Genomic DNA, 72,089 nt, shown 5'->3' on the forward strand with positions numbered 1-72,089 from the left:
GTGGAGACGATAACTCAATACGTATTACTTGATAACGATTGTTTACACTTGCACAAACCCCATCGTTACAAGTTTTTGGCACCGTTGCTGGGGATTGTCAACTATTGCCATAGTCATTTTTTTCGTGAAATTATTTATTTTCAATATGATTTATTTCTAACATTAATAACTTATTATTTTTAATTTTTTTGATTTTCTGTTCAGGTGTTTATGAGCATAGATCGAATTATCGATTTACTCCCTGTAGACCCTGAAATTGAGCAAACTTTTAGACAAAGAAAACATGAACGAATAGCTCAAAGACAAGTCAAGATGGACCTTGGAAATCAGAATCAAGACCAAGTTAATGAAGCTGATTATGTATGAAATCCCATCCTCATTGCCGATGATAGGGATCGATGCATCAGATAATATGGTGTGCCACATTTTAGTGAGTTAAATCCAAGAATTAGAAGGCCAGATATTGAGGCAACCCAGTTTGAATTGAAACCAGTGATGTTTCAAATGGTACAAACGGTAGGCCAATTTAGTGGTATGCCCACGGAAGATCCACATCTCCACCTTTGATTGTTTATGGAGGTGGGTGATTCATTCAAGATAGCCAGTGTGACTGAAGACGCACTGAGGTTGAAGTTGTTTCCGTACTCATTGCGAGATCGAGCACGAGCATGGCTCAATTCATTGCCACCAAGTTCCATATCTACATGGAAAAAATTAGCAGAGAGATTTTTGGTTAACTATTTCCCACCTAGCAAGCATGCTAAGTTGAGGAACGAGATCATAACTTTCCAGCAACTAGATGACAAGTCTTTGTGTGAGGCTTGGGAGCGATTCAAGGAGTTACTTTGTAAGTGTCCTCATCATGGGATTCCTCATTGTATCCAGTTGGAGACATTCTATAATGGTCTAAATGCACATAAAAGATTGACGGTAGATGCTTCTACGAATGGTGCAATTTTGTTTAAGTCTTATAATGAGGCTTATGAGATCATCGAGAGGATCGTAAGTAATAACTATCAATGGCCAACAAATCGAACAGCTTCAGGAAGACAAGTAGCCAGAGTTCATGAAGTTGACTCTCTCACTTCATTATCGGCTCAGGTATCATCTATTTCCTCTATGTTAAAACAGTTAACCGCTAATAGTACTAATAATTTTGCAGCTCAGCAACCAAGTCTGTTTGAAGTAGTTTCCTGTGTGTACTGTGGGGAAGGTTATTCTTTTGAGAATTGTCCATCAAATCCTGAGTCAGTGTATTATGTGGGGAACCAATATCAAAATAGGAGTGGACAAGGACCTAGTCCAACTTCTACAATCCTTCATGGCGTAATCATCCTAACTTTTCTTGGAGCAACCAAGGAAATGGATCGAACAACAACTTATTGTAGTAGAGACCCAACCAATCTCAAGGGTTTAACCAGCAAGCTCCAAAACCACCTCAACCTAAGGCATCAAACAGTTTGGAGAACTTGTTGAAAGCGTACATGGCAAAGAATGACGCTTTGATCTAGAGCCAAGCAACAACACTGAAAAATTTGGAAAACTAAATGGGTTAGTTAGCTATGAAGCTTTGTAATAAACCGCAAGGAACCTTACCGAGCAATATTGAGAATCCAAGGAATTTGGGTAAAGAACATATCAAGGTAATGGAATTGCAAAGTGGTAAGACTTTGGAACCCTGATTGATTGATGTCGAAGATGAGCATATTGAAAAGGAAGAAAGTCAACCAGATGTTGAAGTTCCTACACCAAAAGAATCAAAATCTACAAAGTCTGACAAGGTAAACCCTGACCTAGTGAATTCAGATATTTTAACATCTTCTTTGGATGCAAATTTATCTACTCAAAAAAGTTGTTCGGTTCAACCGAAAGTTCCATCACCTCCATATCCGCAAAGATTGTAGCAACACAAACAAAAACATGAGGTGCAATTCAAGAAGTTTTTGGATGTTCTGAAGCAGTTACACATCAATATTCCGTGAGTGGAGGCTTTAGAACAAATGCCAAATTATGTGAAGTTTATGAAGGATATACTATCCAAGAAAAAATGATTGAGTATGAGACTGTTGCTTTTACAAAAGAGTGTAGTGCGTTCCTGTAGAACAAACTACCACTGAAATTGAAAAACCTAAGAAGTTTTACTATAACCTGTAACATTGGTGAATCTTACTATGGTAAAGCTTTGTGTGACTTAGGAGCGAGTATCAACTTAACGCCTAAGTCTAGTTTCAATATGTTAGTGATAGGTGAAGTAAGACCTACAACTGTGACGCTTCAGCTAGCGGATCGATCTTTAGCATATCCCGAAGGAAAGATTGAGGATGTTTTGGTAAGAGTTGATAAATTTATATTTCCTACTGATTTCATTATTTTAGATTTTGAAGCAGATAAAGAAGTACCAATTATCCTTGGGAGACCTTTCCTAGCCAGGGGAAGAACGTTAATTGATGTGGAGAAAGGTGAACTCACGATGCGAGTTCAAGACAATCAGGTAACCTTTAACATTCTTAAAGCAATGAAATTTCTTGATCTGGCAGTGGAGTGTTCAGTTATGAAAGAGATAGAAACCTTGGTTTCTTTGGAAAGCAATTTTGAAGAAGATCCATTGGAGAAAGCTTTAGATCTTGACCCTTTAGAGGATGACAATAATGCATTCAGACTAACATGTAGTTGATTGATGATAAAGAGTTGTCATTGATATGGAATGTCAAAATCGATGCATGAATATGTGTGTTAGAGAACAAAATATTGGACCGATCTGTTATGAGATGTTTATTGGATTATTATGTAATTGTCACAACATTAATCATAGTGATTAATATGTATATGATCCTCAAACTTGATATCATCATAATCCCAACATCGTGAGTTGTATATTTTGATACAGTCAAATGTACACCACAACTGGTTGTTCTATAAAGGCTGATGTTGGATATACCACGATCTATGTAGAGGGATATGGTTGATCGATATAAGATAAGTCCTTCCTACATAATGGGAGTAATATCATAGGCCACTTGATTGAGTGAGACTAGAAATGCATGGACATGCTCGAATAAGCTGATATGAGATGTCATAGTTATTTGTATATCATAGTCTACTTAAGATATCAATGAACATGGAATAGACTATGCAAGTGTGACTATTCCATGACTTGTGTCCAATCCAGAGATAAATGACTTAAGGATTATTGCATGAAAAGTTAATCACAAAAAGGTTATGTTGAATCATGATTTCTTGTGACTTAGGTAGCAATGATGCATTGCTAGGTGCCACTCATTATTTGTAACATTGGAATCGTTCTAGTATTACTGTTAACGTTACAAGAACCTACAGGGTCACACCCTATGGTTGAAATGAACGAAATAAAACATAGTTGGTATTATGTTTGGTTGTCGCTTGAATTAAATTAATTATAGAATTAATTTAATTAGGTAATCAAATATCGAACACATTATGTACAAGGTTGTTGTACAACGATAATGCATTAAGACTAACATGTGGTTGATTGATGATAAAGAGTTGTCATTGATATGGAGTGTCAGAATCGATGCATGAATATGTGTGTTAGAGAACAACATATTTGACTGACCCGTTATGAGTATGTTTCTTGGATTATTATGTAATTGTCACGACATTACTCATAGTTATTAATATGTATATGATCCTCAAACTTGAGATCATCAGAATCCCAACATCGTGAGTTGTATATTTTGATACAGTCAAACGTACACCGTAACTGGTTGTTCTATAAAGGCTGATGTTGGATATACCACGATCTATGTAGAGGGATATGGTTGATCGATATAGGATAAGTCCCTCCTACATAATGGGAGTAATATCATAGGCCACTTGATTGAGTGAGACTAGAAATGCATGGACATGCTCGAATAAGCTGATATGAGATGTCATACTTATTTGTATATCATAGTCTACTTAAGATATCAAGGAACATGGAATGGACTATACAAGTGTGACTATTCCATGACTTGTGTTCAATCTAGAGATAAAGGACTTAAGGATTAGTGCATGAAAAGATTAATCATAAAAAGGTTATGTCCAATCATGATTTCTTTTGACTTAGGTAGCAATGATGCATTGCTAGGTGCCACTCATTGTTTGTAACATTGAAATCATTCTAACATTACTGCTAACGTTACAAGAACCTATAGGGTCATACCCTATAGTTGAAATGAACGGAATAAAACATAATTGGTATTGTGTTTGGTTATCGTATGAATTAAATTAATTATAGAATTAATTTAATTGGGTAATGAAATATCAAACACATTATATGTACAAGGTTGTTGTACACATAATGAGAATATGATTTTGGTTCGTATATAAATAAATATAGTTTACCGAAATCTTTATTATAATCAATGTAATTATAATTTTTGATTTTTTAAACATTATTATATTTATTTAATTTTGAGAAACCCTAAAAAAATAATAATATGTAAAATCTCATTTCTCTTTGCTTGGTGAGTCTAGCAGCCGTCAAAGCAAAATCTTCTCCAAAACTATTTGGGGATTCCTTCCATTCATAGTCAACTGGGTGGATTACGTAGAGGTTGGAGTCATCAAAGATTGCGGCTTGGTTCGATGGTAGATCATATTACTCATTGCCGAGGTGTCGTTGTCTACTCAAAATCACCATTCCATAATTTCGAAACCCTTTTTCACCCTGATTCGTTCCTTACACATGGATCCATGGTTAGGATTGCCGGGTGTTTTATTTTTCCATTGCACTATAGGGTACCGACGTTTGAGCAGTGGTATCAGAGCCACTTGTGTGATACGGACTCAGGTTTAAATACTTGGGTGATGCAATTGTATGAGATGCATGCTTTAATTTTATTAAGTTTCCGACTATTTAAATCTTTTAAGAGTAACCTGATAACCGTTCATTTTGACAATGCATTAAATGTTAATCATGGTGTTATGGCCTATTCGGTTTTATGTTATTACTGTTAAGTGTTAATAGATCTATAATGGTGCGATGGTGGTGTTGACAGTTTCCAGTAAGAGTTAACTGGTTAGTGGAACAAGGGTTGTTCCGGCATGAAACCTCAAGGATTAAAATCCCGAAAACACGATTTTGTTGATAAAAGTTATCAAATCCTGAGGTTTCATTTGAATGGGGTATGCAGTTCGTACCGCGGGGGCTCGGCCCGCTCCCTTTGCCACCTTAGCCCCCATCTTCTTAAAGTATGTTTTATAATAAATAAAACTTGGTGGGCCATAAATGTTGAAAGGATATGTTATAATTCACCTTAACAAAGTGTTTAATTATGTATGCTATTTTTGACATGCACAGTGTTTGAAATGCATAGTTATATCCCGATGGCCCATTTGATAAAAGGTTGTAATTTTATAAATACGGCGTGCATGTCGTGCCTTACTACTATTCTCTTGTATTTCTCTTCTCACCTTACTCCCTCGTATGTAAAATGAGTTTTTGCATATTGTAATTTACAAGAGTTGTTGTGGGCTAGTCGAGAAGGAAGATGGGCCAACCAGTGTGGACCGATAGCTTGAGAAACGTCTTACACCTTTAGGTTTCCTTTTGGTTCTCCCATTGGCTTGGGTTGCACCACCTTAGTTTATGGGCTATAACTATTGCATTTATTTATAGCTTTATTCATGTATGAGATGCTATGGATGTCTAAAGCATGCCAAATTTTAAATATGTTAAAATTTGATAATAATAAACCACATTAATTAATGAGATCAATTAAATGGCTAAATGGACTAAAATAAATCATAATTGGTGAGATGGAATGATCTTAATAAAATCCTTCTATTAAAATATTAAGTCAACATAGCCTTCTAATTTTTCCTTCGTTAAGGCCTCAATCAATACTGTGTAGGTTCTGCTAAAGTGAAGTACTAGTATTTATCTTGGTTAAATGCGAAGAATAAACAAGTGATATTTGCTAGTTAAAATTGGTTAATGACTTAACTAGGTTATTCTAATAGGATTAGAAACCTAGAGGCAAGTAATTTGGATAAATCATAAGATGATTACAACAACAGTTGTTCACCAAACTTTAGGAGTTACATATGATGTAATTAGCAAGTGTTGCTTACCTAGATAACCATAATCTTGAGAGTAAAGCCAAAGCTGACTTAAGAGGAGGTGAAATATGGATCCTTAACCCACTTGAAATACTTTTCGAGAAAGTCTTTTTGAAACTAATATATGAGGGTATTAATTTTGTAATAAAATAGTGGGAACATCATTTAATAAAGTCATTTTAATGATTGATATAAATTTGATAAAATTTCACACGTATGTTTTATTGTTGTAGATATATTATGGCTGCAAACACTAATACACTCTCATTGTGATCGGTCCTTGAGAAGGACAAATTGAATGGTTTAAATCTTCTTAACTGGTTCTGTAACTTGAGGATTGTCCTCAAACAAGAATGAAAATTATATGTCATTGAACAACTGGTTCCTAACAAACCACCCGCTAATGCCTCGAGGGTTGATAGAGATGCTTACAAGAAGCATCTCGATGACATGGTAAACGTTGGATGTCTTATCCTTTCCACTATGAATCTTGAGCTTTAGAAGCAACATGAGGACATGGTTGCTTATGAAATGATTGAGCACCTGAAAGAACTTTATCAGGGGCAAGCACGACAAGAGAGACTTGATATCTCTAAGGCCCTATTCCAATGGAAGCTGGCTGAAGGAAGCCTAGTAGGACCTCATGTCCTTAAGATGATTGGCTATACTGAAAGCCTATCTAAGCTTGGGTTTCCATTGAGCCAAGAGTTGGCCACTGATGTTATTCTGCAATCGTTCCCAGATAGTTACAGCCAGTTTGTCCTCAATTTCAATATGAATGAAACTGATAAGACTCTGGCACAGTTGCTCAGTATGTTACGAACTGTTGAAGGCAACTTGAAAAAGGTTGGATCCAATCCTATACTGATAGTTCGTAATAACAAGGGCAAGGGAAAGGCCAAAGTTCAGACAAAGCCGAAGGGCAAAAGTAGGCCCAAGCCTGGAAAAGTAAATGCTGTATTGAAACCTAAAGGTGGGGTGGCTAAGGAAAGAAACTGTTTTCATTGTGGTGTGACTGGACATTGGAAGCGGAACTGCCCTATCTATCTTGAGGAAGTCAAGAAGGCCAAAATAAGCGGAACGTCTGCTTCAGGTATTTATGTTATTGAGATTAATTTATCAACTACTACTTCGTGGGTATTAGATACTGGTTGTGGTTCTCACATTTGTACTTCTGTACAGGGACTACAAAGGAGTAGGACTTTGGCTAGAGGAGATGTGGACCTACGAGTTGGAAATGGAGCAAAAGTTGCTGCATTAGCTGTGGGAACATATAATTTATCTTTGCCTAGTGGACTTGGTTTATGTTTAGAGGATTGTTATTATGTGCCCAATCTAACTAAAAACATTATTTCAATTTCTTGTTTAGACAAAATTGGTTTCGAGATAATTATTAAGAATAATTTTTGTTTCTTTTATCTCAATAATGTTTTCTATGGTTCGGCACAATTGATTAATGGCCTCTATATTTTAGATCAAATGAATCCCATTTACAACATAAATACTAAAAGATCAAAAATAAATGACTCAAATCAAGCTTATCTATGGCATTGTCGTTTGGGCCACATAAGTGAGGAACGCATATTCAAGCTCCATAAAGATGGTTTCTTGGATTCATTTATTTTTGAACAATTTGAAGTATGTGAATCTTGCTTATTGGGAAAAATGACTAAATCTCCTTTTACTGGAAAAGTGAACGAGCTAGTGATTTATTGGGCCTAATACATTCTGATGTATGTGAGCCAATAAATACACAGGCTAGAGGAGGATTTCACTACTTCATTACTTTCACTGATGATTTCAGTAGATATGGGTATGTCTATCTCATGCGCTATAAGTCTGAATCCTTTGAAAAGTTCAAGAATTCAAAAAAGAAGTACAAAATCAACTAGGCAAAACTATCAAGACACTTCGATCTGATTGAGGTGGGGAGTATTGAAGCTTAGAGTTTGATGATCTTTTGAAGCAATGTGGGATTGTCTCACAACTTACTCCTCCTGGTACTCCTCAATGGAATGGAGCTTCTGAGAGAAGAAATCGAACTTTGTTAGACATGGTTCGATCCTTGATGAGTCATGTTGATCTCTGACTTTCGTTTGGGGACATGCACTTGAGGCCATTGCTTTCACACTAAATCGTGTTCCATCTAAATCGGTTCAAAAGACGTCATATGAGATGTGGACTGGGAAACGTCCTAGTATGTCTTTTATGAAAATTTGGGGTTACGAAGCTTATGTTAAACATTAGACGTCTACTAAGCTTGAACCCAAATCTGAAAAGTGTGTTTTTGTGGGGTATCCAAAAGAAACCAAATAATATTATTTCTTTAATCCCACTGAGAACAAAATACTTGTTGATCGGACTGGTGTCTTCATAGAGAGAGAATTTGTTTCTATAAAAGGACGTGGGAAAAAGATTGAACTTGAAGAAATTCAAGAATGACAAAATACCACTAAACCAGAGATAGAACAACAGCAAGTTCCACAAGGAATTAAAGAACAAGTAACTGCTGTAGAAACACAACCACCACGTAGATCTTTCAGAGAACACCAAGCACCTTAGAGATATGGATTTCTCATTACAACGCATGGTGATGTTCTACTTATAGATCAAGATGAGCCTAGGACTTATCAAGAAGCAGTGACGAGCCCAAACTCTAAGAAATGACTTGAGGCCATAAGATCTGAGATGGATTCCATGTATGAAAACCAAGTATGGACTTTGGTTGACCCACCCGAAGGGGTTAAACCCATAGGGTGCAAGTGGGTTTTCAAAAAGAAAACCGACATGGATGGTAATGTACAAACATACAAGGGGAAATTAGTCGCTAAAGGTTTTCACCAAGTTCATGGTGTTGACTATGATAAAACCTTTTCTCCTATAGCTATGTTTAAATCCATCAGGATCTTGCTCGCTATAGCTGCATTTCATGACTATGAAATCTAGCAGATGGACGTCAAAACAACTTTCCTTAATGGGAAACTAGAAGAGGATGTGTACATGACACAACCTAAAGGTTTTGTCAATCCAAACGATGCTAGAAAGGTATGTAAGCTACAAAGATCCATTTATGGATTAAAGCAAGCTTCTCGAAGTTGGAATCTTCGTTTTAACGATGCAATCAAAGAGTTTGGTTTTATCAAAAATGAAGATGAGCCATGTGTTTATAAGAAAGTTAGTGGGAGCACTATAACATTCTTGGTATTGTATGTGGATGACATACTTATCATAGGAAATGACATACCTACTTTGCAGTCTGTTACGACTCAACGAAGCCACTTCCATCTTAGGAGTAAAGATCTATAGAGATAAATCAAGACGACTACTAGGTCAAAGCCAAAGTACATAGATAAAGTACTGAAAAGCTTCAGTGTGGAAGAATCTAAGAGAGGATTCCAACCTATGAGACATGGTATTTCACTTTCGAAGGAAATGTGTCCTTCAACTCCACAAGAGAGAGAACGCATGAGTAAAATTCCATATGCTTCCGCTATTGGATCTATTATGTATGCCATGTTATGTACCCATCCAGATGTCTCATATGCCTTAAGTATGACGAGCAGATACCAAGTAGATCCCGGTGAAGGTCACTAGACCATAGTCAAGAATATCCTTAAGTACTTAAGAAGAACTAAGGATACGTTCCTAATATATGGAGGTGAGGAAGAGTTAAGTGTAAAAGGTTACACCGATGCCAACTTCCAAACCGATAAGGATGATTCTCGATCACAATCAGGTTTTGTGTTTTGCCTTAATGGTGGTGCTGTGACCTGGAAGAGTTCAACGCAAAGTACAGTAGCCGATCTACAACAGAGGCAGAGTATATTGCAGCCAGTGAGGAAACAAAAGAAGCGGTTTGGATTAAGAAGTTCATTACTGAACTAGGGGTTATACCTAGCATATCAGATGCTATAGAACTCCTATGTGATAACAATGGAGCCATTGCACAAGCTAAACAACTTAAATCTCACCAGCGATCGAAAAATATACTTAGGCACTACCATCTTATTCGAGAGATTATCGATCGAGGGGATGTAGAGATATGAAGAGTACCTTCAGATGATAACATTGTTTATCCCCTGACCAAGCCTCTGACACAGTAGAAGCATGATCGTCACACTAAGTCACTTGGTATTAGATATATAAGTGATTGGTCTTAGTGCTAGTGGGAGATTGTTAGCGTATGCCCAAAGTCATGAGATGGTTGTAATAACATACTTGATTTATCATGTTTATTCATATAAGACGTTACCATTATTATTTTAGTTTCTTTTCTGTGTGTATAAATAAACTGTTTTATAATAATGTCTTGAGAATAATATGATTATTCTTAAAAGGTCCTTAATCAAGTATTATTGTTGGATAGGAAAACGATAATGCATTAAGACTAACATTTAGTTGATTGATGATAAAGAGTTGTCATTGATATGGAGTGTCAGAATCAATGCATGAATATGTGTGTTAGAGAACAACATATTGGACTGACCCATTATGAGTATGTTTCTTGGATTATTATGTAATTGTCACTACATTACTCATAGTGATTAATATGTATATGATCCTAGACTTGAGATCATCATAATCCCAACATCGTGAGTTGTATATTTTGATACAACCAAACGTACACCGTAACTGGTGGTTCTATAAAGGCTGATGTTGGATATACAACAATCTATGTAGAGGGATATGGTTGATTAATATAGGATAAGTCCCTCCTACATAATGAGAGTAGTATCTTAGGCCACTTGATTGAGTGAGGCTAGAAATGCATGGTCGTGCTCAAATAAGCTGATATGAGATGTCATACTTATTTGTATATCATAGTCTACTTAAGATATCAAGCAACAAGGAATGGACTATACAAGTGTGACTATTCCATGACATGTGTTCAATCCAAAGATAAAAGACTTAAGGATTAGTGCATGAAAAGATTAATCATAAAAAGGTTATGTCGAATCATGATTTCTTTTGATTTAGGTAGCAATGATGCATTGCTAGGTGCCAGTCATTGTTTGTAACATTAGAATCGTTCTAAGATTACTCTAATGTTACAAGAACCTACAGGGTCACACCCTATAGTTAAAATGAACGGAATAAAACATAATTGGTATTTTGTTTGGTTGTCCCATGAATTAAATTAATTATAGAATTAATTTAATTGGGTAATCAAATATCGAACACATTATATGTACAAGGTTGTTGTACACATAATGAGAATATGATTTTGGTTCGTACATAAATAAATATAGTTTACCGAAATCTTTATTATAATTAATGTAATTATAATTTTTGATTTTTTAAATATTATTATATTTGGGGATTCCTTCCGTTCATAGTCAACTAGGTGGATTACGTAGAGGTCAGAGTCATCAAAGATTTCAGCTTGGTTCGATAGTAGATCAGATTACTCATTACCGAGGTGTCGTTGTCTACTCAGAATCACCATTCGATAATTTTGAAACCCTTTTTCACCCCAATTCGTTCCTCACACATGGAGGGTTAGGATTGCCGGGTGTTTTATTTTTTCTCTGCGCCGTAGGGTGCCGGCGTTCCAACACGAACAACATTCAAGACTCTGTTAGGAATAACTCCTTATCGGTTAGTCTTTGGAAAGACATGTCATTTTCCATTAGAATTGGAGAATAAATCTCATTGGGCTTTGAAGTAGTTAAATTTTGATCTTAAGCAAGCTGGTGAGAAAATGATGTTACAACTTGATGAATTGGAAGAGCTGAGGTTGTTTTCCTATGAGAATGCCAAAATTTGTAAAGAAAGATCAATGAGATGGCATGATAGTCATATACAAGCTCGCGAGTTTAAAGAAGGTCAGAAGGTGTTGTTGTTGAATTCAAGGCTGAAGTTATTTCCTGGGAAGCTGAAATCCTGATGGAAAGGACCTTATACCATCCACTGAGTTTATCCTTATGGAGCTATTGAATTGTACGACAATTACGAAGGTACGTTTAAAGTTAATGGTCAACGTCTCAAACACTACTGGGATGGTAAAGTTGAGAGAGTTGAATCTTCGTTCAAATTAACAGACCCTTGATTTTTCATAAACTCGTCGTGTTAATAAATAAATAATTAGAATTTATTTTCATAAATTAAGTACATTTAATTATTTCTGTCTAAGGAGATTGGAACTTAAGCGGGACCGCTGTGACCCCTCCAACCTTTCCTGGGAGTTAATTTAATGTAATTTGTTAAGAAGAAATCTTCTAATTAGGTTTTAAAATGTTTTTTTTTCTAGTTTAATTATTTTTTATAATTTTAAATTTTATTGTTAATAAAGGGGGTCAAGTTTGGCCAACGTACAAGTCAGCGATAAAGAGGGAAAAATTTAACCCTTGCCGTCACACCCATTACTTGACGCCCAAGTAACCTTAATTTAGCTAAATTTTTGCTACATGTTGCCCTAATTTTTCCCTATATAAGCCACTCTCCATTCTACTAAATTTTCATATCCCTCAAAGTAATTTGCTTACACCCTAAAATTCCTTAAAATCTCTCTTTTTGTGCCACTAGCCTTAAATCTTGAAAGGAATATCTAGCCCTTTTCTTTTCTTTGGCCGAAAATACCTAGTGTCGCTACAAGAGAATTCCTGAAGCATCAATGCCGTTGTCGCATGTAGCCGTTATCGCCGCCGCATACCACCATTGCTACCGCACGTTGCCACTACTGTCGTAACTCCTACGTTGTCGCAAGGTTTGCCGAAGCAAGATCCACCCTCTTTTGCCTCTACAAGAAGAAACTTTACCGAATTTTGGGAAAATACTATGTCTCACAAAAGAACTAGATCGTCAAAAACTACTCCGAAAAACTCAATTTTGATCGATGAAGAAGTGAACGAGCGATTTGATTCAATCAAGCATCAACCTATGATGCCAGAAAAAGGTTTTAACCTGAAAAGCAATGATGTGATGGTTGTCCCTATGCCGATTAGAAAGATAATCAACGCTCTAAAGTGGGAACGATTTTGTGATGCTCGTTCACTTCCCGATAATGAACTAGTTCGAGAATTCTATGCTAGTTTGACTACACAAGATGCTACTGAAGTCATCATTCGAAAGAAAAATGTATCTCTTACTTTTAAGTCCATCAATGATTTGTTTAACAAGTGCTTGAAGTTGTGACAAATTTGGGATCCCAATGGATTATAAGAAAGTATGGGAGCCATTCTTGTCCAAGAGAATATTTAAAACCAATAGTAAAGGTATGGTTTTATTTTTTTCGCTACAGTTTTATGCCTATCTCACATAGTTCCACCATCTCGATGAAACGAATGCTCTTGTTATATGCAATTTTGACAGAAAAGTCCATCAATGTTGGGAAAATTATCTTCAAGGAAATTCACGATTGTGCTAAAAAGAAGGCAGAAAGTGCTTATTTCCCATCATTAATCACTTCACTTTGCTTAAGGACCCATGTTAAAACACAAGCAAATCTGAAGGGGCAGTATGTCCAAGGGTGCATCACAAGTCATGATCTTGAAAAGTTAGTATCGAGAGTGCATGAGCTGAACCAAGGCGAGCAAGAGGAACCAACTAAGCCAGAAATCTAAGAGTCAACAAATAAAATTGAAACTAAAGTTGATTCAATTATAGACACTAAAGAAGAAGAATCTAATAAGCAACCAAATAGTCCTCAACTAGCTGAAGGAGCTGAAAACTCTGAACCAAGGGTTGAGCTAGAAGAAGAACAAATCAAGCTAAGTGTTGAACCAGAATTTAAGACTCCAATGTTGACTCTTGCAAGTACTTCAAAGAAATAGGAGTTGTCAATTTTGATGGATATGTGCAAGTTCATGCACAATCAACAACAAACTTACTGGAAATATTCAAAAATTAGGGATGATTCAATTCGAAATACTTTTAAGAATATCTCTAACACTTTTGTTCCTAATTTCCCAAATGCTATCTTTGAGACATGGACGAAAGATACTAACGATGCAAGCGAAGATGGAACTAAAGAAGATAAGTGGAATGAGTCAGAAAAATAAAAGGGGGATTCTTGTCTTGTTATTTATTTAATTTTTTAGGTCTTTAGGAATTTGTTTCTTTAGTAATTAGGATTTAATCTTTGTAAAATAAAACATAGCAAGCATGAATAAATACTTCTTTAGAAAGAAAAAGACTAAGTGATGTGGCAATGGGAATTAACATGTCTAGGATTGGGTTATTAGGAAAGACTTGGTATTGAAGCAGTCTTAATGACTCACCTCTCTTTCTTAACAACCTTACCTGGTGTTCAGTTTTCATTCATTACTTTGTTCTTGCAATCAGGACATTGCTTCTTTTTAAAGGGGGTAAGGCAAATAAATTGCTCAAATTTTAAAATTTTCAAGTATGTTTCAATCATTTCTTTCATAAGTATGTTTTAATCAATGAATGTTTAGAGAAATTCTTTTTAATAAGATAGCTTGTATGCAAGTATGAATGATGATTTTATCTGAGTGATTGTATGTTGTCATGAAGAATGGAATGTTTTTATGATCTTAGTCTTAGGTAATGTTTGCCATGAAAACTTAGTTTCTCTTGAGATCAGACATGCATGAAGGTTTATATCTTTAGAATTGACTTAGCAACTTTTTTAAGCTAAATCCTAGGGGAAATTAAAATCTAAAATGATATAAGAACCATTTTTCTCTGGACTGTTTAAGCCTTTTCAAGCCTACCTTATGCTATTAGACCCTTAAAACTACAATTTTGAGCTTTAAGGCCTGTTTTTGAAATGAACCTACATTATAAGCCGGTTACCATCTTTTTAAAATTATCCTAATTTTTTGCACCTATCTTAACTTAAGTGTCTTGGGAATCAACATTTGAGGAAATTTTCATAAAGATGTATGTGCTGATGTTATAAAAAAATCAGAAAGACAAAAAAAGAGCGATGAAAAGTTCACCTAGTATTCAAAAAGGAAAAATATATGAGCTTGAGTTCAAAATAAGTTTGGGGGTGTTCCAAAGGTTCACTTGAAGAAAAAGGTTGAATTTCGAGAAATCCAGGACAAGTTAAAGGTTAAGATTGTTGAAACCGAAATGTCCCATCTCTTAGAATCCCTACCTTTAAACCAAGCCCCATTACAACCTTATAAAAGACATATTGATTTGATGATTATGTCACCTACATTAGTGGAGAGGAAGTATTAAGTTCAACATATTAAGATCATAAATAAGCCTTATGATTGTTTGCTTGATTGATGAGAAATTGTGTTGAATGAAGAATATTATCTATGGCTGCGACATACATGCAAACTGTGATTCATGTTGGCATATCTTGAAACTTAGAATAAAATTTTCAAAATGTTTTTATATGAGTTACTTGTTAATAAAGAATATCTATGAGCATGAATTTGTTGATGCATGATTATGAGACGAATATTGATGTTACTTATAGTCTTAGCAAAATTTGCCTTAGCAAGACCTTGTGTTGTGCATGAACAATACTCAAGACGAGCAATGATTTAAGTTTGGGGGTGTGTAAACAGGAAAATATATAGGATTTTTCCTATATAATTCATCACCTTTTTACTTAAAATTATTGTTAAAACTAAGTAATTGTTTAATAAATTAATGAAATATGTGAAAATATGAAATTAGGACATAAAAATTATTAAAATGTGATTTTATGTTTTATTCTATAGTTTTCATACATAAAATGACTTATTTTATATTAATTTAAGCATATTATAATTTTAAGCTATGAAGTGGGTCATGCATGAGTAAATTAAATAATAAAATATAATGTTACATTTTAAATATTTCATTAATAAAATTGGGTTTTATTACTTAAGTAAATTGATTAATTAAAGTAGTTAAATTAATTCAATTGGTCCTCTAAACTATCTGCTATTTTTGACAGGTCTGAGAGTTTTCTTCTAATTGCAAAACCGTCCAAAGTGGGGACTAAGGCAACCTAATTTTCGGCTGCACATCGCTGATTGTAAACCAATTTTTGGTTTAATTACATAAGTGTTAGAGTATGCCCAAAGATCAATCATGAGATGGTTGTAATAACATACTTGATTTATTATATTTATGAATATAAGGCATTGCCATTATTACTTTAGTTTCTTTTTTATGTGTATAAATAAATCATTTTATAATAATGTCCTGAGAATAATATATTATTCTTAAAAGGTCCTTAGTCAAGTATTATTGTTGGATAGGAGAACAATAATGCATTCAGACTAACATGTAGTTGATTGACGATAAAGAGTTGTCATTGATATGGAATGTCAAAATCGATGCATGAATATGTGTGTTAGAGAACAAAATATTGGACCGACCTGTTATGAGATGTTTATTGGATTATTATGTAATTGTCACAACATTAATCATAGTGATTAATATGTATATGATCCTTAAACTTTATATCATCATAATCCCAACATCGTGAGTTGTATATTTTGATACAGTCAAATGTACACCATAACTGGTTGTTCTATAAAGGCTGATGTTGGATATACCACGATCTATGTAGAGGGATATGGTTGATCGATATAGGATAAGTCCCTCCTACATAATGGGAGTAATATCATAGGCCACTTGATTGAGTGAGAATAGAAATGCATGGACATGCTCGAATAAGCTGATATGAGATGTCATACTTATTTGTATATCATAGTCTACTTAAGATATCAATGAACATGGAATGGACTATGCAAGTGTGACTATTCCATGACTTGTGTCCGATCCAGAGATAAATGTCTTAAGGATTATTGTATGAAAAGTTAATCACAAAAAGGTTATGTTGAATCATGATTTCTTGTGACTTAGGTAGCAATGATGCATTGCTAGGTGCCACTCATTATTTGTAACATTGGAATCGTTCTAGTATTACTGTTAACGTTACAAGAACCTACAGGGTCACACCCTATGGTTGAAATGAATGAAATAAAACATAGTTGGTATTATGTTTGGTTGTCGCTTGAATTAAATTAATTATAGAATTAATTTAATTGGGTAATCAAATATCGAACACATTATGTACAAGGTTGTTGTACGCAAATAAGAACATGAATTTGGTTAGTATATAAATTCAAATAAATATATACTTTACCAAAATCATTATTATAATTAATGTAATTATAATTTTCGGTTTAAAACATTGTTATATTTATTTAATTTCTAGAAACCCTATAAATAGAGATAAAAATCTCATTTTTTCTTTGCTTGGGGTCTAGCAACCATCAAAGCAAAGTCTTTTCAAAACAATTTTGGGGATTCATTCCGTTCATTATCAACTTTGTGGATTATGTAGAGGTCAGAGTCACGACAGATTGGGCCGTGGTTCGATAGTAGATCAGATTACTCGTTGCTGAGGCGTTGCTGTCTACTCAAAATAGAGATTCGCTAATTTCGAAACCTTTATTTCACCCCGATTCGTTCCTCACACATGGATCAATGGTTAGGATCGCTGAGTGTTTCATTTTTCCGCTACGCCGTAGGGGTGCCGACAGTCCAACAATAAGGCCTTTGAGGAGTTAAAGAAATTAGATATTTACCTGAAGATTTGCTGGAGACAGAGTCTTAGTCCTGAGTTGTTGTGGCATTCAAATTGACAAAAATCAAGGAAAAATCAGCCACATTTCCTCAATTCATGACCGAGCACTCTTGAAGGAGGTTTCAAAGGATGGAAAGTCCTAATTTTAGCAAACTAGCTCCCTTGCCTCACCTATAAATTAGAGCTCATTTTTCACTTTTTCAATCATCAATCATCCCTCATCCCTCTCATTTCTCATCCTCTCTCTCAACTCTCTTAGCTCTCACACCTATCATCATCCTTGCGTAATGATTTTAGCAAATTAGCCTCTTAAAAAGCCCTTGGTCGGCCACCTTGGAGAACCATCAGCAAATGAGAAACGCAAAGAAGCGAAGGAGCCTCGTTAGTTAGAGTCTTGGGTGACAGGCACTCTGAATTGGGTTTAATCTTTCTTTTCTGTAATTTAATTTAAAGATGTTTGGTATGAGTTCTATGTTCTTGTTTACAACAATGATAGCTTAAATTTTATTTAAGCTAGGATGATTATTTTGATTAAATAATATTTATGTGATTCATGCTTATAATGTTTGTGCCTCAATCGATCATGTTTTCAATTAAAATCAAGTCTGTATTTCGTTCATACATGAATGAAATGCAACTGAATTAGCAAAGCGATCTTAACCAGACGACGACTAATGGATGCATAATTGAAGTGTGCATGCTCAATTTAGATCCTAACCCGATTAAATTGTAGGTTGCATAATAACCCTAACCAAGCTTTGCTATCTGCATAATTTTTAGATTTGTGTGATTAAATTGTTCCAAACCTAACATGTCCCTGTTACCTCACACGAATGCTAAGAACCCTTAGTAAATAAGGATCAGTAAAATGCATATTTACTAAGTAAAGGATTCCGAAAGGACCTAATTTGGTTTCCAAAACTCATGAAAGATCGAGTTACCATGGAATGTTTTTTCGAATATTATTAAGCATGATGATAATAAATTAAGTTTAATTAAAGTAATTGTCCTAGTTTATTTATGTTATAATTGTTGCAAATTCTGTTTAATTTTACTAAAATCTATTTCATTCATATAGTCTGCATATTAGGATAATTTACATTAGGGATCATTGCATCTAGTTTATACCACTTCTCAACTATATTTTGTTTTTATTTTTCAAATTGTTAATATGATTTTACAAATTAAGTGACTTAGCATAAATACAATCCCTGTGGAGATAATAACTCGATACTTACTTATTACTTGATAACGATTGTGTACACTTGTAGAAACCCCAACGTTACATTAATCCTAAATTGGTTGAAGCAATATTGGTACCAACGACACGTTGGATAGCCTTAATCATTTCTTTTACCAATGGCTCGACACTCTCATCCAGAACATTTTCTTTGTAAGGTTGCACAAGTGATGTCAAAGTCCTATCACCCTCTTGAGGGTCCACAGCTCCATTAAGATAGTTCGCATTTACTCTTCTGGAAGGCATTTTTCTAACTCTAGACGTACATGAGACACAATTTTATGCAAGAACAATAATGACGTGCAATTATGCAACCTAAGATTGTCAAATACAATTGCTAACATGGTTCGCCATAACTTATTTGCGAACACAGTTCTCCAAAACACATCTGCGAACATAGTTCACCAAGTCAGACCTGCAAACTTAGTTCACCAAAACACATCTGCAAACATAGCTCACCAAAAGTATCTGTCAGCACAACTACTAAGAAGGTAAGTAGTAGAGACTCATTCGAAGTATAATCTTGCAAAAGAAATAACTAAACCAATGCAATGTATTTTTCCCAACCCTACCCCAATAACAAAACAATCATACTTATTACTTCAAACGATTTAAAATCATGGTGAACCTAACAAAAAAACCAACAAACCTTGTAACACCCCAAAATTGGGCTTAGGAGTTTTAGGTATATTTTGAGGATTTTAGCTCTAGTGAGCTCGAGAATTACGTAAGCATGGTAATCAAAGATGTTTTCGTTTATGGTGTTTAGAAAATCCAATCTATTTTTGAAAATAATGTTCAAAAGGTTTTTAATTTTGAAATAAGGATTGATTTGTAAAAGGGTCTAAATTATGAGTTTTTAAAAGGTAATTAAACCAAATTTTAGTCTTCACCCTATTTTTCCCCTTCAACTTTATAAAACCTACGTTAGTCTCTTCTCTATATTTTTGTTTTGTCGTCCATTGCATTCCAAGCTCCTCTCATTAAATTTTGTTTCCCAAACTTAATTACTTATATTTCTATCATTCCCCAAGCCATAAATCTCCATAGTATTTCGAGAAAAACATCCACGAACACCATATATTTCTCTATTGTTAAATTTTATGATATTTTGGGTTTTCGATCAAACATTTAATTTTTCATCAACTAAGGTAACAATTCAATTCCTTATTAGTTTTTGATGTTATTTAATCCTTTAAATTGAGTTTTTAGCCATTAAATCACATGTTTTAAATAGAAGCAAAAAATTAGGTTGTTAATGGTGGATTTCAGAATTTTGGGTAAAAACATGGTTTCAAAGTGTTTTTCAATTAGTTTTGACATGATTAAAAGGTTCCTAAACTTAATTTAAAGTTTCCTTGAAGATTTCCATTGTTTTAATGAATTTTCATTAAAATTGCTATAAACATGTCAAAAATTTCGATACTATAAATTGGGTAGTTTTGAGTAGTTTAAAGGTTGAGAATCAGCCGTAGGTGAATAATGAGATGAACAGAATAAGTTTTAGGCAAAAATATTAAGTATAGATTGAAATAATTGAAATTTAAGTTTTCTATGTCGAAGGTTTCGATTACATGAGAATTTAACTTAGGCTTGTGTTTTGATTGTTTGAAGTGAGTTTTTGGCTGATTGTAGATTGTGTTGTTGTGTAATTTACCTTGCTAAAGCTTTGGAATCATTAAGACCTTCAACGAGCAAAGATAAAGGCAAGGAAAAGCTTTCTATTTAGTGGTCTTAACTTATTATGGATATACGTAACATGCATTACATGTAACAAATCTAGATTTATATTTTCTTACTCTTTCTCATGCACTTCCTTGTGCTAACCCCATATATAATATTTACCACTCATCACAGATGTCTTACCCCATGTTATTTCAAACATATGCATGTTTTCCTACAAGACGACGGCTCTTTTCCATAGTTAACAACTAACATGCCCTACCAATGGCATCACCCATAACGCCAGGCTGGTTAGCAACTAACATGCCTTACCAGAGACAGAGCAAATACACCAATCTGGTTAGCAACTAACATGCCCTACTAGTGGCACGTTGCCTCTGCTAACTTGGTTAGAAACTAGCATGCTATACCAGTGGCCCTTCATATCCAGATACCGAGTTTGCATGCCAATAAATTCATGTTTATTTCTTATCACTTAGATGAACATGCAGATGGTTACCTGTAACAACTTACCACGTTCATAGGAGACAATTATACCTGAATTCATAAACCTTAACTATTCCATCTCAAAAACTAATAGTATACATGGACTTAGAGTAGAATCATAGAAAACTCATACAATTTGGATTGTCATAGAAGATCTCAAAGTAGCTAGTTACACCCAAGTCTTTTGCTACACTCCACAACCTTTACTTGTTATTAAGACACTCTCTGGTTCTTCTCTAACAAGGTTTTTCCCACTTTTCTCGGGGTTTAAGAAATAAAAACAAGGTTGAAGAAAATAAAGAAAAGAACCTTTGCTTCAACAGCCATATTGTAATTTATAACCCATATAGCTTTCACAAGAACCCTATATATGGCTAACGATGCAAAACTAACTCGACAGCCTTTTGTGATTGACATAATAATTTCTAAACAAATCCTACCTTAAACATCATAGCACTCTAGTTAATTCCCAAGTAGATCTTAATAAGAAACCAACTAAAACTAAGTAACATACCCATGTGCTCATAAAAAAAACTATCAGGTCCATGACCTAATAATCTGCCACAAACGGATACTATCAAAAACATCCGCCAACTCAAGGCTTGCCAAGAGAATTAGTTGATTGGTGAGTTTTCCACAACGACCATGCCAAGACATATAGATCAACAACCTAAACCTATTCAAAAGATGAACCTTCAACAAAGTCTTTACAGAGTTACCTTCTTAGCCAAACAATTTGTCAATCATGGCACAACAACCAAGACTAACTTAACCTGGTGGATAGGGCATAAATCAAACTTCCTTGGCTTATACTTTAGCCAACAATCCAACTACACAAACCACCATTTACCACTACGTCAGGCTGGGTGTTATGACAACTCCATGATCGGAAACAAAAATTACGTTCTACTTTATCAGATATGGCATTATTTGATTAGGCTGACATGGTTTATCTCTATGTAAAATAGAGTCATTTTGGATCAAAAGGTACTACACTATCACAGGTTATGGTGGTATGTATTTCTAGACTCAAATTTGAGCTTAATTTAGCTTGAGAATTAACTAAATCTATAGCTCTAATACAGGATGTCACATTCATTGCCAGAGCCATTACAAACATTTGACATTCAATTTATAACTTAGTGCAAAGAAACATAACATTTTCAAACCATAAAAATGATATAAAACCTTTCTCTTGTATTATACGGTGTAATATCCCTAAATTGAGTCTAGTAGTTTTGGGTATATTTTTCAGGTTCCAAGTGTAAAACTAGGAATTTATAGGGTTTCTAGTAATTTTTAATTTAATTTAGGATGCTAATTTCACTAAAATCGATTAAAAATAACCCAAAAAATTTAAATAAATATTTAAAAAAAATTAATTTTAAAGATTTTAAATAATTATTAGTGAAAATAATCAATTTGAGTTGAAAAAGGATTTTAAAATAATTTTTATTGGGGGTAATTTGAGTAAAAATTAAATATTAATTAAATAGGATTCAATTGTAAAACAAGGGAAAATTTAGAGTATTTATATGGCAAATAAACCTTAAAATTCAAAATTTTGGAGGGAAATGATTAGATGGTAAAGTAAGGGAAATATGGGAGTGGCTATTAGGCAAATTTCCAAGTTTTTATATTTCTGGTGGGTGGTTTCAATTTTAAAACTAATGTATCTAGCCCACTTTTCACACATTTTACATCAGATTAGAAAGCTTTAAAATTCACTTTATTTGCATGAGTTTAAAGATCTATCATCATAGAATAGATCCAACCAAATTCCTTCTCAAAATACTCTATCAATTCACCAGAAATTATTCTCAAAAGTAGCCAAAAATATTCTGAAATTTCTCAAGTTTCTTGAACCAAGATTATCAATCAAAGAATTTAGAGTGAATCAAAGATAATCTTCAATTCTAAACTTGTTTTTATGATGATTAGAAACATTTTTACATGATTTGAGAGTCAATTAGAGGATTTTTATCAATATAATCTTTTTTAAAGAACACATGGTTGTTTAATGGTGGATCTTGAATTTTGAAAGGAAATTCACAAATGAATGGATGTTCCAACTCAAAATGGATCTACTAAAAGGTTTTTGATCTTATTTATCAAGATTAAACATGGTTTGTGAGGTAATTTAAAGAAATTTGAATTTCATCATCTTCATGAACCGATTTTTCGAAATTTTGTGAAATTGATTTAAAGATGAAAATAATGCTTATTTTTAATGTATTTGGTCTAGTATTGATGATTGAAAGTGTTTAGGAGGGCTGGAGAGATTGATTTTGTGAGGAATCGATTTTTCAACTTGATGTTACAAATCTGGTAAGGTATCTTTCTAAGAGGATTTCGATTAGTATAGTTAATTAAAATTCGTGTTTATTATATCTTTCTAGGAGGAATTTTATTAGTATAGTTAATTAAAATTCATGTTTATTATAACATTAGAAAGGTGATAATGTCTACTTTTATCTCTGTTGAAGCTTCGAATCTTGAAGAGCACCGAGCTAATCGAAATTGAAGCTTGGATTTGCTTGGTTGATCACTTGTTTGTGGTAGCATAAGTTATGTGCTAAGTGTTTTTAAGGGCAATTTGGTAAATTAACCCTCATTTTTGTTTAACTAGTAGCTTAATTAATGATTTCAATTGATTAATTATGGTGGAATGACTGATTTTTGCAAGATTTATATTATATGTACAAAAGTTGAAGTTTTATTGAATAATGGTAAGTAAGCATTTAGGTGATTTTGTGGAATTTAATTAGGATATTTATATTGATTATTAGTGTATGATTACTGGAGTTTTTTTATTATGATATATTGGTGTTACAATTGGCAATTGAACATTGGAAAACGGTAAATGAAATGCTTCATTTAATTGGATGTTAAATGGCTATGTTACATGTTACACATAAGCATTTTGTCACATTAAATTGAGAACAATAATGACTCATTTATATTCTATGTGTTACTAAATATATTGGCAACATGCATGGTGGATCCTTTGGATTATAGTTGGTATGCTACAGGATTTGTAAGTACTCACCTTTATCTGTGACATTGTGAGCATATGGCTGTAGGAGGATTGATTTGTTTGGAGTAGATAAGGGAGTGCTGAGCTTGAGTCTCCACTTATTGGGTAATTTGAGGCGCTATAAAGGAGCGTGTGCTTAGGCCCACTCAACTCGGTGGATTGTATTTGATATTTGTGGGAGTTCAGAGATCCGTTTATCCGAAGTATGATCACCCGATTAAGCCAATATATTTATGTGTGATTATTGTTATATCCTTTGATGTCCGTAAGCCATGAATGATTGGTTCTTGATATTGATAAAGCATATGGAAATTAAATTGACATGTTTCATTATTGTGGCTGATAATTGGTAATTGATTAGATGTGATTTAAGCATGGTTTCGATGTTAATTTACTAGTCATTTTTATTAACATTCACTGAGCTTTTTAAAGCTCACACCCTCACAATTTGTGCAGATAATCCTCGAGATTGAGGAGCAGAGGAGCCGAGTAAGAGTGTTCTAAGAGATTTAGACTTGGTAGAGACTTTATTAGATGTTTTAGAGACTGTAATTAGGCATTATAGAACTCCCAGGAATTAGTTTTATATTCATTGTAATTGGAATTTAGACATTTGGCATTTTATTTTGGATGGTTTTATAATAATTTGGAGGCATGTTTGAGTTTAATTATTGAATGATTTATGGTATATTGTTGCTTGATAACACGGTGTGTGAGGTATGAATTTTATACTAAAGATTGTTTAAATAAAGCTTCCATGTAGTGGTTTACTAGCGACTAAGGTATGTCACTTATTTGATTTATTCGGTATGTGTTATGCATGAAATTGATTGCCTAATTCTATATAATTAAGGCTTAATTGATGTCAATAAACTCAAGTGAAGGTGGATGTATATGTATGTTAGGGAAAATATTTTTCGGAATTGGTTTTCCCCATTTTCCAGTTTTTTGATTGGAGGAAAATATTTTCCTTTTGAAAAATCAATTCCGCAACATGGGTAAAATCATCTCATCTTTTCGAAAAATGTCTTACCCCTTAAAAATCAGTAAGACATTTTCCACAGCTCATCTATTCACCCTTGAAACCATTTCCACAGCTCCTCTCTTCACCCTATCGATTACAACATCATCATCTCTGCCTCATCTTCTCTACTAGTTCACCTCTTCTCTTTGCTTGCCTCGTTAGCGTACTGGTTCACCTCTGCTGATTTATCGAAGGTAAAACTGCAAGCTCTAGGTTAGGGGATCTGTTGATTTCTACAAGTTTTATTGCAAGTTTTTGTAGTAGATGTGTTTTCTGCAAATGGGTAGTCAAACATTTTATTCAATTATAGTCAAACTAGAAGTGTTCCATATTGTTTCAAATTGGTGTTCAAGACTTGTTCTGTTGTTCCTGTTTCTTGAAAAAGATTAGTGACAAATAGCTGAAGGAGTGTGGTTTTTAGACTTTAAAGGAGTGTGGTCTCTTAACGGATGCTTTAGCCATTTATAGGAAGCTATCTTTTGCTGAATGCTTAATTTTGGTGCTTTACTTCCTGGTAATGGTCTCATGATTCATGAATGCTTCAAGCTATTTTCATGGTTAATTTTGCACGAAACCCATCTTTTATCTTTGTAAATTGAACTACCAATGTTTGGTTACAATTTGAACATATATGCCCTGGCATGATACATCACATATTTCCAATATTTTAAATGGTTGCATCAACTGTTGCAGCTAATGTTCTTGCTGACACGGTTCTAATTTCTTTTTATGCTTGACCTCCAGCTATACAGTTCTTGCTGTCCTAGCCTCTACCTCAGCATTCTTACTCTTGTTAGTGGCCTTGGTTGATATTTTCATAAGAGGTGAGTGTTGAGCGTCTTTGGAAGTATGATTTGGTATAATATGCATTTGTGGTTGATATATGATTTGGTATATTAAATGTAAACAATGATCTTTCGTCAAATGGTTGATGTCTAGGAAACGAAACAAAAGATGAAGAAAAGTATTTGATGCTTAGGAATTTTGATTAATTGTGTGTGTGTGTGTTCTTTTATTTGTTTTATGAAGAGTTGTTTTCTTAAAACTACTACTACTAATAGTAATACAAATGAAAGTAGTAGTAGAAGCACTTAACTAAATGAAATTTGTTGTATTGTGATTGTGGATATTATTCATCAAAGTTGATAAAATTATTGTCATTTCATACTAAAAATCATATTCAGACTCTGTACAACTTTTCCTTATGATAAGAAAACAAAACTCATAAATGTTGCCTTTCATAGATTAAAATCTTCTAGTGCAGTGATAGATATTTTCTATATGACATTTCATTAATTATTTTTTTAATTCTTCTGGGGATTAGAAAGGCATATATATATTTAATACGGTTTTCAAATTACTCGTAAATTCATCAAACCTTAATTAATTTAATGAAAAGATACTATATTTTTAAAAAAAAATCAAATATATAAAAGTTTCAAATTATTATAACAAGTCAACAAAAATATTTTAAGATTTATTATAGGTTAAGTATTTGGGAGGTTTTCTATTATAGGAATCGAATCAAATTAATTTTTTTATTATGAAATGAATTAATTTAATCTCTATATTATTAGAAAGAAGTTAAATAAGTCCAATTTGTAATAAGCTTAACATTTATTGTATAAAAAGTGACTTAAAATTTATTTTTCCCGATTGCAATTCAATTTCAAACAAAAGATTTCTTTTACAGAACCATAAATCCTTTTTAAAAATATTAACTTTGTTAAATTAATGAATGATATTTTTTAAACAGTAAATATTAACTATATTACAATTTTACTTATTTGATTCTTCTTAATAATATATAAATAAAATTAATTTATTTAATAATAATTAATTAATTTAATCAAATCCTTATAATAGATACGCTTCCTTAATACATTCACCATTAATTATGTATATAAAATATTCAAGTATACCTAAATATTGACAACATATTATATAGTAATCATTGAACTACAATAATCATGGGGCGGCACTAATACTCCATGTTTATTCAACTCATTACCATCCACTATTGCAATTTCCCATTCAAATTCGTGATTAATTAATTAATTATACATGATATTGAAATCCTAATAATATAAAACAAAATCTTGTAGCAATTGCAATTTCCTACAAGAAAACTAATTTTTCATGCTTTCATTTTCATATGCTTATCAAATATATTGAAGTATTGTATTAATTATGGCAATTAGCTTGATATGTATGTATGCATAGTCATGGCAACTTTATGTGATCTTATGAAAATCTTGCATCTTTTTTGCAGTGATCATATATTTGTGTGGCATAATTTTGTGTAGATGGATCGTAATCAACATCAAATGGCAATTACTGGAGTCGTGGCTTCAGTTTTAGCTTTTGGGGCTCTTTGGATTAAAAAATTAGAAATTAGGAAGAAAATTGCTTCTCGCCCTCATGTGAATCGAGATTATGAAAGAGAAAATTATATTAATAGTATTTTATATAGTGGTGACCAGCATTGTATTGATGTGATAAGGATGAGACCGATCGCCATTTTTAATTTATGTGATATTCTTAGTAGGAATAATTTGTTAAAATCATCTAAATCTGTCAATATTAGTGAGCAAGTAGTTATATTTTTACATATAATTTGGTCATAATGTAAGGTTTCGAGTGATTGGATCTAGATATTATAGATCAACTCAAATAGTTCACTATTAGTTTAGGGTTGTATTGAGAGCTATTTTGAAATTGTATAGACTAGTTATTAGATTACCTGATGAGTCAACTCCTAGTGAAATTAGAAACAATCCAAGGTTTTATCCTTATTTTAAAGATTGTATTGGAGCATTAGATGGAACTCATATTCGTGCATCCGTTCCACCTAGCATGCAAGGAAGATTTCATAGCCGTAAAGGGGGGATGACACAAAATGTATTGGCTGCCATTACATTTGATTTGAAATTTTCCTATGTTCTAGCTGGTTGGGAAGGTAGTGCACATGATTCTTGTATTTTAAGTGATGCACTTTCACGCCCAACAGGATTAAGAATTCCGGAAGGTCATATTTATCACAAATAGTTCTAGTAAGCTCATAATTTATTAGTATTAATTATGTATTGTAAAATTGTAGGTAAATATTATCTTGCTGATGCTGGATATGGCATCCGAATTGGATGTATTACCCCATATCGCGGTGTCTGATATCATTTAAAAGAGTTTGGTGCTGAAGGGCCTGAAAATGCAAAAGAACTCTTTAATCTTTGCCATTCATCATCACGGATCACTGTTGAACGTGTTTTTGGGATTTTGAAGAAACGATTTTGTGTATTAGATGCTGAACCATTTTAGAATTTTCAAACTCAAGTAGATATTGTTTTGGCTTGTTGTATCATTCATAATCGTATAATGGGAGTTGGTCCTAGTGATTTACTTAATTAAGGATTATACGAGGCGTCTAAGTCTGATTTGATAATACAAACTTTCACAGAGCGAGAAGAAAGACAAGAAGCAAGAGAATGGTCTGTTAAGAGAGATGAAATTGCACAAACTATGTGGACTGATTATATGGCTAGAAATATTAGGTAGAGTTAGGGCTTAGGGTTATTTTTTCTATGTTATGTATGTTTTAGTATAAAAATAGTTTTTTTTTGTAAATGTTGGTTGGATAATGATATTGAAATTTTAGATTGTTGGATTTTGATATATGTCTTGAATTTGTTAGATATTGATTATGTTTTAATCTTGTTGGATATTGAATTTATTATTATGTTTTAAGCTTGTTGGATATTGAAATTATTGACAATGACAATTATTTAATGTAGAATGGGTAAGGGCAACAAAGAAGAGACCTCCAAGCAATTCAGGTGGACAAAACCGATGGAACATGTTTTCCTTGAAATTCTAGCAGATGAGGCTCAAAAAGGAAATAAGCCTTCTAATACTTTCAAAGCAATTTCTATTAATCGAGTTGTCGACGCCATATCTGAAAGATTCCAAGTCCAATGTGATGCGAAGCATGTGGAAAATCATTTGAGGACAATAAAAAACCAGTGGCAGATTATATGCAAAATTCGAGGTGAAAGTGGTTTTGTATGGGATGATAACATGAAAATGATCACATGTGATAGAGCGACATATGATGTAGCAGTGATGGTAATATATGTATATATATGTTAAGTATATTTCAATTGTTTTTTACTTGTTATTCTAATTGTGTCTAATATCCAACAGGCACACAAGAAGTATGAACCATTTTTGAATAAAAGCATTGTCATTATGATGAAATGGCTTTGGTTGTTGGCAAACATATGGCAATAGGGAGTTTTGCTAGAACATTTGCTGACATAGATTTGGATGATGGTAATGAAGATCTAATGCCTGTAGTCTGGGACAATGAAGAGAGTGAAGAGGTAAGAACAAATGTATCTTCATCTGGCACATCCAAACGTAAAAGAAAAAGTGTTCAAGAAAGTCTCGTTGATGAACAAATTAAATTTGTGGGTGAACAACTTGGCGAAATTGCTAATGCTTTGAAACAATTTACTACCGATAAGACATCACTGTTTTACGAACAAGTGATGTCGATGGAGGAAGAAGGATTTGATGATGACTTATTGTGTTCTGTGTTTGATTATCTAGTGAGTCATGAACCTGAGGCCAAAGCTTTTTTAGTTAAAAGTAAGAAGCATAAAAAAATTTGGCTTCAAAAATTTTCTCAAGGTTGAAGATATTGATACTTTTATGTGGTGTAATATTTTGCACTTGGACAATGTTGTTACTATGTGGTGTACTACTAATTATGTATTTGGATAATATTATAATTTCTAGTACTAATTGTGGTTTCGAAGCAATTTCTAATTATTCAATACTTGTTTTTTTAACACAATTACAAATAATTTATTTGATATTAGTTTTTTTCAATTTAGAACAATTAATATTGTAGCTTAATAATTGAGTATTATTATAAATAAATCATTGCAATATATGTAAAAACAATTTAAAATATAAAAATTTATTAATATATATTAATATATGTAAAAACAACTTTTCCGGAAAATATTTTTAGGAAATCTATCAAACAGCAGAAAACATTTTACACAGATTCAATCAAACACCAGAAAATATTTTCCAGTAAATCATTTTACAGAAAAGTAAAACATTTTCCAGAAATCATTTTCCGGAAAACATTTTACTGCCAATCAAACAGACCTTAAATTGGGTTTAATTGACCATTATAATATGCAAAATCAAGTTTTAAAATGAGTTTTTCACAAAAATAGGTTTAGTTGTTTTCACATGGGAGTGTGGAGACTGGAGCTATCACACATGGGTGTGTGCGATCGATCTAAACGTTTTTCATGCCATGAAGATGGTAGTTTAATGACACATGGTCTTGGGGACATAGCCGTGTGTGTCTTAGGGTTTAAATTTTTTCTCTTTAAATTAGTATTCTAATTTGTTTAAGTTATAATTTAGTCCCTAATAAGAAAACTTGAATTAGACATAGTAAATGAACTCAAATTAAGCTAAAATATTTAGGCTTGCATAATTTGACTAAAAGAAGCTCGGTAAAAACTTAGATCTAAAATCGGGTTAGTTTTACCATAGGTGGTAAAATGACAAAAATGCCATGAGGTTAAATTACCTAGGAAAATTTTAAAATTAGCTCTTAATTTGCTTCCACATTATTAAATAACTAATAATTAGATAATATTAAGGTGTTATAAGGTCTGATATGGTAGGAGCACTACAACGTACCGCTGGTGCCAACATTACTCTAGCTCGTTAGGGTTTACCACTAGAGTGTTTAAGACCTTTTGGTGGTAAGGAGTTTTGTGGTGTTAAGGGCGATGATTCGACACATGCAGAATTTTGGTTGGAGGGTGTCATTATATTCTCGGTCAGATGGGTTATTCTGACAAGGACAAGTTCGGTTGTCCCGTATCATTGTTGACGATCAAGGCTCACAGATGGTGGATGACTATTGAGATGGGTACTGTGCCAGATCGTCTAACTTGGGACTTCTTCTTAGCTTTGTTTCAAAGAAAGTTTACGGGTGAGTAGTATCTCAAGGCTAAGAGATGGGAGTTTATGGATCTTGTTCATGGTACTCTGTCAGTGGACGAGTACGAGGCTAGCTTTGTTCGGTTGAGCCAGTGTGCTCCCCAGTTGGTATCTTTTGAGGTGAACTATTGCAAGAGGTTCAGGTTGGGGCTAAATTGTGAGATTAAGCTCTATCTGGTTGCTCAGAATACCGAGGTCTTTGAGTGTTCAGGGGGATTATGATCTCAACTCTGCTAGTGTTCTGTTTTTTTGAGGTCGATTGTATGTTCCGGAAGACGAGGATCTGAGGCACTCGATTCTTACTGAGGTTTATAAAAGTCCTTTTGCTATGCATCTCGGTGGGAATAAGATGTATCAGGATCTTCAAGTTTTGTTTTGGTGGCCTGGGTTGAGGAAGGATGTTGCCAACTTTTTTGCAAGTTGTTTGGTTTGTCAAAGGGTGAAAGTCGGACATCAGTGTCAATCGGGTTTGCTTCAGCCTATTCAAAAGTTTGAGTAGAAATGGGAGCTTATTATGGTGGACTTCATTTCAGGTTTGCCTTTGACTCCGACATGTAAGGATTCAATCTGGGTGATTGTGGACAGATTTACGAAGTCTGCACATTTTTTGTCAGTTCGTATGACATTTAGTCTGCATCAGTTAGCTGAGCTCTACATTTGAGAGATTTTTCGTCTTCATGGAGTTCCTCTTTCGATCATATTAGACTGAGATCTACGGTTTACTTCAAGATTTTGGAAGGCGTTGCATGAGGCTTTAGGTTCGAGGCTTCATTTCAGTTCAACTTATCATCCACAGTTCGATGGTCAGCTAGAGAGGGTGATCCAGATTCTTTTGGACATGCTTCGTAGTTGTGTTATCGACTTCAGAAGTAATTGGGATCGTCACTTGCCATTAGTCGAGTTTTTTTATAATTATAGCTATTAGAAGAATATTTAGATGGGACCATTCGAGGCTTTGTATGGTCGGAGGTGCAGGACTTCTCTATGTTGGTCCGATATGGAGGAGAAGAGGAACTTGGGTCTGAAGGTGGTTCAGGAGGTTGAGGATAAGGCGAGACTTGTTTGCGAGTGGTTGAAAGCTGCTTCTAATTGATGGAAGTCGTACGATGACCTGAGATGTCGAGACATCGAGTATAAAATTGGTGATATGGTATTTCTAAAGGTTTCGTCGTGGAAGAAATTTCTGAGGTTTGGGCAAAAGGGTAAGCTTAGTCCGAGGTTCATTGGCCCATATGAGGTTGCCAAACGGATTGGACTGGTTGCTTATCGTTTGTTGTTGCCGCTTGAGTTAGAGCGTACTCATTACATCTTCCATGTCTCCATGTTATGCAAGTACATATATGATTCTTTTCATGTTGTTCCTGTTAAGGAGATCGAGGTTCGATCTAATCATTCATACGAGGAGGAACCGGTTGCGATCCTAGATTGAAAAGTCAATGTGTTATGCAATAAGACGGTTCTGTTCGTAACAGTTTTGTGCCGCAACCACAAGATTGAGGAAGCCACTTGGGAGTCGAAAGATGTGATGAAATGTTAGTATCCTTATCTATTTGATTCAGGTAAATTTCTAGGACAAAATTTCTTTTTAAAGGGGGAGAGTTGTAATATCCCTAACTGGGTCTAGTAGTTTCGGATATATTTTTCGGGTTTTGAGTGTGAAACTAGGGATTTATAGGGTTTCTAGTAATTTTTAATTTAATTTAAGAGGTTAATTTCATCTAAAATCGATTAAACAATAATACGAAAAATTAAAAAAGATTTTAAATAATTATTAGTGAAAATAATCAATTTGGGTTGAAAAAGAATTTTAAAATAATTTTATTGGGTGTAATTTGAGTAAAAATTAAATATTAATTAAATAGGATTTAATTGTAAAACAAGGGAAAATTTGGAGTATTTATATGGAAAATAAACCTTAAAAGTCAAAATTTTGGTGGAAAAGGATTAAATGGTAAAGTAATGGAAATATGGGAGTAGCCATTAGGCAAATTTCTCAATTTTTAAATTTCTTGTCGGTGGTTTCAATTTTAAAACTAATGTACCTAGCCCAATTTTCACACATTTTATATCAGATTAGAAACCTTTAAAATTCATTTTCTTTGCATGATTTTACAGATCTATCATCAGAGAATGTATCCAACCAAATTCCTTTTCAAAATACTCTTTCAATTCACCCAAAATTATTCTCAAACGTAGCCAAAAATATTTTGAAATTTCTAAAGTTTCATGAATCAAAGGTAATCTTCAATCCTAAACTTGTTTTCATGATGATTAGAAACATTTTTACATGATTTGAGAGTCAATTAAAGGATTTTTATTAATGTCATATTTTTCAAAGAACACATAGTTCTTTAATGGTGGATCTCAAATTTTGAGAGGAAATCCACAAATGAATTGATTTTCCAACTCGAAATGGATCTATTAAAAGGTTTCTGATCTTATTTATCAAAATTAAACATGATTTGTGAGGTAATTTAAAGAAATTTGAATTTCATCATCATCATGAACCGATTTTTCGAAATTTTGTGAAATTGATTTAAAAATGAAATTGTTGCTTAGTATAAGTGTATTTGGTCTAGTATTGATGATTGAAAGTTTTTAGGAGGGTTGAAGAGATTGATTTTGTAAGGAATCAAGTTTTTGACATAATGTTACAAATCCGGTAAGGTATCTTTGTGAGAGAATTTTGATTAGTATAGTTAATTGGAATTCATGTTTATTATAGCATTGGAAAGGTGGAAATGTCTACTTTATCTCTATTGAAGCTTCGAATCTTGAAGAGGACCAAGCTAACCGAAATTGAAGCTTGAATTTGCTTGGTTGATCACTTGTTTGTGGTAGAATAAACTGTGTGGTGAGTGTTTTTAAGGGTGATTTGGTAAATTTACCCTTGTTTATGTTTAATTAGTAGTTTAATTGATTATTTTTGTTGATTAATCATGGTGGAATGATTGATTTTTTTACATTGATATTATATGTATAAGAGTTGATTTTTTATTTAATAATGGTAAGTAAGCATTTAGGTGATTTTGTGCAATTTAATTAGGCTATTTATATTGATTATTAGTGTATGGTTAATGGAGTTTTTGATCATGATATATTGATGTTACAATTGGTAATTGAACGTTGGAAAATGGAAAATGAAATGCTTCATTTAATTGGATGTTAAATGGTTATGTTACATGTTACACATAAGCATTTTGTCACATTAAATTGAGCACAATAATGACTGATTTATATGCTATGTTTGACTGAATATATTGGCAACGTGCATGGTGGATCCATTTGATATAGCTGGCATGCCATAGGATTTGTGAGTACTTACCTTTATTTGTGACACTGTGAGCATATGACTCTAGGTGGACTGATTTGTTTGGAGTAGATGAGGGAGTGTTGAGCATGAGTCTCCACTCATTGGGTTATTTGAGGCGCTATAAAGGAGTGTGTGCTTTGGCCCGCTCAACTCGGTGGACTGTATTTAATATTTGTGGGAGTTCGGAGGTCCGTTTATCCGATGTATGAACCCGTTTAAGCCATAAGAAGTGTATGCCAACATATTTTTGTGTGATTATTGTTATATCCTTCGATGTTTGTAAGACATGAATAATTTATTCTTGATATTGATAAAGAATATGGAAATTAAAGTGACATGTTCCATTATTATGGCTTATAATTGGTCATTGATTGGATGTGATTTTAGCATGATTTGGATGTTGATTTACTAGTCATTTTTATTAACATTCACTAAGTTTTTTAAAGCTCACACCCTCACAATTTGTGCAGATAATCCTCAGGCTTGAAAAGCTGATGAGCCGTGCAAAAGAGTTCTAAGAGTTTTAGGCTTGGTAGAGACTTTATTACACGTTTTACGAGCTGTAATCAAGCATTGTGGAACTCCCAAGAATTAGTTGAATTTTGGTTGTAATTGGACTTTGGACATTGGACATTTTATTTTGGATGGTTTTATAATAATTTTAAGGCATATTTGATTTTAATTATTGAATGATTTACGATGTATTGTTGCTTGATAACACAGTGATTGATAACACGATGTGTGAGACATGAAATTTATACTAACAATTATTTAAATGAAGCTTCCATGTAGTGGTTTACTAGCGACTAAAGTACGCCACTTGTTGGATTTATTCGGTGTTTGTTATGCATGAAATTGATTACCTAATTCTATATAATTGAGGCTTAATTGATGTCAATAAAATCAATAGAAGGTGTATGTATATGTATGTTAATTAATCGTAGTAAAATTGGGTTTAATTGACCATTAATATATGCATAATTAGGTTTTAAAATGTGGTTTTAGCAAAAATAGGTGTAGTGGTTTCCAACGGGCGTGTGGCTGTCCACACGAGCATGTGAGGGGTTGCACACGGGTGTGTGGGTAAGTGACACGGGTGTGTAAATACTAGAGCTTTCACATACGGGTGCGTGGGATTTCCACACGGGTGTGTGTGATTGGTCGAAAAATTTTTCACGACACAAACACGATCGTTTAATGACACACAGACTAGGAGACATGGCCGTGTGGGTTTTGTGGTTTGAATTTTTCTCTCTTTAAATTGGTATTCTAATTTATTTAATTTAAAATTTACTCTCTAATAATAAAACTTGAATTAGGCATATTAAATGAACTCAAGTTAACCTGAAATTTTTAGGCTTGCAGAACTTGACTAAAAGAAGGTCGGTAAACGCTTAGATCTAAAATCAGGTTAGTTTTACTATAGGTGATAAAATGATGAAAATGACCTTTGATTAAATTACCTAGGAAAAGTTTAAAATTGGCTCATAATTTTCTTCCACATTAATAAGTAACCTATAATTAGATATAAACTTACATTTGATATAAACTTTCATCACATTTCTTGCAAAAAAAAAAAAACTGGTCCAAAAACATAGCAAAACATCATAATTAACCATTTTAAACCAATTAAACCAATTGTTGGAAAATATCCGATTTGAAAATGGTTTTCTTGCACATTAAAAAAATAAAAATTTTGAAAACCAACCCAGTTCTAAATATTTATAGAAATAAACCTTAGACTGAAATTGTACCTAAGTTTTAGGATAGATGGATCCTTGTTGTTTCCAACATTCATCCAAACAACCACCTTCGCTATTCTCATACTACGAAATGCCTCGTGTGTGGGCTCGACCAAGTTGAATCAAACACAGAAATTAGAATTAGTTTTCTTTTATTTAAGGGTGAAAACGAAAATTTTCTTCTCTAATAGAAACCGACAGAATCGTTATTCCGAAAAATATATTTAATTCTTAAAGAATAAAAGACTATCTATTCTCAGGAAGAATAACAATATTTGAATGTTGTGTGAATCGCCTTACTGGTGCCATCTATCTATAGGGAGAGAAGGTAGAACTTGTCGCGATTGAATATGTAATGTGAATGTGCAAGTATACACGTCGAATCAAGTAATAAAGTGATAAGTGAGATAGTCTCCATAGGGATCAGAATAGGTAAAAATATGATTGAGTTATTAATATAAACTATACTAATTAGGCTTATGGCAAAGTAAACTGTAACACCCAAAAATAGGGCGTAAGAGTTTTGGGGGTATTTTAGGAATTTTAGCTCTAGAATGCTCGAAATTTTGTAGCATGGTAAACTGGAATTACATCTGACTATGGCATTATAACTGTTAAATCAATTTTTGAAAAAGTGTTTTAGAAACCTTTAATTTTAGAAAGAGGACTCAAATGTAACAAAGTCAAAATAGTAGGCATTTATGTTACACTTTTACCAGTTTATAAAATTGAACCTATTTCTTCCTCATCAACATGTTTGATGTCATTTTTCCCCCCTCACTGTGCTAGCAGCCCCTTTGATTTCCCTGGCTCTCCCCACTAGGTTTTGATTACAAAACTATAAGCTTTTGATTTCTCTCAATACCCAAGCCTTAAACATCTATAGAATCTCTTCAAAACACTCAAAAACTCATTTGATTTCATAATCTTCTGCAAACGTGGGTTTTCTAGATTTGTGTCAAAACTCATCTAATCTTCCATCAAAGGTAATATTTCTAATTTTTATGAGTTTTTAATGAGATCTAGTTCTTAAATTTGAAGTATTAGTTATTAAATTGCCAGTTTTTAATAAAATAAAAAAATGGAGTCATTAATGGTGGATTGATAGAGGGTTGCACGCAGACCAAGATCGAGCTGCCAAGTCACGGAAAACTCCTATGAAAACGCTAGACTCTTGGATCAGAAACGAAACAGAAAATTAAACTTAGAATCAACATATTTGAAACGAAACACCCAAAACAATAAAGAATCAGCCAAGAATTGAAACACTTATTAATAGGGATTCTTGGAAGCCAAGAACACGAAATTGAACTTCAAGAAAAGTCTCCAATCAGCCGAATCTGACAAGTAAACACAAAACTGAAAAATTAGACTCAACAGATCACGAAACCCCAAATTGAAGTAGAACTAGGTTTTGTGCGGTATGAAAAAGAAGAATTATTAAATTTAACCATTGGAAAATTGTTTTAATGACTTGAACTATTAAATTTAACCGTTGGAAAATTGTTTATTGAAGTAATTGATGCATGATGCTTAGAAATTCTTTTGGAGTGAGTTAATTGCATATGTATGCTGCATTTTTTTGTCCAGGGGCAGAGGTATCAATATTCGAGATTTAAAATTGATACCTCTGTGTTTCGAAATATGTAGGAAGTCATCATATGGATTTTGTATCGATACCTGTGCTCTAGTATTGATACTCGGGGTCAAAGTATTGATATTTCATAACAGGCACCGATAGTTTTCGAGTTTTGGGTTTTTATCGAGAAACATAATGTAAATTTGGTATCATTTTTCCAAGTGGTATCGATACCGCTTAGAGAAAATATCGATATCCTAGTGTCAGTATCGATACCTACGAACATGTTTTGAAAATTTTGCTAAATGGACCCTAAGCATGTTTTAAATTGTTTATAAGACTAATTATCGTGAGATTTGCATGAAACAATGATAACTATCAAGTTGAGTGGTTTAAACCTTTCATGAATAATGGACCGATGGATGATTTGTTCTACTGAGCTTTTGCTTGATGTACATGAGATGGTGGTGTGACATCCCGTATTCGGGCTTGGTGACCAGGATGGGTATAAGGTGTTACATAAACAGAATAATGATTTGAGGTGAAGTATTAATGTATGAAATATAAAAATCAAATAAGGAATAAAATGCTGTGGCAAATCTACGAGACAAAGTTGAGCGGATTAATGTTGTTGAATGGGAAGGTTGGAATTACTTGGATTATAACTTAATAACATAATAATGTCATGGCAAAATCTTGACCAAATTATTGCTCAGAGTAAAACTACTACATTTTGCTTATTTCGAGAGCTAGAATTAAAGCTATCATTCTATGTTTTTGTATGTCTACAAGTCTTAAGAATAATACCTAACAATATTCTTCCTTACTCTATATAGATCACAACTCTATGTCTAGAGTGCTATGAGTATTTGCTTCGTATCCTTACTCTGTAACGATATACCATGCATTCATCTATGTCTAGAGTTTGCATGCATATCTTTAAAATAATCCAAACCGAATAAAACAATAGATCTACACAAAATATCACCATCAACATTAAATGTATCAAGATAAATCCAGTAATTCCAACCCAAATGAAATTACCTCATGGGTTGGGATTTAAAATCCAAAATCAGAATAACATTCAACATCATTATTAAAAATTTAGAAATCACATAAATTAATTAACAGAATGAAGGTAGGACTGTAGGAAGCTTCCGCCACTCCAGCTTTCACTTCGACATTGTTGGATCATGCAAGACCCAAGGCTGATTTCTCATCTCTTTCTTTGCGTCTCTACTCTCCTTTTAATTTGCTACCCATTCCATTTTCTCTAGAATTTTTCACAAGATTTTCTGGAGAGAAAACTGTTCTCCCAGTTCCCCTCCAAAATCCTCATGTAAAATTCCCGTGTGTAGAATTCTTTTCATTATTTTTTTCTTTCTTCTTTTATAGGGTAGGTCCCCTCTATCAGCACACACTTTTCTCACTCTTTTTTAGGTGGATTTATCTGGTACATATCCAACTGGTTGAGAGTGACGAGGACTGAGTGCTGCGTCAGCATTTTCATGTAATTGCCATGGAATTTGTGTTGGCAATCCATCCAACCTTTTTCCATGACAATATTTCACTTCGTTCATTTTCTTCCTCATTTTTCTCATTTTCTTCATCCTTTCTGCACCTCCTGCATACAACAACCAGTTTCCTTCTTCCCAACAGTGAAAGTAAAATGAAATGACATTTAAGGCACAATCCAAGTATTATTATGTAATGTTCTAAAAATAACCTAGAAATGCAAATATATCTACTTAAGTACAAGTATTTAATCAAGCTTAGAGGTTTAAAATACTCTTTTCAAGAGTTATCAGAACCCTTGTTGAATTAAAGAAATTTATTTCAAATAGAAAAACAAAATCCTAGTTCAACTAGGATGTAGGGGGCAGCAACCCTAGATAAATATACTAGGGTTTTTTTTGTCTTTTATTACATAAGGGGCTTTTGGGCCTCTTTTATATCGAGTCCAATTACAAGTACTTCCTAAACTTTTTGACCCAATACTTTGTAAACTGATCCAACTTGATTATATTTTTTTCTCACAATAAACTTCAATATTCATATTAAATAATTTTCTCATCCCAATTTTACCCTCGATAAAATTATTACAATTTTACCCCTGATAACTTTTTTGAAAAAATATATTTAATATTTCACCATTCTATTTGTTCACTATGATCGTATGGTTTATTTTCATTTCGAGTTTTAAAATAGCTCAAAAAACATAAACTCAATCTTCATGGTCAACGATCCATCTTTGGTAATTAATTTGCCCCAAGAAAATCCATTATTCAAAGAGTCATGAGAACTACAAGGAAATAATTGGGAAGAAGTCCCAATACCTCAGTGGATGTTGCATGAGTACGCCTTGAGCGGCCGCGATTAACATAATAATTTCAAGATAAAGATGGCCACCATCTAGATAATCCAAAATATATTGAAGTTCAAAGGGAACTTGGTTGAAGACCCGATGAAGCACCTAAAGCGGTTTCTTCAACTATGTGACACCTTCAAATACAACGTAGTATATGATAACGCTATACGCCTTTGGTTATTTCTATTTTCATTATGTGATAACGCAACCAATTGGTTGGACTCATTAGAACTAGGTTCCATTACCACATGGAACAATCTCGAGGAAAAAATTCTTCAAAAATTTTCCAATTAGTCAAACCATTCAACTTTGACGAGAAATCACAAATTTTAAACAATACAAGGTGATTCCTTATATGAGGCATGGAAACGTTTCAAGACAAAGCTAAGAAAGTGCCCACACCATGGGCTACAAGCATGGCTCCAAATACAAATATTTTATAATGGTGTCAATGGACACATTAGATCTAGCTTAGATAGAGCATCAGACGGATCTATCATGTTTCACACGTATGAACTAGCCTACAAAATTATAAAATACATGACTGTGAACTCGTACATGTGGCCTAACAAGAGATTCATGTACAAGTTCAAGCCTCCAACAATGAAGGTGGTAAATGAAGAGGACGATAATGCTCAGTTCCAATAAATACTAGAAAAGCTTTACCATATAGAGACACCCGTCAAGCCAACAAGAGCAGAACCATATTACAAATCCAACAGGAGGAGGCAAGTGATATGAGTGATAGGGGTCGAGATCCCTATCCAAACACCTATAATCCCAGTTGGCGGGATCATTCGAACCTGAAGTAGGGAGGCAACCAAAGAGGCGCGCATCAAGCTTAAACTCGATAGAAACCTTCTTACCAACCTCAATCAATGCAACAACGTACCGTGAGTAACAACCATACTGCTTGTTGCCAAAGATTCGATCGACTAGAGGGGGAGATTAAAACAACAAAGATGAACATTCAACAATTTCAAGCAACATGCGGATGACTCGAATCTCGAATGGACAACCTCTATGACCAAATGAGCCAACTAATGACAATGTTTCAAAACCAAAATGGTCAAAGACTCCCTAGTAATATGCAAAATAATCTTCAAAGAGATGAAAAGGATCATGTAAAAGCAATCATGATGCGATCGAATAAGGAATTGAAGCCCATAACTAGACCCATCCATGATGAGGAGGCAATTCTGAACAACAAATCCATAAAGGAAGAAGTAGTTGGATATGTGCCTAAAGCAGTAATCCCCAAAAAATTATGCCCAAAATTAAAAGATCTAGATAGCTTTCCAAGTTTAATAGAGATAGGTAATCAATATCATGGCAAAACCCTTTACAATTTAGGGGCCAATATAAAATTAATACCTCTATCGACTTATCAGAAACTCAAATTCGGGGAATTAAAAAATAGATTGATAAAACTATAATTAGCAAAAAAATATTTATTGAACCCAAAAGGTGTTCTTGAAGATACATTTGTCAAGTTACGGGGATTCATAATCTTGGGTTGTAAATTGTGAGGAAGATCGAGAAACCCTTATCCTATTGGGTAGGTCATTTCTGGCCACTTCCATATTGACGATTTATCTGGAACGAAACAAATTAATTATAAAGATCAATGATGAGGTAGAATTGTTCAAATGTGGCTACAATTCCCGAAGTGAAGGACTAGTTGTTAGAGTATGCACAAAGACCAATCATGAGATGATCATAATCACATTCTCGTTTTACCTTGTTTGATAGTATAAGACATTTCCAATGTTATTTCAGTTTCTTTTTCTATGTGTGTAAATAAACTTATTAATAATAAAGTCCTGAAAATTATATGATTATTCTTAAAAGGTCCTTAGTCAAGTATTATTGTGGGCTTGGACAATAATAATGAATTGAGACTAATGTGTAGTTGGTTAATGACAAAGTGTTGCCATTAACATAGGGATGTCGAAATTAATACATGAGTATGTGTTGGAAAACAACATACTCGACTGACCCACTTTGAATATGTTTCTTGGATTATTATGTAATAGTCACAACATTACTCATACTGATAACTAGGTATACGATTCTCTAAATTGAGATCATCATTGTCCTAACATCATGATTCATATATTTAGATATGGTCAAATGTCTACCGTAATAGGTTCTACTAGAAAGACTGATGTTGGATATGTCACAATCTATGTAGCGGGACATGATTGATCAAGAAAGGATTTGTCCCTCCTACATAATGGCAACAATATCTTAGGCCACTTGATGCAATGAGACTAGAAATGCATGGTCATGCTCAAATAAGATAATATGAGATATCGCACTTATTTGTTTATTGTACTTTACTTAGAATATCGGGAAATATGATATTGGACTATACAAGTGTGACTGTTCCATGACTTGTGTCCAATCTAGATATAAAGGATAAAAGGATATAATATATAAAAAATTATTACATAAAGGTTATGTCAGTTCATGACTTCTTGTAACTTGGGTAGAAATGATGCATTGCTAGATGTCACTCATTGCTTGTATCATTAGAAATGTTTAATATTACTACTAATGTTAAAAGAGCCTACAGGGTCATACCCTATGGTTGAAGAGAACATAATCCAAACATAATTGGTGTTATGTTTAGTTGTCACATGATTTAAATTAATTATTGAATTAATTTAATTTTGTAGTTAAATATTGAATGTATCATGTGTACCAACTTGTTGCACACAAACAAAGAACACAATTATGAATTTGATTCATATAAAGTTTAATATTAACTGAATATCATCTACCCAAATTATTAAAATAAATAATTCAGTTAAGTATTAAAACATGGAAGTTAATATCCTTTAGGAAATGATATAATGTTTTAATAAATTTCTATATGTTTCTTTAAAGGGATAATTCTATTTTTAATATGTGATATTAAATAAAAGGAAATATGATCGCCAATGGGTGTTAGGGGTTTTCTAGCAGAACTGAGTATAGGGTTTAGTAACCGTTTTTAATCTCTCTAAAAAATTTCAAAGAAAATTTCTTTTGTTTTTCGTTCTTTGACCGGGTTGACTATGTAAAGGTTGAGACACTTTTGTTACAGCTTGGACTGACACCGTTCAAAGGAATCAAAGCAATAGTGTTATTTGTTACTTTTGAATTTAAAAAAAGGTATATCTTCAACCCTATTTCAACCCGACTCATTCCTCGTACATGATCTATGGTTTATGATCGTCCGAATAAATTTTTTGTTGCGCCTTGGGGCTTACCGGAAATCTAACAGTGGTATCAAAGCCACTTGTATGATATGGATTCAAGATTAAATTGATTGGTTGATGCGATTGTTTGGTATACATGTTGCATAATTGATTTACTCAATCTGTTTTATGCATATATGATACATATGATCTGTTTAATAACCATGTATGATTAATCTGTTAAACCTGTGATTATATGTTCGTCCCAATCACGATTAAATGTTAATCATTTATTTTGATGTCTACTAGATTTTATATATTATTTCTTAAGTGTTAACAGATTTGTCTTTGGGCAATGGGGTTCTTGTTATTAGAAGTTAATAGTTAACTTGCTTATAACACTCAAAAATTAGGAACCAAAGTTGTTCTAGTAAGAAACTGCAATCAGATCTCTATGAGAAAAATGTTACGGTTTGACAATTTTTAATCGAAAATAGCCGCCCTCTGACCCCTCGCAAGGGGCTCTGCTCCTTGACCCCTTTACATAGACGAAATTAATTGTAGGGACAATTTAATAATTCACATTAACTATTAATTGAATAAATACATATCATATATGTTTGCTATGGTTGATATGCACGGTGTCTAAAATGCATGGTTATAGCCCGAAAGCCTATTTTATTTATAATTTACAAAGGTTGTAATTTTACAAATACAGCCTGTGTGTCGTGCATTTATATTTTTCTCTTATTTTTATCTTTTTATCCTACTCCCTCGTATGTAAAATGAGTTTCTATAATTGTAAATTGCATGAGCTACTAAGGACTACAGGAGATGAAGGTTGAGCTACTTAAAGTGAGAAAAAAGCTTGTGAAGCCACTTACATGCATAGGATTCCTTTCGGTTCTCCTAATGGCTTGGGAGGAACCATCTTAGTTTGATGGGCTATAACTACTACATTTATTTAATGCTTTATATTATTCATGTTTGTGATACAATGGATGATATTTTAACATGTATGCTATAATATATTGATACAATAAACTTTAATAAAAAAGATTAAAGGTGAACATTAACTGTGAGATGAATTTTATTTAAAACCCTTAATAAAATATTAAGTTAAGATTTCCTTCCAATATTTACCCTCGTTAAAGCCTCAATTGATACAACTTGGGTTCTACTAAAGCAAAGTAATTGTATCTATCTTGGTCAAACATGAAGAATAAGCAAGTGATATTCGTTGGTTATAATATTGGTTAATGACTTAACTAGGTTACTTTAATAGGATTAGAAACCTAGAGGCAAGAGATTTTGATGATCATGAGATGATTGGAACAATAGCTGTTTACTAAATAATAAGTTACATAGGATGTAACTGACAAGTGTTGCTTACCTAAATAATCATAATCTTTAGAGTAAACTAAAGCTGACTTAACAGGAGGTGAAATATGAACCTTTTTCCACTAGAAAAACTTTAAAGGATGGATTTTTCGAAAATGATTTCTGAGGGTTATTAATTTTGAATAAAATAGTGAGAGCATCATTTAATAAAGTCCTTCTAATTTTTATAATAAACTTGGTAAATTTATTCATAAGCATGTTTTATTATTTTAGATTTATGATGACAAACAACACAAACTCTTTATCATTGTAATTTTTCCTTGAGAAGGATAAGTTGAATGAATTGAACTTCCTTGATGGTTCTGTAACTTGGGGTTTATCCTCAAATAAGAACAAAAATTATATGTCATTGAAGAACTCATTCCTAATGAACCAATAACTAATGCCTCTAGAGCTTATAAGGATTCTTATAAGAAGCATCGTAATGACATGTTAGACATAGGATGTCTAATGCCTGCCATCATGACTCTTGTGCTTCAAAAGCAACATGAGGATATGGTTGCCTATGATATGATCTAGCAACTCAAAGAATTATATGAGGGGAAAGCACATCGAGAGAGGTATGAGACCTCTAAAGGTCTGTTTTGATGCAAAATAATGGAAGGAATACATGTGGGAACTCATATTCTCAAGAAGCCTTGAAAACCTTTGATTCCCTCTAGGTGTAGAATTTGCCACCGCTGTCATCCTGCAATCATTATCGAATAGTTTTATCCAATTTTTTCTTAATTTAAAAATGAATGAAAATAAGACTTTGCCAAATTTACTTAGCATGTTGCGAATTGTTGAAACTAACATGAAAAAGGTTGGACCTAAGCCCATTTTGATAGTTTTTAAGGAATAGGGCAAAGGAAATCTAAATGCTAAGGCAAAGCTTAAGGACAATGGTAAGGCTAAACCCAAAAAAGGAAAGTCTACGTTGAGACCTAAAGGAGGAATTGTTAAGAAAAGAAAATGTTTCCATAGCGATAAGACCGAACATTAGAAGAGGAACTGCCCTATCTATCTTGAAGTGGTCAATAAGGCAAAGGAAAGCGGAGCGTCCACTTCAGGTATTTATGTTATTGATAATAATTTATGAACATCTAGTTCTTGGGTATTATATACCGGTTGTGGTTATCATTTTTGTACCTCTATATAGGGACTACAAAGAAGTAGGAATCTAGATAAAGGAGATGTGGACCTAAAAGTTGGAAATGGAGCAAGAGTTGCTGCATTAGTTGTAACAACACATATTTTATCCTTGACTAGTGGACTTGATTTATGTTTGGAAGATTGTTATTTTGTGTCCAATTTGACTAGAAACATTATTTCAATTTATTATTTAGACAAAATTGGTTTTGAGATAATTATTAAGAATACTTGGTGTTCATTTTATCTTGATAATGTTTTCTATGGTTTGACACAATTAGTAAATGGTATCTACATTTTAGATCAAGATATACCTATTTATAACATAAATACTAAAATATCAAAAGTAAATGACTCTAATCAAACTTATCTTTGGCATTGTTGATTGGGCCATACAAGTGAGAAGAGCATATCAAAGCTCTAGAAAGATGGATTTTTGGATTCTTTTGGTTTCAAACAAGTTGATATATGTGAGTCTTGCTTGTTGGGTAATGCCATTTTAATAGTAAAAGTGAGCGAGTTAGTGATTTGTTGGGCTTAATATATAGTGATGTATGTGAACCAACAAATACACAAGCTAGGGGAGGTTTTCAATACTTCATTACTTTCACTAATAGACTTAGTGGTATATTTATCTTATGCACCATAAATTTGAAGCCCTTGAAAATTTCAAGGAATTTAAGAATGAATTACAAAACTAACTAGACAAAAGTATTATGCAACTGCGATTATATTGAGAAGGAGAATACTTAAGCTTAGAGCTTGATGAGCTTTTGAAGGAACGTGGGATCATCTCACCACTTACACCTCTTGGTACTTCATAATGGATGGATTTTTTGGGAGGATAAATTGAACACTGTTGGACATTATTTGATCAATGATGAGTCATGTTGATCTTCTTACTTCCTTTTAGGGATACGCACTTGAGGCAATTGCCTTCACACTAAATCGTGTTCTATCTAAATCAGTTCAAAAGACACCATATGAGAAGTGGACTTGGAAGTGTCTTAGTATGTCTTTTATGAATATTTGAGGTTGTGAAGCTTATGTTAAAAGTCAGACATCTACAAAGCTCAAATCCAAATCTCAAAAGTACATCTTTTTGGTATATCTTAAGGAAAGTAAAGGATATTATTTCTTTAATTCTACCGAGAACAAAGTGGTAAAGATATTTAACTTAAAGAAATTTGAGAACAACAACAGATCACTGAACTAGAGATTGAACAACAACATGTTCCACAAGTTGATGCAGAACAATCAACTGTTTTGGAAACACAACTACCGCGAAGATCTTTAAGAGAACATCATGTACCTAAGAGATATGGATTTCTCATTACAATACATGGTAATATTCTACTTATGGATTAAGATGAGCCTAGGACATATTAAGAAGCAGTGGTGAGCCCATATTCTGAGAAATGGCTTGAGGCCATGAGGTTTGAAATGGATTCCATGTCAGAAAATCAGGTATGGATCTTGGTTGACTCGCCTGAAGGGATTAAATCAATAGGGTGAAAATGGGGTTAGAAAATTGACATGGATGGTAATGTTCGAACATACAAAGGGTGATTAGTTGCTAAAGATTTTTCCAATTTCATAGTGTCGACTACGACGAAACTTTGTCTCTAATCGCTATATCTAAATACATCCTGATCTTACTTGCAATAGATGCATTTCATGATTTTGAAATTTGGCAGATGGATATCAAAATTGTAACACCCTATACAAGGCTTGGTAACCAAGCCCAGGTATCAGGATGGTACACCACCATCTCATGTCATACTCATAGTAAATTGTCACATTATTAAGAAATCATCCTCTTTTTCAGTGATCTTATAAAATTTTAGTCAGACTTATACCAATCATCATTAGAACATACCAAACATACTTTAAATAATCTTGTAGTAATAATTAAACATGTATAAGGTCCATTTAGAAAAATTTCAAAACTGACCACGTCAGTATTGATAGTGAATGTGAGGTATCGATAATTCTCCCAAGCGGTATCGATGCCTCTTGGAAAATCGGTACCAAAACTGCATACTATTTCTGGCTTAAAAACTCAAACCCCGAAAACTATCAGTACCTCTGTCCAAGTATTGATATTTTGACTCCAAGTATTGATACTCGTGATAGGGTATCGATACGAAATTACGATTTTGACTTCCTGCACATTTCAAATCACTACAGTATCACTTTTGGAACACGAATATTGATACATCTGCTTCAGCCTAGAAAAATATAACATACATAAGCATATAAGTCATTCTCACTTGTACAAATTCTACATGCTATTATATCATCATCAAATAAACATCAAAGCAACCATAATAATAGTATCAGACACCGAAAGTAAGTCCAAGCAATAATCAACACAATACAAAATGAATCTCACAAACTTAGGAACATATAATCCTTTGAAGCATCCAAGAACATCATGACAAATATCATTAAAAGTGTATCACATTGCTTTATTCCCAAAATGAAAATAAATAATGATAACACCTACGAAAAGTGAAATGGACATGCTTGGATCACCTTTCGGAACCACACCACTCACACTGGCACATTACTAATCTATAATGGTTTAAAAGGAGTACATGAGCTTCACAAGGTTAGTGAATGTTAAGAATAAAATAATGTACACACAATATCAAAGGTTAAACAAGAGCATACTAAAACACATTCAGAACCATGTTCTAATCAAGTCAAAATATCATATTCACGTTTCATTAAGTCATAAAACTAACATATACTCCTACATGAAATTACACTCAACTTGCTTATATATAATTCATTTAACAATAATTCATCAAGACTAAAAGACATATACATCCTTTAATAAGCCACAAGTCTAATAGATATATTCACATGCATTCACAAGTTAAATGGAAACGATCCAAACCACAATTACATAGGCAATTTACTATGAGAACATACTAACATTTTCATGAAACTTAAATCAACTTATTTAGCATATTATTCACATGTTTAAGTGTCCATCTCACATCGTAATACCACAACAAATAATATCACATTTAACGATAATTTTCATAGCAACCACGTACTCATTTAGGCATACATCGCATTATACATATATACATTTACAGATTATTTGGCACTTGAGGCTATGAAACATAAAAGTGAGCTCTATCATCACTCATTGAATACACATCAGATTCACACGTTTAGTCATCTTTCATGAATTCTTTTACACATTAATCATATGAATATTTAAACAAATATCACAACAAATATAAATCACATTTAATCACATTTTATGATAGTTTGGCTCTTGAGGTTATGAAACATAAAAGTGGGCTCTAACACCGCACATCGGATACACGGATCTCCAACAAACCAAATAGACTTATTGAGTCAAACATACCCCAAAAAGTGAAGCATAAAGCGAACACTCTCCAATACACCAAACAGGTCCCATTGAATAGAGCTTAGTTCACATTCCCTTATCTCTCCAAACATGTCCCGGGGCCTCAATGCCCATATCACAAGACACACATAGGTGAGTACTCACAATCCTATTATATGCCAACTATATCCAACGGTCCCATAAGGTCACAAGGCCAAACAATTACAGAATTTTAATTACTAATTTAATACACATCATCTTTGTTTATATTCATCAATTCACGTCACAAACTTATACACATTGTATGCTTATCGAATTCACATTTAATTGAACTTAAACTGCCACAATAATGCTCACTGAGCCTTCATGTATCCAACAACATATGAGTGCGTTAAAATCAGTACATCATATATCACATACAAGTACTCTCACATATTACTTGTCATAATAATATCACATTCCACAATTCAACACATATGCACTTACCGACTTTTGTAGACTTTCACTTCACATTTATATTGCTAACGCAACATCATCATTATTATTCGACATATTAAATAGGTCCACAACACAATACAATTCACAATAGTCATCTCACATGTCTTATATCACAATATCGCATCATAATAATCAATCAATAAATATTCTCATAATCACATAATTTACCAAAAATAAAACAAGGGAAATAGAAATTTTACATTCATAATTTAGAGTAGGGTTTTAGGCTACAACTAAATTCTCAAATAACGCATTGAATCATGTCCACGAGCAATTATTCCAAACACTCAACAATACACTTTCGTTAAAAAGTCGAAAGCTCAAACTAGTGTTTCCTTGCCTTTATCACTACTTGTTGAAGGTCCTAACAAATTTGAAGCTTCAATAATATAATTCTCACAATAATAGATTAAAAAATCAGCTATGGACTCACCACAAGCAATCAAAAACATAAACCTAGGCTATGTTCTCATGTAGTCGAAACCTGTAACATAACCAACTTGAAATCTAAATATCTCGATCTACAGTTAATCCTTTCACCTAAAACAAATTTCATTCATCTAATTATTCACCTAAAACTAATTCTCAACCTTTAAACTACAATAAAATACTCATTTCATAGTATGGACTTTTTCGACATGTTTTTTGCTACTTTTTGAAAATTCATTAAAACATAAGAAATACTTAACGAAACTTTAAAGTAAGTTTAGAAACCATCTAATCATAAGTTGAAAATCACTTTGAAACCATGTTTTTACTCAAAATCCCAAAATCCACCATTAACGAGCAAATTTTCAGCTTTTATTCAAAACATGCGATTTAATGGCTACTAATTTAGTTTTAAAGACTAATTAACATTTAAAAATATTTAGGACTTGGACCGTTACCTTAGACAATGAAAAACCAAGTGTTTGATCAAAAACCCGAAAAGCCCGAAAGCTTGACAATTGAGAAAACTATAATGTTTTTAGGTGTTTTTCTTTGTATTTAATGGAGGTTTATGATTCGAAGGATGATAGAAGTCAAAGGAATAGAGTTTGGGAATCAAAACTTGGATGAGAAGAGCTTGAAATAGAAAGGGACAACAAACACAAAGGATGGGAGAAATCTAACGTAGGTTTTACAAAAATGAAGGGTGAAAATAGGTTAATTTTTAAACTTTGGTAAAACTGCAACCTAAATGATTCCAATTTTATCTCTATTACAAATCAGTCCTTTTTTCAAAAATAAAGGTATTTAAAACTCAATTTTAGAAATTAAGTTAATTTTATAAAAACTATAGTAAAAAATTACAAGTGTACCATGTTGCAAAATTTTGAATACTCTAATACTAAAATTCCTAATTTACCCCTAAAACTCCTAGGCCCTATTTTGGGGTGTTACAATTCTCCCTTTTTAAAAAGAATTTTGGCTTAGAAATTACTTACTAACACGTAACTTACTTAATCATAAAATATGCTATTTTTATTTTTAAACTGACCATCACACTTTTGTTGCACACTCTGATTCCCATTCTCTCTAACTTCTTACTACTTTTCTTAATGATTCTATTCACTACCACAAACTATTCTATAATAACTTTGCTGACAGTTTCCTCTATTCACTACGACACTCTCGTCTAAAGAACTCATAACTATTATTCCTAATATAATAGTCTATTGATAGCACTAGAAAGAACATAGGTTTTCCCCTTACTTATTGGTTAAATTGTTCCCATTTAGTTATCCTTGGCATATATTTTAGCATTTTTAGTTTAGTAAATTGCATTTTATAACTCATTGAGCCCTAGTCTATTTTATCCTTAATTTTTCTATCTTTTTGCATTAATGTCACTGCATGAGTTAGTTCCAGATTGCGTCAAGAATTGTTGCCGCACCTGACAGCTATCTAGATAAGAACTAAAAATGCATGAGCTGTCCAGTCTGGTATAACCAACATGTACGTACAAGGACAAAATAATTCTGAGGAAAGGACACTTGTACTGTTGGAGAAGGACATAAAAGGTTGACGTGAGAAGAAAAGAGAGAGCTTTTTCTTGATCATCATCCTCTCTATACGACCTTAAAGCTTGCGGCCATGGCAGCTTAAGCCTCTCCCAGATGAGCCAACGTGAAAATTAATGCAGATTATTTTCTATTTGTATGGAAGTACACATGAATTCTTGTTTAAATGTTATCTTATTCAATCTTGCTTTTATTGTTTAATCTTGGGGTTTAAATGTTTCTTAGCAGGGAAATGTTATTGCAGTCACTGACACTGGAAAGTGTAGTGACAGTTCGAGCCAACAAGCATTACAACCAAAGTTGAGTGAGGATTAGAGAAATTTAGTCCATTTGTTCTTAATAATGACATGTTTCCATCATCGAAAGGTAGGGTTAATGTGCATGTTTAAGTCTCAGATTAAATATAAGAGTGATGCTAGGTAAGATATACATGGAATTTTATTGCCTCAACAATTACCTATACTTTTATACCTTATGAGCACATATTATTCTACTGAAGATTCATGTTGGGATCCCAATTTATCATTATTGTACTTTATTTCATTTTATTCAAGTTATTGCATCGAAAACTATCCTCACAATTTATCTTGTTTATATCTAGTTATTGCACTGACATTAATAGACAAAAGACTACCATCCCTATAGGATCGATATCCGACAAACTCACATCTATCTACTATACTTTCATTGATAGTGTACGCTTACACATTATTGCTGTGGCATTAAGTAGCCGACCAAGTTTTTGGCGCCGTTGCCGAGAATGGCGCTTGTTTGATGTTTGTTTTTGTTTTTATGTGTTTTAACAGTTTATTTCCCTCATATAATATTTAGTATTCACTAACTGGTTTTTCTTTATTACTATTTCTTAGACTTCATTTTAGGTGTTTTATGACCCGAAGCAACTCAGATTTTCTTGTTGATTTTTATCCAGAAATTGAAAGGACTGTTCGGAGTAGACTTCGAGAACAATGAAATATGGCTCTACCATGAAACAATGCAGCCATGCCCCCAATGCAATAGAAAAATGTTAATAACCCATTGTTGTCGCAAGTTGCTCACCTACAATGTAACAGCCCAGTTTAGACCCTAGTCAGATAGTGGAACCTTGACCCACTATCAACTATGATAGGAACCAAAGGTATATTGAACGCCACACCAAAGGTGATAAGTTCAGCAACAAAGAAAAGATGGACGCCACAAGCTTTGCTTGATAAGTCAAATCAATTCCGTAAGAATAAAGAGAATTGGATAGCTCACAATTCAAATATTTCATCTATATTTAGCAAAAAGTTTCCCTCTCTATGGCTGATTACATCTATTTATAATGCTAAAACAAGGTAACCGAATGGTCAAAAACATCCACTTAATGTGCCATAAAAACTGATGTCTTTTCTTATTCTTTGAACCAAATAACTCCTTCCATAAAATCACTTTAATTCAGCTGATTTGAATGTCTTTAATGGCTTAAAAAATGACTCTTGAGTTGTCCTTGGCTAGTTGAATAGACACCATCTCTTAACCAGCTCCTTAATGACATTCAAAGGCTTGATTAATTTCTCTTGAAAGCTCCAAAAATGGCTGGAAGTGGAAGAGTTGCTGCTGAATTTTAAAGGGCATAAAATGCTCTTTAAAAACTCCTTTAATGATTTTTAAGCTCCCTTTATAATAGCCCCTTTAATTGTAACTCAAAAGAACTTGAACAGCCACTTAATTAAATATGTAACAGCCTTGAATTGTAACCACTATAAGCTAAAAAGTCACCTGTAATAAACACATTAAAATGAGTTTATTAAACAAATGAAAACACTTATTAATCATAACAAACATTAAACTTACTTAAATAAATGAACTAAAACATATATGCAATAATTATTCCAGCAACTAGTTTAATTAAAGAAGCATAATTTAAAGAACTTAATTTATGCATCAATAAATAATCCTAGGAACTAGATCAATTAAGAAGCATCTTTATTTAATAAATTTCAATAACTAACTCATTTATTAAAACTTAAGATAAGTTAAATTAATTGATCAGCTACTCATTTATTAAACTAAAACAAGTTAATTAAAAGAAACAAATTCAGCTTGCAATAAATTGCAAGTAACGCTTTTTGAACGGTTCGAAGCACGACTATCGAATTCGGCCACTTGCTCTTCCCAAGCTCATTCCAAATAGCTTGCTATTGCATTTCGAAATCTCTTAGCTCGTGATCGAGTTATTGATCCTCGTGGCAGCTCAATGGATTCAGTAGTAATTTCCTGGGCTAAGGTTGCATCATAATGTCACATATTTATTGACCATTCATAACATGATAGGATTTTATGAGACATAATATATAATCATAAACCTTTTTATAAGATTATATATCTTTCTATTTACTTACTTCCCATTCCATCCCCAATGCTTATCATAAGCCTAAACATTATTAATTCTCGATTCAGTCTATTTATCCATGACATAGGTAGATTCATCCATAGCGTAAATAATTTGCTCACATACAATAACATCATTTATCACATTAAACCTTTTAAAACATCATAACACATCCCAATTACGTACTTACCGTTTCATTCCCATTTCTTACCTGTTTAATATGCATAGTACAAGCATAATCATAAATATCAATCATATCCACAAGCTTGGCATAAGCCTAAGCACATCAACAACACACGTTAGTTCATTTAAACATGATTCATATGAATTTCACATGGATAACCATTATACTTGAGCACGATTCAATTGGATTTATCATACATCTCAAGATAACATATTTTTCATGTAGCTCACCATTTCAAAGTCTTTCATACATACATATCTTGGTTCATATTGAACACTATTTCATACATACATATCTTGGTTCATATTGAGCACCATTTTTCATGTATTCATACATACATACACCATTTCAAAGTCTTTCATACATACACCATTTCAAAGTCTTTCATACTCAGGACCAGCAACTGAAACATCGTAACCCTAATTACATGTCATTTGTATCCTATATATTCCTAAGGTTTAACCGATGCTTCATAGTCGTCGTATGTCATTGGAATTTTATCTTTTCATGACATGATAAATTGCATAATAATATATATATTGATTTAACCACAATAGGATCACATATTAACATTCAATTTAACCAACATTGTATAGAATTCATTTCATACAAACTTACCTAGCTAAATTGCAGAAATGACTAAGTACAAAGGCATTCTGGTAATTTTCTATTCTCTTCAATTTTCCACTCGATCTTGTTCTAAATTAATAATTTTATTCAATCTATTAATTTAGAGTAAAAATGTATTTTATGCAATTTAGTCATTTTTGAAATTTTTACAAAATTTCCCTTGAAGTTTTATTTTTATTTCTTTTAGTCCCTGAGCCTAAAACATTCAAATTAACCATTTTTAAAGCCAATTCACATCAGCCGAATATTAATGGCACACAAAACATCCCACATTTTTAATAATTTCACATCAAATTCTTGTATTTTTAATATTTCAACAATTTGGTCCTTAATCAAAAAATCCGTCAAAATCACTTAACAAAATACTTTTAAATATCGACTAACACTTCAAATTCAGCATTTAACATCTAAAATAACAAGTTTCATCAATGGAAACATTCAAAATCTTTAACAATTTCAAAATCAAATGTACAAGCTAGCTGTACCTAGTTGCAACGATATTAGAAACATAAAAATTATTAGAAATGGGGCTAAAATGACATACCAATTTGTCTTTGAACATGCCGAAATGTCTAGGTCTAAAATGGCTCCCTTTTCTTCTTTTATGGTCGGTGAAGAAGACAAAAATAAAGATGAACAAACTTTTGGTTTTATTTAATTTAATTTAATTTATCAAATTACCATTTTAACATTGGTTAATAAATAAATAAAACACCAATTTCAAAACCACAATTATCCACTAACTCCTTGAATGGTCTAATTACCATTTAAGTCCCTTGTCTTTATTAAAACGCCAGTTAATCACTCAAATAAAAAAGTGATAAAATTTTACATATTTTATGATTTAGTCCTTTTTAATTAATTAAATATCGAAATGTTAAAATTTTTCAACTAAACTTTAATACCATCTTAATGACACTCTGTAAATATTTATAAAAATATTTATGGCTTAGTTTATAGAATCGAGGTCCTGATACCTCATTTTCTATATCCATTTGACCTTAAGGTCTTACCACTTGAACTTAATTAATCATTCGAATAACATAAATTATCAAATCAAAAACCTTTTTTAAACCATATTTAACTCGTAAATATTAAATAATAATATTTATGAACTTACTCGTCAGATTTGGTGGCCCCGAAACCACTATTTTTGACTCCATTGAAAAATGGGTTGCTACAGCATACTTATGCTTATGGAAAGTATGAATTCAATGGTACTATGTTCATGTAAATCTATCTTACCATGTGATAGTTTAAATGAGTTATGTGTTAAAGCACTAACATGTGTTGTTGTTGATTCTTAGGCTTGTGCCAAGCTTGTTGTTGTATTATATCATGCTTAATTTTAATATTATACAATGAAATGGTAAGTTATGTTCATGTTTTACGAACTTACTAAGCATTATATGCTTACATAGTTTTCTTTCCTATATTTTATAGATTATCGAAAGCTCGATTGGTTTGGAAGTTCGTAGGAGACCTATCACACTGTCCAGCAAATATATCAGTAGTTTTTTATGTTTGGCCAAGGTTATAATGACATGTATCGGTGGACTTATGTTTAATGGCTAGTTGAAATTTTTGGCATGTAAATGTTGCTTTGAATTTGTGGTACTTTTGGTACTTTTGATACCTTGTTGATTGTATGTTAATATGGTTAAGTTGATGCTTGTTTCAATATCCAAATTGGTATGTGATGGAATAGTTATAATATGATCAATGATGGTATGTTTTGATATGGAATTGACCTAGATGTGTATTGATGAGATTTGGAAAATTATAATAAGTTTAGATATATTTGCTTGATTGTGATTGCGGTGCCTATATGGCATATTGGTTGGATGGATTAGTGGCCTACTGAATTGGTCATATTATGCATATTTTGGTATGTTTTGATGCCTTGATCATATGTGTAAATTGCTTGTAGGTACATGCTTGAAATGGGTGATGAAAATGGCTTGATTTTGGCCAATTTCATATCCACGCGGCCTAAGACACGAGCGTGTGTCTCAGTTGTGTGTGACACACGACCATGCGACACAACGGTGTGTCCCCTATAGGTTTTAAAGGTTACAAGTTAGGAAGTTACACAACCTGGCACACGGGCGTGTGAGGATATTTCTAGAGTTACACGGCCTGGTACATGAGCGTGTGGCTTGGCCGTGTGACCCAATTCAGAGAGTTACAAAGGCACAGACACGGGTTGGGACACAGTCGTGTGTTCCTATTTCAATTGTTACATAGCCTAAAACATGGGCGTGTGTCTCAGCCATGTGACCTGGCCACACGGTGGTGTGACCCCTGCAGTTTAAAAATTTCTAACTTTTTCCTCAATATTGCAAATGTTTTTAATTTAGTCTTGAATCATTTCTAAAGTGTTTCTAAGGCCTTAAAGGCTCGATTAAAGGACGATCAACATGTATACAAATGGATTATGCTATGATTATATTAATGTTTGGAAATGTATGTTTTTATATTACGTTTTTCCGGTAATACTCTGTAATGCTATTCCGGCAATGGATACGGGTTAGGAGTGTTACAATGTATACATTCTTTAATAAGCCACAAGTCTAGTAGATATATTCACATGTTTAAACGTCCATTTCACATCGTAATACCAAAACAAATAAGATCACATTTAACAATAATTTGCATAACAACCACATACTCATTTAGGCATACACCACATTACATATATATACATTTTAAGATAATTTGGTACTTGAGGCTATGAAACATAAAAGTGAGCTCTATCATCACTCATCGGATACACATCATATTTCACACGTTTAATCATCTTTCGTTAATTCTTTTACACATTAATCACATGAATATTTAAGCATATATCACATCACATATAAATCACATTTAATCACATTCAGTCATATTTTGTGATAGTTTGGCTCTTAAGGTTATGAAACATAAAAGTGGGCTCTACCACCATACATCGGATACACGAATATCTATCACACCAAATAGACTCATAGAGTCAAACATGTCCCATAAGTGAAGCATAAAGCTAACACTCTCCAAGACAAAAATTGACTCATAGAGTCGAACAACTCCCAAAAAGTGAAGCATAAAGCTAACATTCTCCAACATAACAAACACATCCTGTTGGATGGAGCTTAGCTCACATTGCCCTATCTCTACAAACATGTCCTAGTGCCTCAATGCCCATATCACAAAATACATATAGGTGAGTATTCACAATCCTATGGCATGTCAACTATATCCAACAATATCATAAGGTCACAAGGTCGAAGTATCGGTAATAACAAAATTTTAATCACTGATTCAATGCACATCATCTCTGTTCATATTCATCAATTAACGTCACAAACTTGTACACAATGTACACTTATCGAATTCACCTTTAATTACACTTAAAGTGACACAATAATGCTCATTGCGCCATCACGTATCCTACCACATATGGGTGCATTAAAATCAGTACATCATATATTACATACAAGTATTCTCACATATTACCAGTAAAATAATATCCCATTTCACAATTCAACACATATGTACTTGCCAATTTTTGCATACTTTCACTACGAATTTATATTGCTAACGCAACATCATCACTATTATTCGGCATATAGTTGGCCAAAAACATAGTACAATTCACAATAGTCATCTCACATGTCTCATATCACAATATCGCATCATAATAATCAATCAATAAATATTCCCATAATCACATAATTTACTAAAAATAAAATAAGGGAAATCAAAAGCTTACACTCAGAATTTAGAGTAGGGGTTTAAGCTACAACTAAATTCCCAAATAACATATGTTTTCGACATGTTTTCGGCTATTTTCTGAAAATTCATTAAAACTCAAGAAATACTTAACGAAACTTCAAAGTAAGTTTAGAAAAATTCTAATAATGTTAAAATAAGTTGGAAAACACTTTGAAATCACATTTTTACTCAAATTCCAAAATCCATCATTAACGAGCAAATTTTCGGCTTTTATTCAAACATGCGATTTAATGGCTAATAATTTAGTTTTGAAGACTAATTAACATGTAAAACCATTTAGGAGTTGAACCGTTACTTTAGACAATGAGAAACCAAGCATTTGATTGAAAACCTGGAAAACCTAAAAGTTGACAATGGAGAAAACTATGGTGTTTTTGGGTGTTTTTCTTGGCATTTAATGGAGGTTTATGACTAGGAGGATGAAAGAAATCAAAGGAATAGATTTTTGGAGTCAAAACATGGATGAGAAGAGCTTGGAAAACAAGGGATGATAAACACAAAGGATGGGAGAAATCTAACGTGGGTTTTATAAAGATGAATGGGGAAATAGGTTAATTTTTAAGCTTTGGTAAAACCTCTACATAAATGCTCACAATTTTATCTCTATTACAAATCAATAGTAAAAAAAAATTACCAGTATACCTTGTCGCAAAATTCCAAACACTTTAAGGCTAAAATTCCTCAATTACCCCTAAAACTTGTAGGCCCTATTTTAGGGGTGTTACAAAACAACTTTCCTTAATGGGAAACTGGAAGAGGATGTGTACATGACACAACCTAAAGGTTTTCTCGATCTTAAAGATATTGGAAAGATATGCAAGCTACAAAGATCCATTTTTGGATTGAAGTAAGCTTCTCGAAGTTGGAATCTTCATTTTAATGATGCAATCAAAGCATTTTGTTTTATCAAAAATGAAGATGAGCCTTGCGTACAAGAAAGTTAGTTGGAGTACTATTTTATTATTAGTACTGTATGTAGATGACATACTTATCATAGGAAATGACATACATACCCTACAGTATGCTAAGACTTGGTTAGGAATTTGTTTTTCTATTAAGGACGTGGACTAGGCTACATAAATATTAGGAGTCAAAATCTATAGATATAGATCAAGACGGCTCATAGGTTTAAGAAAATTACATACATAGATAAATGACTGAAAAGGTTCAACATAGTAAAATCTAAGAGAGGATTCTTACCTACAAGACATGGTATTTCACTCTCGAAGGAAATGTGTTATTCAACTCCACAAGAGAGAGAACGTATGAGTAGCATTCCATATGCTTCAGGTATTAGGTCTATCATGTATGCCATTTTATGTACTCATCTAAATGTATTGTATGCTTTTAGCATGACGAATCGATACCAAGTAGATCCCAGTGAAGGTCATTGGGTTGTAGATAAAAATATCTTTAAGCACTTGAGACATACTAGTTCATTCACCTTTACAAGGTCATCTTTCAACACCCCTTCTGGATGCATGTATGAAAACTGATGTTTGAAGTGGAATACTTACTATAAAGTTCGACAGTAAAGTGGTAAAATCTAATGTTTATGAGGCGATGGGCCGACCCAGTACAATGTTGGATGTCTATAGTGTTGATATCATTGAACTTCTAACAAAATTATATTTTGAATACCATCAAGAGGATGAGAAACAAATTGTGCTTTACAGGAGTTTAGACCTCGATGCTATGGATAAACTGGAGGAAGTATTGACGATGAAAGAACCAATACGTGAAGCTTTCATTCACATGGATGCCCCAAAATTGAAGCTCAAATCGTTACTAGAACTTTTAAGGATTCTGATAGAGGAAAAGGCAAACCTGGATGAAGAAGCTCAAAGACGCCTCAATCCACCGATTATGAAGGAATCCAGAAAATGCTTCAACGTCAATGGGCAAAGGTTGAAACCTTTCTACGAGAACTTCCAATTGCACTTAATGGAAGAATTAATTCTTAAGGAACCAAACGACTGAGACTCAAGTCGTCGAGCTAACGAAGTTAAATAAAAGTGCTTTTTGAGAGGCAACTCATATTGATTTTAATTTATTTAATTTTGAATTAAGTTTAATTTATGTTGAAAATAAAAATAAAAACAATAAGATTATTTTTTAATCTATTTTAATGTGTTGTTTTCCAAGAATGATGGTGGAGGTTGTCCCTTTTCATTCGAAAATAAATCAGAATCAGATTTCTTTTGTAGCATGGGCAGGCATTGTCAAATTTCAGTGCTGCCACTTGTTGAAACATACTCTCAAGACCAAACCGACCAGAACCAACTCGAACTGCCCAAACCACCCTCTACCAAATTAATAGCGGAGTCCACTTGACCCTTCTATTTACTATTGTTTTAAAATTGCACATTAAGGGCAAAGTGGGCTAAGTAGGGGTTCGTAGGACATGCCATGCTATTTCTTCTGTGCATATGTTAATTTGTATACTAAGATTATTCCTGAATAACTATTTCTTACTTTGATCAACAAGTATTTTGTAGAGTTGAAAATGTTATGGCTAAGTTAGCACTTCATAAAGATTGGTGGCTCTTTGAACTTGCCTAATAAAAGTACTCATATAAATAAGTAAGTAAATAAATAAATAAAAATATTCTAATGGCTTAGTTAAGAGTGAAGAGTCGAAAATGTGAGCAATTTGAGTAATCGAAATGAGGTTCTTGGGTTGTGATCTCATTTCACGTAAAAAGATTTGACTATGTCTCAAATTTGTTCAAAGAAAAAGAGAAAGAAAAATAAAAGAAATATATATATTAAGTACGATTGTCTCACAAGTTTGATTAAGCCTAAAATTAGTGAAGTAGTTGAATTTTACATAATGTTTGAAATTTTATAAAGTGTTTATTAATTGAATCTAGCAATTACTTATTTTTTGTGCACTTAATTGTTTGCATTACGCTTGGCTGAGGAAGGAGATTTGATTTTGAAAATAATTATCGAATGATTTTTGGTATAAAGTACACATCATGCTTGAGGACAAGCATCGACTAAGTAGGGGGAATTTGATAGCAAGTTAATTTTGTGCTTTTAATGTATTTATTTTTGGGCTGAATTGGAATGAAAAGAAAAGAGGAGGGCCAAATTGAAGAATTATTAGTTAACTGGTTAAAATCAATTTTGTTTTTGAAATTGCCAAAAATTCTATAAATAATTTAAATCTAATTTTTAGTTGATATTTTTAGGAAAAAGAATCTTGCTAAATTTAACATGAAGAATGTGTATAAATACTTAGTTTTGGTGGCATGAAAATACACACTGGAATACACTTGGAAATTGAATGAAATTTATACCTTTCTTTTCATTCATTCGACAGAGGGAAGTGTAGTCATTCTGCCATTTTTTTCATTTCATTATTTTGGCTAAATTGCCTCCTAAGTCCCTTTCCCTTTCCCTTTCTGCTTTCCACCATTTTCATTTAAATTATTTCCATACACCAAACTAGCATGATTAATCTCATGCTTAACTAATTCCCTTTTAGCTTTAGCCCAGTTGTCGCTCCAAAAAAACAATCATGAGATATGAACTTTCACTAATAACTTTTCAACACAATATTTGCTACCTTTTCGGAATCTGGGATAGTCCAAATTCGTCCCATAAAGTTATTTCAGTTTCAATTCAAAAAATGCACGTTGGGTTGGAGTTGTTTGGCTTGCAGTTAGGAGGTCGAGTTGGCCATGTTGTATTTGAATTCCCATGAACAAATTGGTGTGTCCAGGTGTGAAAAGGCCAGTTGGATTCTGTGAAGGGAGATAGTGATCAGATTTAAATGACCACACGATTGAGGTCATTGATTCGAGTTGGGTTCTTCAAAACACCAAGCTATTGGGGTCTTGAATTACGAATGCGTGTATTGTGATTAGACAATCAATAAGGGTTAGTTTGAAGGTCGTACTGGAATCAACATGAAGGGAAGCATTGGCAGAATCCAGCTTGCGTTTTCCCACCTGGACAAGCCAATTTGTTCGCGAGAATTCGAATACAGCACAGCTGACTCGCCCTGCCAACTGTACACCAAACACCTCCAGCCCAACGTGCACTTTTTGAATTGAAATTGAATTAATTTTAAAGGACGAATTTGTACCATCCCATATTCTAGAGAGACAAAAAATACCGTGTTGAAAAGTTTTTAGTGCAAGTTCATATATCACGATTGTTTTGTTGGAGCGGTAATTAGGCTAAAGCTAAGAGGGACTTAGATAAACATGAGATTAATCATGCTTGTTTTGTGTATGGAAATTATTTTAAATGAAAATAGTGGAAAGGGAAAGGGAATTAGGAGGCAATTTAACCAAAGCAATGAAATGAAAAAAATGGCAGAATGACTACATTAGCTTTGTCGAATGAAAGAAAAGAAAGAAATAAATTTCATTCAATTTCCAAGTGTATTCCAATGTTTATTTTCAAGCCAGAAACACTAAGTATTTATACACATTCCTCATGTTAAATTTAGAAAGATTTTTTCCTAAAAATATCAACTAAAAATCATACTTAAACTATTTATAGAATGTTGGCAATTTAAAAAAATTTTAATTTTAACCAATTAACCACTAATTCTTCAATTTGGCCTTCCTTTTTGCTTTTCGTTCCAATTTAGCCCATTTTGTTTTATTTTGAATTTTGGCACTCCAATTTCGTCCCTGATAAGAAAAACACTAGTTTAGCAGCATCTTATTCAAAAATTAGCCAAAAATAAATACATTAAAAGCACAAAATTAACTTTCTATCAGTTTTGATGGGTGTCCAAACCACCAAATATAAATTCCTATGACTAAATAATACTAAATAATAGTATAGGGTAGTAGGGTCGATCCCATAGGAATTGGGACCCTAATTTTCCTGTTTCATTGTGACTAAATTTTTGAGTCTAGGTAGTTGTCGTGCGCTTGACTTGAATGTGCAAAGCTGTAAAATATGTGAACACAGGGGGCAAATTTAGTTGATAAAGAAAATAAAATAAACAAAAGTAAAATAAAATATAATAAAAACAGAATTTGGTTTGGAAAATAAAGTGAATTAAATTAGTTATATTAAAGCTTAGCCTCAACCGCGGTACACTCCAAACTTGAACCAATGCTTGAAAAATGGATTTTCCCTTCCAAGCGATAAGTTGGTTATAGTGATCAAGAACTGGAACGACGGAAATGTGCAAGTGTACACAATCGCAACAAGTAATAAAGTGACAAGTAAATGTCGAGTTATCGTACCCACAGGGACTGTGAAAAGAATTATTTGTGAATGTTATTTCAAACATTTTGGTGAAGAAAAATATTTTGTTTGAAGAGGGTGATTAAAAACTAAGATTTTAAACTAAGTGAACTAAATAAATAAATCTCAATTGCACGACTTCAAAATACGATTTTAATCAAGATGACATAATTGTGTTAGATTGATTACATTTCTTAACTTAGAATTATTAAACTCATGTTTATATTGTTACGAATAAGTTCACGACAACTCAGTAATTTGTTAACTTATGAACATACTCACCTACCAAAATGCATGTACCTCTTCACTATATCCCTTTGTCAATTCAACCGATTAAACAAATCTTAATAGGCAAATATGTTATTGCACATACATACTTATTAAAACAAAATAATCTCTTCTACATATCCCTATGTCAATTCCAACAATTAACTCGATTTAATAAGCACATAAAAGACTATGTGAGGTAAAAAAAGTATCTAACAAAGTATCCTTACCTTGGAACAGTTTAATCACAATAATCTTGCAAGTTATGCAAGGCAAATGTATCGTCAGATACCGTTGCTCATCTAACCCTCAGCTACCTTAGATGATTAAACATGCACTGATTAAGTACTGTGTCCATTAATTACAATTTCAATCTGTTTAAATAATTAATTCATTAGTTACCCAACAATTGTAATGCAAGAATAACTTAGTCATGATTTTACTTAATCAATCATCTTACCGTGGCCCATAACAACATAATACAATTTTAATAATTTTAACAAACAAAATGCAATCAACCTAACACGAATTAAGTTCAAGCTAAATTGATTAAATTAACCATTGCAACAACATAAATACTCATAGATATGTTCAGCATAACAATAACAAAAATTAAAAAGATAGGGAACAAGAATCAAATCTAGTGTTTTCCTATGGCTTGACTAGTTGCTCCGTTAGTCCTTCTCCGTTGTCCTCGTTTACCAAGGCTGCCATGAACACTTAATTGCTGCTCCAAATAGCTGAAGAATGCCCTTTTCCTAAGAGGAGAAATCGGCAAGAGAGCAAGGGAATTTTGGAATGGAAAAGAAGAGAGAGAAACTAGAGAGAAGAGAGGAAAGATGTGAATGCTTGAGGTGTGTTTATCAAATGACCAGCCTAAGCAGGTTTTAATAGCTAAGGAGGGCTGCTAAAAATAGCTAAAATTATCAGCCAAAGAGCCCTCCCTTGGTCGGCCACACATGTGGCAAGGTTGATAGTTTCAACTTTGCTAATTTAGGCTTGGGGCAAATCTATAAAGCCACCAATTGTAAAGGGGTTTGAATGCAACTTGAGCAAGTCTTCAAGGGCCTCTTTGCAAGCTTAAATAATCAGCTAATAAGCTGATTTGGGTCGGCTCTTGGGATGATTTTTGGGCTGTCCATTTCTTGGTCGGTTCGATTTACTCGATTCAGTTCAACTGGATCACTTTTTCATAATTAATTAATAATAATTTATTAACACAAATTAAATTAGATATAAATTAAAATTAATTGTATTATGAATTAATACATATAATTTTGGACCTATTAGGCTAAAATTTAGTTCGCCTCGATGCTTCAAATTTCTTTTCAGTTTTGCGCTTCTAGCAATGTCTCCTGATTCATTTTTCGCCCTTTGTGTAAATCTGTCGAAAATAACCAAAATTCATCAAAATTAATGATAAAATTAACTAAAATTCAAAATTTTCATATTTTAAGTGCACTTTAATTATTTTGTAAAAATTAATTATTTCGACAAGAATTTTATCGAAACTGTATTTTTTTAAGTTAAAAAGGGTATGTAAAAATGTGTAAATTTTCGTATTTCCACACCCCCAAACTTAATTCATTGCTTGTCCCGAGTAATGCAGAAATTAAAAATAATTACGTAGAAAAAACCTTTGAAAAATTCCTTTAGAATAACATTCTTCCCAGAATTATGAATTTAATATACTTATGCTCAAAAACAAGAAATTTTATAGTTTTTCTACTTAAGTATACATATCGTTCAAATTAATCTCAACAAATATTATGATAGCACAATTAGACTAAATGCTTCATTAACAAGACATGTTAACCCTTACCAATTTGATTTTATTTCCTTATTCAAGATTAAGCTGCAATCATTAAGTTTAACTTATGCCTTTATATGTTGAACATAGCAATTTCTCTCCACTAATGTAGGTAGCATAGAAAACTTGAATCAATAGGTCTTTAAAAAGGTTGTAACGTAACTAGGCTAGAGGTAGGTAAAAGATAGATAAATTTAGGCTTTTAAACTTTAGACTCAGCTTCAATTGGACCTTTGGAATAATTTCTCTCAATACACCAACTTACTTTGCTTTCACATGCTCCTTTGTACATCTATTTTCTTTCAAGTACATGTGCTCTCTTTGTTTTTCTTTTTTGAGCATTTTACTATATGTACTACAATTTTTAGAGAATTTGATACTTTTTTCAACTCCCCCAAACTTATTTTCAAAGAATATTTTGAATAGTACTGAGTCTAGTGTTTGGGATAATTTAAAGATAATTAAGAGAGAAGTGATGGCAAAATATTGCAAGGGTTCAAATAAAATTAGGCCATATAGTCTCAAAGTTGGGTTTCAAAGGATAAAATTTCATCAAGGTTGGCTTGAAAGGCTCAAATGGTCCAAACAAGAGTTGCCTAAATCATTTTAAATATTTCATGCTTCCTAGGATTTCACCTCAAGAAACTACTAAGTCAATTCTAGAGACTTAAACTTTCATGCATGCCTACCTTTCTTAAGGAACTAAAAATTTTATGATACGATTACCATGCTTTATTAAAAATACATTTATACCATTATTCAGCTAACATAACAATTTATTGAAATAATAGAACTTTATTTATACTGAAGTTTAGCATACTTAACAAAATTTCAAATTATTGAACAAAATATATCCTAATCATAATTAAAAGAACTATATATTCTGAGTGGAAATAATTTCAATTTTTTAGTCCCCCTACTTAAAATGAACAATGTCCTTATTGTTTAAAGTGAATAGATACTATACACTAGGTATGATTCTAGAAAAGAGGAGGTGAGTCAATTTGACTGCTTAAGTACCAAGCTCTTTCTAAATCCAATCCTAGACATGTATATATCTATGGCCACACTTTATACTTCGCGACTTGTTTAATTTTATTAATGATTTCCATCTCTCGTTTTATTATGAAAAAATTCCTAATTAACTTTATCCTAAAATAACCTAAGAACATAAATAAAATAAAGTCGAGATCCCCCCTTTATTTATTTGCAGATCCTTCCGAATTTGACTCATCTTTTGCTCCATCATTATTGTCTTTGCATGAATCGCTTCGCTCCTTTTTCAATAATGGGCTCCATGGTTCAAATATGTAATCTGAAAACTCAGGCACCAAAATAAATGGATCATTGTAAATTTTCGTAATAGCACTTCTCATCGTGTCATCCCTTATTTTTGAGTATTTCCAGTAAGCTTGTTGCTGCCACTGCATATGTTACATTATGTCCATTAACTTTGACAACTCATCTCGAAGATCTGGGCGAGGCGGTTGAGCTTTGAACATTGAAGTCTCGATTGCACTAGCTCGATCTCTGTGGGATCTTTAGCCGATTGCACTAGCTCGATTGCACCTTACCAGGGACTTCAGCCGATTGCACTAGCTCAATCTCTGTGGGATCTTCTACTTACTGTTCTTCAACTCGTTGCTGTAGAACAGAGTCTCCAGATATTTGAATAAAATATGATTAAATTAAAACTAATCCTAAGCCTAAATAAAGCTGATAATAATTAATATATATTATAATGGATATAATTATATATTAATAATTATCATCTTTTCTTTTTTCTCTTTTTATTAAACTAAAAACATTTATTCTAGATGCTTTTTGAAAATATTTACAATAAAATGCATCTAATTTTTAATATTTACGAAAAGAGTAACCAAATTTTTTTAAAATAATTCAATTAAGTTCCTAGACTTGATGAAAATTCAAATTAAACTTGGATCAAAATTGACCCTTTTATATGAAAAACTAAAAATTTATTTTGTCATTTAGGGAATAATTTCTCGGGAAATTATGTTAAAATCAATTCCCAATAAAGATTGGAAAGGTCACAAGCAGTCCCGCTTAAGTTCCAATCTCCTAGATAGAATTTATTTAAACATACTAATCCTGAAAATATACCCTAAATCATTTATTCAAGTAGAAGAACAAGAAAAATTAAATATCTGATAAAATGAATGAGATTTGATTCCGTTCAATTTTATCTCCCTAGTAATGTTTCAAGTGTTGAGCATTAACTCGAAAATTACCTCCCATACCTTAAAGTTCAAAAACTCTGTATGGATAGACTCGATGAATCATAAATGAACAGGACCAACGTGATTTTAACTTACCTAGAAAGAACCTTAATCTAAAATTGAATAACAAGACTTGCTGACCTACTTCAAATTCTCAAACTCGAATGTGCTTGTCATGTCATTTCTTGAGTCTCTCTTTAACTAATTTGGCATTCTCGTTTGAAGACATTCAAAATTCTTCAATGTAACACCCCAAACCCGACCTTGATGTTATGGCTGAATCTGGCGTGTCACATTGAAGTGTCGTTTGCAAATTTGTCTTGTTGGAAAAAAAGTTGCTAAGCTTAAAACCTCTTTAGTATTATTTAACAATCATCTAGTTAAAATGTTTGCCTTATTATCTGCTACTATTATAATAGTTGTTTTTAAAATGTGGAAGCATTTGAAAACTCCAATCATTTAAAGTTCGTGACTTTGAAAACAATTATTATTTTGAAAATTCATCTTCCCTAAACCAGCAATTTAAAGTAAATAAGCAAAAGCCTAATTAAAAATTTAAGCAAACTTAAAAGGCCCTTATTACATGAACAAACCCAACAAAAACTTTAAATTTAAATAAAAACTAGTAATAAACAATTGCAGTAGTGTGGCCACCTCAAAGTCCCTCACAGCACCAAATCGCCTATAGCATAGGATTTTCTATCAGTAAATAAAAGAAAGGGTGAGTTTACGAAAACTCAGTGTGTAATCCCCTACCAAACAGTCAGCCTACAACATGCAGTAACAGTCTGGGCCTGAGCCCTACTCAGTGACAATACAGTGTGGGCCTCAGCCCAATATAGTAATAGTACAGTGTGGGCCTTAGCCCAATACAGAATCAATGTGGGCCTTAGCCCATTGCAGAATTAGTGTGGGCCTTATCCCAATACAGAATCAGTGTGGGCCTTAGCCCAATACAGTAATAGTGTAGTGCAATAATGCAACCCATCCCAATCTAGCAAACACACCACTCCATACTACCAACACACCATGTGGGGATAAAATAGACCCACCCAGCCAACACACCAATATCGCAGCAAAGCGGCCAGTAATAGCATCGCAGCAGAGCTGCCAGTATCAGTATCGGAGCAAAGCTACCAGTAAAAATATATGTGGTAAAGCCACCAGTAGGTCCACAGTCGTCTTGGGCGACCCGTGTGACCTTAACAGTACAGTTCACTTCCTCCAAATATAACAACCTAACCCCATGCAACATGTCATGACATAATATCATATGTGTATGCAAAATGTCATGCTCAGTCACAGTCATACATATCATAAGCAAATCAGTCATACATAACATAAGACCATAACAATCATTTCATCTCCTAGGGGTATAACAGTCATTTTACCCTATAAGGGTATTTTGGTCATTTTACCCTATGAGAGTATTTCGGTCATTTTACTCTACGGGGGTATTTCGGTCATTTTACCTTATAAGGGTATTTCGGTCATTCTACCCTATAGGGGTATTTCGGTTATTTTACCCTGGAATTTCAATTATTTTACCCTACGGGGGTATTTCAGTTATTTTACCCTATGGGGGGAATTTTGATTATTTTACCTTATTGGGGTATTTCGGTCATTTTATCCTATAGGGTATTTCAATCATCTATCAACCTCTCAAAATGTCTGCAGTCACCTCTAGTGACTCACGTAATCTAAATGGTCATAACAGTGTAAATGGGCCCAAGACCCATTACTCGGCCCAAGTGGGCCCACACGCTTGTGCAGCCCGTTCAACCTAGATCTCGCCACGGCAATAACATCTACATAGCCTAGTCCAATATTTGCCACAAATCGTGCATTTCATTCGTATAGGGCCTACGAGTCAATTGAGCCCACACGGCCTATTTCAGCCCAACGTGGCCCATTACAGCCTAAGCCCATGAAAATGCTCATGGAGGCCCCTACAGTCTATCGCCCATCATTCACAAGTTTGGCTTTCCACACGAGTGATCACACGCTCATGTGGTCTCAAACGCCGTATTTCAACTTTTCAACTTTTGTCGTTCTACAGTTACAGTGGGGTGGTTACGCACCTGATGCGATTTGCAGATTCCCTTCGTTCCGAACACTCTTATTCTGAAAATCAATGATCATCGCACCCTTAGTTCCCAGGCAATGTGCCAATCAACCTTGACCACCACCAGTTGGGAATGAATGCAATGCATGTTGGAGAAAGCGACGAAAACTTTGATAACTTGACCGATCTCCCATCGAGAACAAGGAACAAATGAGATGATATATAGCTCTCCACAACAACAACCTCCCCAAATCCCAATATTCTCTCTTGAAATCTTTCCAAATATCCCTCCTCAATTCTCTCTATGACCAGTTCAAACTCCATTTAGCAGTATTTCAATCCAACTCTACCACCCACACGAATTAGACAGCAAAATAAATACTCCCTTTTTGATGCGCCACCATTCTAACATTAGACCCCATGTACACTCCGTACGCCCCTTACCACTAGACCAACAACTCCTTTGTATCATATTTTAACCACAAGAATTTAAGAACCTACTATCTAGATCCAAGGATTTTATTCACTTAAAATAAAAAATTTTCATAAGCCAAGGCTTGAACCCTTGACTTCTCAGACACGTCCAAACACTCCTAAATCACTTAACCACTAAACCAGACATTCACTTATGTCACTTTATTGCAAAACTAAATATTTATGTGCAGTCTCCTAATTGTTCCCTTATTCAAAACCTATTTCTTCTAGTCCCAAAATTTGGGATATTACATTCTAACTCGTTAAGTTGAAGCATCTGTTTCTCTTTGGCACTTTTAAGATCCAAGTTGAGAAATTGGAGAGCCTAGTAAGCTTTGTGTTCTAACTCCAAGGGTAGATGGAAGGCTTTCCCAAAGACTAACCTATAGCGTGACATCCCTAAAGGTGTCTTGTATGTTGTCCTGTAAGCCCATAAAGCATCATCTAGTCTTTTGGACCAATTTCGTCAGTTCAAGCAAACTACCTTCTCAAATATGCCTTTGATCTCCTTGTTTGCCAATTCAACTTGCCCATTCGTCTGCGGATGGTAAGCTGTAGTGACTTTGTGTTTCACTCCATATTTATCTAATAACCATTTCAACCACTTGTTCACAAAATAAGACCCTTCATCACTGATGATGGCTCTTGGGGTTCCAAACCTTGTGAACACATGTTTCTGCAAAAACTTTATTACAACCTTAGCATCATTTGTCGAATATGCCTCTATCTCAACCCACTTAGACACATAGTCTACTACTACTAATATGTACTTGTGACCAAAAGACTGAGGGAAAGGATCGAGAAAGTCAATACCCCAAACATCGACTAATTCTACCTCAATGATGTTTGCTTGAGGCATCTCATTTCTTCTGGTGACATTTCCGACCCTTTGACATCGATCACAACTTTTTAAGTAAGCATATGCATCTTTGAATAGTGTTGGTCAAAAGAATCCGGCTTTCAATACCTTGGTTGCAGTACGTGTACCTCCTAATTGTCCCCCACTCGGAGCTGAGTGACAATGGTATAGAATCTTATGTACTTCATCTTCTGCCACGCATCTCTTGATCATTTGATCTGCACACTTTTTAAACAAATACAAATCTTCCCAGAAATAGAACTTCACATCGTGAATAAACTTTTTCTTTTGATGATACGTCTTATCAATCGGCATCAAACCACAAGCTAAAAACCAAGGGGTATTATTGACATGATTTACCTTCAGTATGTGTTCATCTGGAAACGTCTCTCGAATTGGTATAAAAAAGAGTTCCCTTCTTGCAGCTTCAATCTGGACAAGTGGTCTGCTACTCGGTTTTTCACTCCCTTTCGATCTTGAATTTCTAGATCGAACTTTTAAAGTAGAAGTAC

General features: G+C 33.2%; 1 protein-coding gene and 2 non-coding genes across 3 annotated transcripts; 1 reads left to right on the top strand and 2 right to left on the bottom strand.

Annotated features, from left to right (window-relative positions):
- Positions 1–762: 762 nt before the first annotated feature.
- On the bottom strand, positions 763–869 carry LOC121218767 (small nucleolar RNA R71). The gene has a single exon (XR_005915244.1). It is a non-coding gene; the product is annotated as a small nucleolar RNA R71 (small nucleolar RNA).
- A 27,975-nt stretch (positions 870–28,844) lies between these two features.
- On the top strand, positions 28,845–29,396 carry LOC107900436 (uncharacterized). Its single transcript, XM_016826033.2, has 2 exons — positions 28,845–29,179; positions 29,258–29,396. The coding sequence occupies exons 1-2, from the start codon at positions 28,850–28,852 to the stop codon at positions 29,342–29,344; spliced, it is 417 nt and encodes a 138-aa protein (XP_016681522.2). The 5' UTR covers positions 28,845–28,849; the 3' UTR covers positions 29,345–29,396.
- An 11,001-nt stretch (positions 29,397–40,397) lies between these two features.
- LOC121218819 (small nucleolar RNA R71) lies at positions 40,398–40,502 on the bottom strand. The gene has a single exon (XR_005915296.1). It is a non-coding gene; the product is annotated as a small nucleolar RNA R71 (small nucleolar RNA).
- Positions 40,503–72,089: the final 31,587 nt, after the last annotated feature.

Source organism: Gossypium hirsutum, chromosome D06 (genome assembly GCF_007990345.1).
Source record: "Gossypium hirsutum isolate 1008001.06 chromosome D06, Gossypium_hirsutum_v2.1, whole genome shotgun sequence".
Lineage (NCBI taxonomy): Eukaryota > Viridiplantae > Streptophyta > Magnoliopsida > Malvales > Malvaceae > Gossypium > Gossypium hirsutum.

Coding starts and splice junctions, on each gene's coding strand:
- LOC107900436 (XM_016826033.2), top strand. CDS start 28,850: ATGGGTAAGGGCAACAAAGAAGAGACCTCCAAGCAATTCAGGTGGACA. Junction 29,180..29,257: donor CATATGATGTAGCAGTGATG/GTAATATATGTA, acceptor AATATCCAACAG/GCACACAAGAAGTATGAACC.